Raw genomic sequence first — 72,089 nt, forward strand, 5'->3', positions numbered from 1 at the left:
TTGTTGAGTGCATGTCTTCACTATTTGAAATGAGCATGGTAAGAGAGTTGAATTTCTTCCTTGGGTTACAGGTAAAACAACTGCATTATGGTATATTTCTATGTCAATCCAAGTATGCTAAGAATCTGCTTAAAAAAATTTCAAATGATAATTCGAAGCATATGAAAACTCCCATGGGGTGGGGTCAAGTGAAAAACTGTCTGAAGATGATATTGTCGACGATGTGGACAACTCCATGTACTCAACATCATTGGTAGTCTTTTGTACTTAACTGCTACTCGTCCTGATATCATGTTCAGTGTGTGTCTGTGTGCTAGGTACCAAGAAAATCCAAAAACATCACACCTAAAAGCTGTGAAACGTATACTTAGATGCATTGCAAGTATACTAGAATTAGAGTTGTGGTACACACAAGAGACAAACACAAATTTGGTAGGTTTTTATGATACTGACTCGGCCGAAGACCTAGATGATAGGAATAGTACATCGGGCATGTGTTTTTACCTAGGGAATAATGTTGTGTCCTGGTATAGTAAGAAAAAAAATTGTGTGCCCTATCAACTGCTGAATCTGAATATGTGACAGCTGCTAGTTGCTGCTCACAACTTGTCTGGATGAATCAAATGATTGAGGATTATGGTTTCCATAATGACATCATGATTGTATATTGTGACAACTCCAGTTTTATGAACATTTCCAAGAATTCTGTTCAACACTCTCGAAAAAAACACATAGAAATAAGACATTACTTTATTCGAGAATTGGTTGAAAAATGCATAATTCGACTAGAATTTGTTAGGACTGAAAACCAGATGGCTAATATATTCACGAAACCTTTGGACTTTGAGAAATTTTTCAATCTTCAAAAGTCTTTTAGCATGTGCATACATTAATCATGTATCCGTGTTGTCCTTGGTGTTGCCAACACCAGTGACAACACCTTTCATGAAAGTCCATTTTTAGGATGCTAGGCATATTGCATAATCATAATCATCCTATTTTATTATGTTATGCATACTAATTATGGTAATCTCCTAAGTGCAGACCCTGACTGAGTACAATCCTCCAATCAAGTTGTGTAAGTGCTTTATACTCAATCTCAATCATCAAACAAATAAGGAATTTCAATAACCTCTTGAACATGTCCAATGCGAAAGAGGTGAATTGAGGAACTTGAGGTTTTTGGTGAAAAATAGAAAGATGGAAAAATTAAAATTATAAGATTAGAAGAAAATAGAAAAAGCTACCTAGATGAGTCCTTTGAAGACCATTCTTCTAGTGTGTGAGCTACCACTTCTAAATCAAAATAAAGATGGAAAAAGCTACCTAGAAGAGTTTTTGAAGATCATTATTCTAGTGTGGGAGCTACATGTCTAAGCCAAAACATTTTTATGGAAGGATTGCCTCATAACCACTGGTGTTGACTGTGGTGTTACCAACACCAAGTGTGATAGGATCGATTAACGTATCAAGAGTGTTTAGAAGGGGGGGTTGAATAAACACTCACAATGAAAACTGATCTTTTCGAATTTTGAGTTCAGTTTGGTGACAAACTGATTCTCGGAATCTTGTTGATCAATGACAATCAGTTAAACTAAAGTAGTTGCGGAAAGTAACTGACTGAAAGATAGAATACAAGACTGAAATAAAATACACAAGGATTGTTTCTGGATGTTCGGAGATTTCAATTACTCCTACGTCACCCCTTCTATCTCAAGGATAGGAATTCCACTAAAAGACTTTGAACGAATACAAGATTTGTACTGACCCACTTCAGTTTGGACTTATCACTGCCAAAAGCTGAAACTCTTAGTATTACAAAATGTTCTCAGTGTGTAACTGATCTTAGAACTATCGAATTTAATGATTATTACAAAGTGCTAGTGAGCTCAAATTGTAGCCTTGACTGCTACGAATAAACCAAGTAAGAGTAAGCTGAGATTTTAGCAGAGTAACATCAATCTTTGAATAGAATGATCTCCTTATTCTTCAGTTGTTCTTCTGTCATATTGATAAGCTTCCCTTCTAACTGTAACTTGAGATATATTTGAATCTTTGTATCCATTGATTGCCACTTCGTTATTCCTTGGTAATTGTTTGCTTCATTTATTGTAATGCGGCGTCTTAATTGCTTTAGCCAAAATGCGTTGTTCTAAGCTGTATTGATTGAAGTGCGGCGTTTCATATTCAGTTGTAGTCTTCTATGTCTCTTTGTCGGATGAATGTTCTTTCCCGAGACATGTTTAGTTGAAGGGTCGGCTGAATGTATTATTTGTCGGTTGACGTGTTCCAGATTTGCTGGTGAGGAGAATAACTGAATTGTGTTTCAGTTGCTTAGATTAGTTTACTAGATTCAGTTGTTGAGTTCAGTTTACTCGATCAGTTGCTGAGTTCAATTTACTCGATCAGTTGGTTTGTATTTTCAGTTGGTTCATATTTTGTCAAACGCCGGAATTTAGTTTCCAACAATTTCCCCCTTTATGGTGTTTGACAAAAATAAGTAAATAATAACTGAACATCTGAACTCATTGTAGATAAAATAAGAGATTGATCAACTGAATAATGGAAACTCATTGTAGATAAAATAAGAGATTGATCAACTGAATAATGGACTACACGAATCTGTAGAGATTTTTCTTCAACGAGAAGATTTCTTTTGTTGTTCTAGAATCTCTTTGATATCTTCCCCCTTTTTGACAAACAACTCCATCTGCAATGATAATTTCCGAACATCTGTTGATAGAAAGTTGACAGAGTTGGATATGTTTTCAATAGCAGAGGTTAAAGCAATTTGAAGTACATCTATCTTTCTTGATACGAGTGTCTCCACAACATCAACTCGTTTGCTGATAGAGTCTTGAGTCAATGAGAGACTCTTAACCAAACCTCTGTTCTTCTGAATTTCATCCACTGTTCGAGAGAGGGATGTTAGAGCATCTTGAATTGCCATCAGTTTATGAGAATTGAATGTTTCAGAATGTTCCAGTTTCAGAGAATGCTCTAATTGATTATGCTGAATCTTGTAGACTTGATTGATCATTTTATTCATATTATTCTGAATTTCCTGAATTTCTTCAAGAACTAAATCTAGATTTTGTGTAGATAAATGAACTGATTCATCTATTTGATAGTCCTCTGATATTCGTACTGGTTCATCAGTTGGAAGTTTTTCAGAAGAAATCAACGCCTCCATATTTTTAGCAATCTGTTGATTTGGTGATTGAGTAGGCACCACTGTTTGCTCGTTTAGTTTAGAAACAGCAGGCTGAACTGGTGCTTCTGTTGAGATAGGAACCTCTTGAGTGATTTGATCAGTTGAGTGATCAACTTATTCAGAAATGGATTCACTAATAATAGATTCTGTCACCACTGATTGAATAATTTCATCAATGTTGGAAAAATTCAAGTCGGCTTCAGAGTACAGCTGATGTTCCACAGCAGATGATTGTGGCACATCCTGAACTGTTTCATCAGTTGTATCAATAGTTTGTTCTGAGGGTGGCTCTTTCTACTGAGAGGAGGGTTCTTCTTTTTCTTCTTCAGAGGCTTCCTCAGGAAGAACTAACTCCTGATCCATTTCCCATGCCTTTATCTGAGCTGGCAAGCTAGTAAGATCTGTATCTAGCTGAGTGATCACAGCTCGATCATTATAAGCAGTTGGATTGGTGGGAATGTAGTTTGCCTTCAATTTCTCAAGCAGTTGAGATAGCTTCTTAGCTTGAATTTGGTGTAAAAAATAGGTTTTCCTCTCCAAATCCTGAACAATTGTGGCAGTTTTGACCATCTTGAGGACAATTGCTTCCATTTTGATAAACTTGTTCAGCTTGGATTTCTTTTTCAACTGCTTAGAAAAAATCTGAGTTCTGTAAGCGGTCCAGGCATCATAGGATTGATGTTTTGATGCTGAAAAATTATTAACATGTTCCCAAACAAGGTCAATATGAGTTTGAATGGAATTGGATGGCCTGGGCTCTTCAATCAATTTGCCCTTGCCTTTTTCAGTACTGAGGATGTGTGGAATTTCCAATCCAGTACGAGTAGTATCCACCAGTTCTGTAATCTTTATACCTTTGGGTCTGGCAGATGCTAGAACAGTAGGACGATTGATATGGATTAGAGGAGCTTTGATCCTAACTATTTCCTTTGTTGCATCAGATAAGATTTCTGGTGGGATGATCTTCAGAGGAACTGCTTTGATAGGCTGTTGGGCATTCGAAGATTTCATCCTTTCAGTAGGAATTGATTCTACTGTGGTTGGTAATTTTGTCCTTTGCGTTCTTGGTTTTTTGTCAACTTTGGGAGAGGGCGTCTTCTCGGAATCGGATTCACTGATAATCAGTTTTCTTTTAACTGTCTTCAGTTGTGCCAAAGTCTTGGCCTGTTTAGCTGATTTGGGAGCAGCCTGTTGCGTCCCAATCTCCTTCTTGATCTTCACGAACTGATCAGGAGAGATATCTAATTTAGTCTTGGGTGGTAGAACATTCTTCCCATTGAAAATTTTGAATTTAGATAATCGCTCCGAATCATCAGCCACCAACCCTTTGACTTTCATCAAATAGCTCAGCGGCACTGCAAATCCTTTGGATTGCTTGGTGGAGGAAAACATATTCTTCAAGATACTGAAAATAAGTTGTTTCCAGTTGAATTTTCTTCCAGTCATAATAACCATAATAGCTTGAAACTTTTCCAAAGTCAGGGCAGCATACGATCCTGCCTTAGCCAATAGCCCTTTGGCTACGATATCAGCCAGCAACTGAACCTCATGCTTCAGTTCCTTCTTAAGATCGGAAACTTTGATTTTCCGTCCATCAGCAGAGAGTGCAGTTTTCATTTCTTCAATATCTGATGCTTTAACATCAGCAAGGTGTACCAGTCCATCAGAAGGCAATGAAAATATTTCTCCGAAAGAATCTTCAGAAATGGTCACCAACTGGTCATTTATAGTGGAAATGATGCTTCCATCAGAGTTGATATATCCATTTGAGTAGAGGTCCTAGAGTTCTTTTGGGTAAATCTCCTGCGAGTATTGCCCCAAGAATATCCTCAGCCCAGCTGATTCAAGCTTCAGAAATACATTTTTCACATCGACTTCTTCGACTGATAAAGATTGATTCAAAGTTGATAGCCATAGCGTTCAATATATGAGCAGGGATCTTATTTGCCATTGCCGAGAGTAAGGAATTCTGAAATTTTGCGAAATACAAGCTCTGAGTGTATGAGTTTGCTCTGAGAGATGATGTACGCGTAAGAAAGAAAACTGAATTGAAGGGGTAATTATTTATATGTATGTGACTGTTTAAATTCTGGACACGTGTCAGTCCATGAAAAAAATTGAATAAAAATATATTTGTACGTGTGCTGTAAGCATGTGTATAATTTAAACGGTTCAAATTCTTCCACGTTTTTAAAATAAGATACATCATTAGATAGCAGACAGTCACGTCACTTGATTTGGAATATAATATGGTTAATTAGTTAACTTATATGAGAAGATTAGTGAAATACCCAACTGAACGATCAGTTGTAAGACTGTGTCCTTTTCAGTTGAGAGTTTACTAACATTTGTCTTCTCTGTTAACCTCTTAATACATGCATATGATAATTAAAGTGATGATATAAAATAAATTTAAAGGTCAGAAAGATTATCGTTTGCTGAAACGTTGACGGCCCTTCAGCTTCCTTGATTTCGGCTATAAATAGAAGTATCACAGTCAGTTTCAGTCATATTGGTGAAAATATTCCAGACAAAAAGAATGGCAGATGCGAGTAGCTCGAGTGCTTCGCCGTTTGCTCTGGAGACCAGGAGGCTGTTATAGAAGATGAAGTCTTCTATAAGAGTCTTCACTACTGGGAAAAGTTACAGAGGCTTGAGTTCCTGTATAATACTGGAGAGGCTACCACTCCCGAACTGGTGGCAGAGTTGAAAAAAGTGCGGGAGCACTTGAACATAGCTGTGTTGGTGGACATCTTTAAGGAAGGTCATATATATCAGCTAATGCTTCGAAAGGAACTGAAAATCCTTAAGCGCATAGCTGTTTCTCATAGCTTTGTCAAGACATCTACCGCGCCTTTATCCTCTTGGTTGAAAATGTGGATAATTGTTGTAGAGGAAAAATATGATGAAGTAATCTGTGCAAATGTTTATGGTTGAATGAAGTATTTATATGAGCTTAACTTTGTCTTCTCTTTCCTGCAAATGATAAATTTCATCAGTTGTTATATATGAATTGTGAACTTAAACAGATGAACTGATGAAAGACTAACTTATAGAAGTTGACTATGAACTGAAATCAGTTAAGAATTAAGTAATAAATGACAAACTGATATCAGTTGATAATGAACAACTGATAAATAATAAGCCTGGGTAAATGAGAAAAACGCTTCGGTTGACTTGAGACTCTTTGGTTTCTTCAACATTTAATGTCATCTGTCTATAAAAAAGATGAGAGAGATAAAATGTGAGACAATAACAGTTCAATATGTCAGATTTAAGTAATTCTGATGCATACAGCAGTACGCATATTCAAGTTACTGAACAATTAAGTCCTTATTTAGAAGAGTTGAAGAAAACGATGGAGGAATATGTCTTGACGAAAGTGATGTCAACATGGTTCAAAATTCATGATTTGCAGAGGATAAGTAGTAGTGGTGCTGCTCCTTCTCGTGCTCAAGCAGCAACAACAAGAAAATACATTGATCGTTTTGAAGTCAGGCATGTTACAGACCTGGTTGATGACAATTTTCTGTTACAAGAAATGCTATGGAAGGAATGTCATGTGATTGAGAAGATTTCTACAACTGAATCATTTTTTAGAATCCGAATTTATTAGTTGAATAATTGGATTACAAAATGGCAAGATTCAGTTGGTTCTAAGTTATATTCTGTAAGATGAAATCGATTTTATTCTTAATAAAGTAACATTTCCAATTTGTTGTTGTGTTCTTATTTTCTGCAAATAATTTTATTAGTAAAGCAATATCAATAATAATTTTAAGACAAGTCAATTAAACCAAGAATATTGCGAAAGTAAGAAAACTTAGTCTCGGGTAATGGTTTGGTGAAGATGTCAGCTGCTTGTTGCTCTGTTGAAATATACTCCAGTCTAATGTTTTTCTTCAAAGCATGATCTCTAATGAAGTGCTGCCTGACATCTATATGCTTGGTCCTTGAATGAAGAACTGGATTATAGGTTATGGCAATTGTCCTCGTATTGTCAAAAAATATGGGCGATTCATTTGTAATTACTCCATAATCTCTCAGTTGTTGCTAGATCCAGATCAGTTGTGCACAATAACTGCCAGCAGCAAGGTATTCTGCTTTAGTTGTTGAGGTAGCTATGGATGTCTGCTTTTTGCTGAACCAAGAGATCAGTCTGTCTCCTAGAAACTGACAAGATCCACTTGTACTTTTACGATCAAGCTTACATCCTGCAAAATCTGCATCTGAATATCCAATTAAATTGAAAGTAGAGTCTTTAGAATACCATAACCCAACATTTTGTGTACCCTTAAGATATTTCAAAATTCTTTTAGCAGCTGAGAAATGTGATTGCTTAGGATTTTCTTGAAATCTAGCACACATACTGTAATGCCCAAGAATTATAGAATTGATAAACCAAGATTGTTAATCTTCGTTAATATAAGACTCGAAAGATATGAGAATGCATGACATGCAATGAGGGAAGAAAGATTTGAGAAACCAGGTGTTGCATGATCAGAAAGCTAGAATTTAGAAGTTGGCACGACCGCACCCGCGGTGCTAGCACGACCGCACCCGCGGTGCATGTGCAGAAAATTAAGTACAAATCCCGTAGACACACCGCACCCGCGGTATTAGACGGAGCGCACCCGCGCTGAGGACACCGCACCCGCGGTCTTGCAAGAAGCGCACCCGCGGTCTGAGCTGCCGAGAGAATGGCTAGGATCACCGCTTGAGCGCACCCGCGCTCCTTACACTCACCGCACCCGCGGTCTTACGTGCAACAAGAAAAACTATGCCACGTTTTATTCGGTTGCATGCAGTATATATATGATAGTTACACGTGGTTTATCTCAGAATTTCAGAAAGGGTCGAAGGTTGGAGAGGAAAAATCCTTACGCCTTTTAGATTTATGATTTCGAAGAATCCGTGCATCAGAATTCGAATCCGAACGCAGTATCGAGTTCCTCTCGACTCGAGCTACACAAGGACGTAAGTTTTATTACGTTTTGAGATGTTTTGTAATTATGATGTTGTCAGAATTGAATATGAAGCAGATATGACATTTCTGCTACCGTAAATATTGTATAATCGAAGTCAGATTGAAGAACAGATTGTTTCTGTATTTGTTATGAATTTCAGAGTTGATTTGATTGAGATTTCATGACAGATTTGTATTGTTATTGAGATTATGACTGATATTGTTATTGATTACGAAGTCTGATATTATATCTGTGATGTTTAGACTGACGGGGTTATCGAGACAGTATTGTTATGCCGTCGAAACATCAGTTAAATTAGATTGTTCAGATTCAGATATGAATTCGATTATATTGTGATATCATTGATATGAGTCAGATTGTATAGTGTTCAGATATTGATCAGATTATGTACTGAATTGAGTATTGATCAGAACAGATTGTGAATTGAGTCAGTCATTGATACTATGTATTCGATATTGTCTTTTCAGATTGGATATGGACAGATTTGACTTCGAAATTTCGTCTTCGTCAGACCGGGACGACAAAGGTATAATTCATGTGATATCTGGGAAGATATAACTCAAATCAGATCTCATTTGAGTTTCCCAATAAAATCACATACTTGATTATTGTTTATCTTTTGATATGATTATGATTTGTTTATAGACTTATATTCAAATCTTTTGAAAAGAGCATGCTTTGTTTACAGATTGTTATACATTGCATTTGAGATAGGAAAGTTTGACAGATAGTCAGGCTTCTAGACGTTCGGTGTATCGTTACATAGGAGCAGACACCCTCCTATTGTAGATTATTCGATACAGAGGTGACCGAAGTCTAGGAATAAGACGTACGTCACCTCGATTGGGAGGGTAGGTGACAGACAGTGACGTCTTATTCACCCCGGGATCCCTAGAGATATAGTTGAGTCGAGTCTAGACATGAGTTGACTAGAACTGCATGTGGTTATGAATGTGGTTTCATAGACTATGAAATCCATGTTTATTGCTTTCAGTCATGACAGCTTGTTTATATGACTTGATTTAAATTGCATGTGTATCTGAATTGAGTTGCATGCTTATTTTGATTTGATTTCATAGATTATGAAATCTATTACTTTTGAATATGTTCATGATAGCATGTTTTATGATTTAGATTGTTTCTGTACATGCTTACCATGTTTTATACTGGGATTTGTTCTCACCGGAGTTATCCGGCTGTTGTCGTGTCTGTATGTGTGCATGGCAACAGGTGGGGCAGGATCTGGGTCTCGAGCTAGATGAGAGATTGATGATAGCGTGGAGATCTCGGGCGTTGAAGATTTCTAGTGTTTGCTTATTAGATTTGTACTACTGATATTTGTAGTTGGTATTTAAACACTAGCGTATGATTGTACTAGACAGACTTGTATGTACATTATGTTTTTTAACTAATATAGAGACATGTTATGCTTTAATTATACATTTGAGTTCATGTTAAAAGCAAAAAATTTGACCCACATTTTCGAGCAAAGATCCAATAAATCCCAAAAGAATTGAGTTAGAGCCCGGGTCACCACACATACAAACAACAAATACAATATCAGGATGACTGGAAGTTAAGTACAACAATGAACCTATTAAACCTTGATATAATGTCGCCTCAACTGATATTCCCCCTTAATCAGTGTCCAATTTTACTGATGAGCTCATTGGAGTATTTGCAGCTGAACATGATTCCATACCAAATTTCTTCAGCAACTCCTTTGTATATTTAGTTTGACTGATGAATATACCAGTCTTCAGTTGCTTCACTTGCAGTCCAAGAAAGAATGTCAGTTCACCCATCATGCTCATTTCAAACTTATCATGCATTAGCTTAGCAAACTTTTCGCATAATTTGGGATTAGTTGACCCAAATATGATATCATGATAGGATCGATTAGGGGGGTAATCGTTGAGCTACAATAGCTCGGTTCTTGAAATATTGAACACCGATGAATTAAATCGAGTTTGGTTAAAAATCAAGCAGAAGATACTCGAAATAATCCTTCGTAGAAACCGAATAAATATTTTGTAAACCATTTAAAATGTATGCACGTTGAATGAGTTAAAATATTCAGTTGAAGCATTTTATCAAACACTTGGTATACAATATTTTGGTATTTGAAGAAGACATAAAATGCTTCAACAATGCATCTTTAAAACTAATGGAAATGTTAAGTAAATGCAATAAACAAATAGACACGAATTTGTTTATGGATGTTCGGAGATTTCAAACACTCCTACGTCACCCCTTCTTCCCCTTGGGAAGGATCCACTAGAAGACTTTGATTTATACAACACCTTGTACAAACCCATTCAGCTAGGACTTACTCTACTGCCTAAACTGAACTCCTAGCACTCAAGATTGTAGGCAGCACGTCACAATCAGCATATTGTTTAATGTCTCATATGCAAAGACTACAAACACAATGTTTTACGTCTTTGTGTAAAGACTCACTCAACTAAACTTTTCAGCTCAAACTCTCTGTATATGTGTGAGTGATTGTGTGTGAGGAATTTATCAGTTATAGTGTACATCTCAAATGTTTCCTCACACAAGGGCTTGTGCTCTCAACTAGCTGATATATTCATGCTAAGTGCCCATGCTTTGAATCCACTTCCAAAGCTCTTGTTTGATCTTCAAGATGTTGTATTTATAAGCTCCAACACTGATATATACGTTAGGCACAAGAATATGACCGTTGGGAATGTTTCTGTACTGTTTCAGGAAGTGCAACGGTCAAATTCGTCTTGCTGAAAAATTTCCCGACTGGTCAACTCTGGTCAACTCAACTGGTCAATCAGTTCAACTGGTTCAGTTGGTCTGGTTCAGTTCAACTGGTTCAGTTGGACTGGTTCAACTGGTCTGGTTCAGTTCAACTGGTTCATTTCAGCTGGTCTGGTTCAACTGGTCTGGTTCAGTTCAGCTGGTCTGGTTCAACTGGTCTTCAGCTGGTCTGGTTCAGTTCAACTGGTTCAGTTGGTTGGTCAACTGGTCAACAGCTGGTTCAGTTTCAGCTGGTGTGCTGAAATCAGTCTAGTTGATTTCAGTTTGTGCAGAACCAGCAGCTTCATTGTCATTTATCAGCATCGTAAGCTTCGATTCAGACTTTGACTTATGAGAATGATTTGTAGATCTTTGTCTTATCTTTCCAACGCATACTGAATCGCTTCGTTTCGATAATCGAGCTGAGAGATATGACCAAAATACCGCAGCTGCTCAAACCCAACTGATTGCTGTTTTCGTGCAGTCAGTTCGTTACTTCAGCGATCAGTTAGCCCTTGATAACATTCGATTTTGCCCAACTGACGTGAAATACGACTTGTTCCAAATTGAGTTTTCTGATCAGTACAGTTGGCGGATTGTCGTTTGGATCATCCAGCTGAGAGATATCATCAAATACAGAAGCTTGCCAGAAATTCAGTTTGTGCAGAATTCAGTTTCAGCTTGCTTCTTGTGTTTGCAACTTCACACTTGAGTAAATATGTTAGAAACACAATAACAAGTTTTGTTAACATCAAAATCAAGATTACGAACATGAAATGTTCCAACAATCTCCCCCTTTTTTATGATCACAAAATTTGGATAAACAATCAACTCAACTAACATATTTCTCCCCCTTTTTGTGGGAATCAAAAAGTCATATTCCAAAACATTTTAAACAAAATTTTATCCCCCTCAATATCTAAAAATAATCTACTCATTAAAGCTATAATGAGTTCTCCCCCTATATTTTTGAAATTTTGAAAAATTTAAAAGAAGAGGGGTAACTAACCAATTTTCTCCATGGCTCATTTTCTGCTGCAGCACATATGCTATGTCTTCCACGAATAAACTGTATTTTCTCGTGCATAATTAGGGTGCAAATTTTATACCGCTGTAAACCTCTATGAGTCTAGTTTGCAACGCAAAAAGCGGTTCGTCATTTGGACACTCGAGCAAGGAGATATGCCATTTTTCCCACGGTCGCTGCAAGCTGCGCGAAAATTCAGTTTTGCATATATATGTGTAAAAAATCTGAAATTTTGAATTTTAAACATCAAAATCAGTTTCAATGTTCTTTCAAGAACAACCCGCTCTGATACCAATTGATAGGATCGATTAGGGGGGGTAATCGTTGAGCTACAATAGCTCGGTTCTTGAAATATTGAACACCGATGAATTAAATCGAGTTTGGTTAAAAACCAAGCGGAAGATACTCGAAATAATCCTTCGTAGAAACCGAATAAATATTTTGTAAACCATTTAAAATGTATGCACGTTGAATGAGTTAAAATATTCAGTTGAAGCATTTTATCAAACACTTGGTATACAATATTTTGGTATTTGAAGAAGACATAAAATGCTTCAACAATGCATCTTTAAAACTAATGGAAATGTTAAGTAAATGCAATAAACAAATAGACACGAATTTGTTTATGGATGTTCGGAGATTTCAAACACTCCTACGTCACCCCTTCTTCCCCTTGGGAAGGATCCACTAGAAGACTTTGATTTATACAACACCTTGTACAAACCCATTCAGCTAGGACTTACTCTACTGCCTAAACTGAACTCCTAGCACTCAAGATTGTAGGCAGCACCTCACAATCAGCATATTGTTTAATGTCTCATATGCAAAGACTACAAACACAATGTTTTACGTCTTTGTGTAAAGACTCACTCAACTAAACTTTTCAGCTCAAACTCTTTGTATATGTGTGAGTGATTGTGTGTGAGGAATTTATCAGTTACAGTGTACATCTCAAATGTTTCCTCACACAAGGGCTTGTGCTCTCAACTAACTGATATATTCATGCTAAGTGCCCATGCTTTGAATCCACTTCCAAAGCTCTTGTTTGATCTTCAAGATGTTGTATTTATAAGCTCCAACACTGATATATACGTTAGATACAAGAATATGACCATTGGGAATGTTTCTGTACTGTTTCAGGAAGTGCAACGGTCAAATTCGTCTTGCTGGAAAATTTCCCGACTGGTCAACTCTGGTCAACTCAACTGGTCAATCAGTTCAACTGGTTCAGTTGGTTTGGTTCAGTTCAACTGGTTCAGTTGGACTGGTTCAACTGGTCTGGTTCAGAACTGGTTCATTTCAGCTGGTCTGGTTCAACTGGTCTGGTTCAGTTCAGCTGGTCTGGTTCAACTGGTCTTCAGCTGGTCCGGTTCAGTTCAACTGGTTCAGTTGGTTGCTCAACTGGTCAGCAGCTGGTTCAGTTTCAGCTGGTGTGCTTAGACTGATTTCAGTTTGTGCAGAACCAGTAGCTTCATTGTCATTTATCAGCATCGTAAGCTTCGATTCATACTTTGACTTATAAGAATGATTTGTAAATCTTTGTCTTATCTTTCCAACGCATACTGAATCGCTTCGTTTCAATAACCGAGCTGAGAGATATGACCAAAATACCGCAGCTGCTCAAACCCAACTGATTGATGTTTTCGTGCAGTCAGTTCGTCACTTCAGCGATCAGTTCGCCCTTGATAACATTCGATTTTGCCCAACTGACGTGAAATACGACTTGTTCCAAATTGAGTTTTCTAATCAATCCAGTTGGCGGATTGTCGTTTGGATCATCCAGCTGAGAGATATCATCAAAATAAAGAAGCTTGCCAGAAATTCAGTTTGTGCAGAATTCAGTTTCAGCTTGCTTCTTGTGTTTGCAACTTCACACTTGAGTAAATATGTTAGAAACACAATAACAAGTTTTGTTAACATCAAAATCAAGATTACGAACATGAAATGTTCCAACATATCATCAACATAAATTTGAACTAATAAAATGTGATCATTCTTAGCAAATTTGAACAAGGTCTTATCAACTGATCCAACAGAAAAATCATGATCAGTTAGAAATTTTGGAAGAGTTTCATACCAAGCTCTGGAAGCTTGTTTAAGACCATATAAGGCTTTGTTCAAATGATATACATGATGAGGAAAATTGTGATTTACAAAACCTGGGGGTTGTTCAACATATACTTCCTCTTGTAGTTGACCGTTTAGGAATGCACTCTTTACATCCATCTGATATACCTTGAAGTTCTTGTGTGATGCATAAGCAAGAAAAATTATGATTGCTTCCAGTCTTGCAACTGGAGCATACGTCTCATCATAGTCAATTCCTTCTTCTTGCCTATATCCTTGTGCCATTAATCTTGCTTTGTTGCGTCCAACTGAACCATCCTCGTTCAGTTTATTTCTGTATACCCATTTTATACCTATAATAGTTTTTGAAATTGGTCTTGGAACTAAGTTCCAGACATTGTTATAAGTGAACTGATTTAGCTCTTCTTGCATTGCATTTACCCAGTTAAGATCAGCAAGAGCTTCATCAATTTTCTTAGGTTCTAGTTGTGAAACAAAAGCTGAATAGATAAATAAATTTAGCATTTGATTACGAGTTCTTACTGGATCAGATGGATTTCCTATTACCAGTTCCGGTGGATGTGATTTTCTCCATCTGTACTCAATATTTGTTGTATCAGCAATTTCTTCAGTTGGTAACTGAACACAGTTTTCAGTCTCAGTTGGTGCTTCGTCAACTGGTATTTGAATGTTATCATTGTGCTCTATCAACTGATCATCAGCAACGACTTCCTGCACATCTGATTGGTCCAGTACTTCTGGTTCAGGTGTTTGAATTATGTTTTGATTTCCATGACTTTCGTTTTTGTCATCATCTTCCAAACTGATATCTGTAAATCGATCAACAAGCTCAACTTGATCAGTTGGCTTATCAATTAGTTCAGTTTCATCGTAATCAACATGAGCAGATTATTCAACATTTAGGGTTTTCTTGTTGAAAACTATATAAGCTATACTAACTGATGAGTATCCAAGAAATATTTCTTCTTCAGATTTAGCATCAAACGCTTTTAAATAATTTTTACCATTATCAAGAATAAAATATCTGCAGCCGAATATTTTGAAATAAGTAATTATACTTTTTCTTCCATGCCAGATCTCATATGGTGTTTTCATATGATTTTTATTAATCATTGATCTGTTCTGAGTGTAACACGCAGTGTTTACTGCCTCTGCCCAAAATCTTTGAGAAATACCAGAATCAGCAAGCAATGTTCTAGCAGCTTCTTTAAGAGTCCGATTTCTTCTCTCAGCTACACCATTTTGCTGAGGAGTTCTGGCTGCTGAGAGCTCATGCTTAATTCCAGCATTTTCTAGGAAATTTGAAATAGTTTGATTGATGAATTCAGTTCCTCGATCAGATCTGATTCGATCAATTCCAACTGATTTTTCATTTAAAAGTCTTTTGAAGAGCTTTATTAGTTGCGAAGCAGTATGGTCTTTAGATTTGAGAAAAATAACCCAAGTAAATCTTGAAAAATCATCTACGACTACCAAGGTGTATTTCATTCCCTCTAAGCTCATGATTGGTATAGGACCAAAGAGATCTATGTGCAGCAGTTCTAAAAATCGGGATGAAGATTTACAGCCCTTGTTTTTAAAAGAGGATCGTATTTGTTTACCATACTGACATGCAGAGCAAAGTTTTTCTTTTGAAAAGTCTATTTTGGGCAAACCAGTTACAAGTTCATGTTTACTCAGATAGGCAATGGATTTGAAGTTTAAATGATTTAGTCTCTTATGCCACAACCAGTTTTTAGATAATTTGGAAGCAATAAAACAAACTGGTGCATAAGTTTGATCATTCCAACTGACTTTATATGTGTTTCCACAACGTTTGCCAGTTAGTATGATTTCATCAGTTGAAGTTTTATCTGAACATGATTTTTTGTCAAATTGTACTAAGAATCCACTGTCGCATAACTGACTGATGCTAATCAAGTTATACTTCAGGTTTTCTACTAATAGAACATCTTTAAAAGTAAAGTTACCATGTATAAGATTACCCTTACCCACAGTTTTACCTTTGGAATTGTCCCCGAAATTGATGTTTGGACCACTGTATTTGATCAGTTGAGATAACACACTTGCATCTCCTATCATATGTCGCGAACATCCACTGTCCAAATACCATATTGAGTTCTTGTTTGTACCTGTTACCTACAATCACACACACAATATAACTTGGTAACCATATCTATTTGGGTCCTGAGCTGATTAGTCCCTTAGGAACCCACACTTGGATTAGTCTAACAGACTTTCTAGTAGTTGTATTCCAAATGGTTTTTCTCAGCTTTTGTGTGCTTGGTGTGTAGTGTACAGATGATACAATATGTGTTTTAGCTTTATTCAACTGATTGTTCAGTCTATATCTCTTCTGAAAAAGCTTGCAGTTATAGTAATTGAAATAGCTATTCAAATAGTTCTTGTGAAACCTCTTTGATGACTGACTTTCTGAATCAGTTGAGAATTTTTTACTATAACCAATCCCATATCTTCTAGCCTTGTTCATATTCTCAGTAGGTTGCTCAATCAGTTTACTGGGCTCAATTTGTTCTTGTACTACTGCCGTTTTGACAAAGTGAATGTATTTCCCTTTGTCTATTTGTAGCTTTGGTTGAGTATCATTTGGATACATTTCCCCTTGAGTGTTGAACCCTAAACCAGTTTTATCAGAAACTGATTTTTGTGAATTATGCATCTCATTCAGTGCAGTAGATGACTTGTTCCAAGACTGAACGAGCTCAGTCTGTTTTGAGTTTTCAAAAATCAACCTCTGGATTAATGAATGATTTTTGTCACTCTCTGCTTTTAACGCAGCAATTTCCCTTTTTAGACTCAACTCATCAACTGATTCATCAGTTTTGGTTTTATTGTCTGTGAGATCAGTTTGCTTTGCTTTTATTTTTTCAAATGATTATGCAAGCTTTTGATACTCATTTACCATGTCATGTAGTGTTAGAATGAGTTCTTCTCGTGTGAAATCAGTTGAGCTGAAATCAAATACCTGTTGGCTAGATGATTCTTCTTCTGCATCATTAGCCATCAAGCACTTGACTTCCTCATCGTCATTAGAGCTGCATGAGCTTTCTGGTTCTGACTCCTCACTGTCAGTTTCTGCCCATTTAGATTTGTTTTCTTGAGCTAAGATTACCTCATGTTTCTTTCTGGAGGACTTCTTATCTTTCTTGGGTCTTCTTTTGTGCTCATATGATTTCTTTCTTCTATCAGTTGAGCCTTGATTGTCCTTCTCGGGTTTAGGACAATCAGCAATAAAGTGACCTGATTTGCCACATTTGTAGCAGGCATTTGATTCATCTTTGGAGTTGTTCCTTTGGTATGGCTTCTGGAAGTTTCCTTGATTCTTTCTCATGAACCTTCCAAATTTTTTGATGAACAATGTCATAGCATCACTGCTCAACTTATCAACAGATTTCTCGACTGAACTGATTGGTTCTGTTCTTACAGCAGCTAGAGCAGTTGTGGCTGCAGGGGTAGATGGTTCTCCTTCTCTGGTCTGCAGCTCAAATTTATAAGCTTTTAAATCAGCAAACAGATCATGAAGTTCAATTTGGTTCAGATCTTTGGACTCCCTCATTGCCATGGTCTTGACATCCCATTCCTTGGGAAGACCTCTCATTACCTTCAGTGCAATCTCTTTGTTGGTATACACTTTTCCAAATGCATTTAACTCATTGATGATACTGCTTACTCTTTCATCATACTCGTGCATTGATTCTCCTGCTTTCATTTTGATGTTATTAAACTTTTGAACAGCAACAGAATGTTTATTTTCTTTGGTTTGATCATTTCCTTCACACAGCTGGATCAACTTTTCCCAAATTCCTTTGGCTGTCTTACACATCTTTATTTTGCTGAAGGTTACTTTGTACAGAATTTTTTTAGCAACATTATCACGATTTGCTTTTATTTATCTTCAGTTGTCCATTCATCTCTGGGCTTTTCTATTCTTTGTGGTGCCCCTTCTGTTATGACAACTGCTGTATTTGTTTTTAGAATCTTCATGGGTCCATCAGTTATGACATACCACATGTCATCATCTTGTGCAGCTAAATGAGCCTGCATTCTTCCAATCATCAAATTCTTCTCTGGAGAACATAGGAATTTTGTTGAATGAAGTCATGCTAGAAAGTTTATAGATCAAAAGTATTTAAGAACAAGATTCAACCGCTCTGATACCACTTGATAGGATCGATTTACTTATCAAGAGTGTTTAGAAGGGGGGTTGAATAAACACTCACAATTAAAACTGATCTTTTCGAATTTTGAGTTCAGTTTGGTGACAAACTGATTCTCGGAATCTTGTTGTTCAATGACAATCAGTTAAACTAAAGTAGTTGCGGAAAGTAACTGACTGAAAGATAGAATAAAAGACTGAAATAAAATACACAAGGATTGTTTCTGGATGTTCGAAGATTTCAATTACTCGTACGTCACCCCTTCTATCTCAAGGATAGAAATTCCACTTAAAGACTTTGATCGAATACAAGATTTGTACTGACCCACTTCAGTTTGGACTTATCACTGCCAAAAGCTGAAACTCTTAGTATTACAAAATGTTCTCATTGTGTTACTGATCTTAGCACTATCGAATTTAACGATTATTACAAAGTGCTAGTGAGCTCAAATTGTAGCCTTGACTGCTACGAATAAACCAAGTAAGAGTGAGCTGAGATTTTAGCAGAGTAACGACAAGCTTTGAATAGAGTGATCTCCTTATTCTTCAGCAGTTTTTCTGTCATATTTATAAGCTTCCCTTCCAACGGTAACTTGAGATATATTTGAATCTTTGTATCCGTTGATTGCCACTTCATTATTCCTTGGTAATTGTTGCTTCATTTATTGTAATGCAGCGTCTTAATTGCTTTAGCCGAAATGCGTTGTTATAAGCTGTATTGATTGAAGTGTGACGTTTCATATTCAGTTGCAGTCTTCTATGTCTCTTTGTCGGTTGAATGTTCTTTCCCGAGACATGTTTATTTGAAGGATCGGATGAATGTATTATTTGTCGGTTAACGTGTTCCAGATTTGCTGGTGAGGAGAATAACTGAATTGCGTTTCAGTTGCGTAGATTAGTTTACTAGATGCAGTTGATGAGTTCAGTTTACTCGATCAGTTGCTGAGTTCAGTTTACTCGATCATTTGGTTCGTATTTTCAGTTGGTTCATATTTTGTCAAACGCCGAAATTTAGTTTCCAACAAAGTGCCAACATAGTACAATCTACACATTGCCTGGCATTTTGATATTTCATCATATCTAAGGCATATTTAGGACATGTATATTGATTTTTTATCTCTTGAATTCATCATAAATAGTGACATATCAGTATCTAAACTATGGCAGTTGATGAAAACTTGATTACCTAAATTTTTGAATGCAAGTGACTATTTGTGTCAATGGGTTATAAATGACATGAGTGTTATTTGGATAATCTTCTAGAAACTCTGTAACACATGATAGAATCAATGTTACCGTTTGACTTAGGGGTAAAATTGTGACTAGTTTTTTAGGTGAATTTCAGAAATATTACCTTCGGAGCTGGGATCGTTTGTTATGGGACTGCGATGATTGTGTTTTTCTACCGTTGCACTATCTATTTATGCTGAAAGCAATTACTCTGAAATTACTTTATCATTCAACATTTTATTCTCAACTCCTTCACGTAATCAAACCCTCCGTGCTATTTCTTCGTGTTAACTTTTTTATTTGACTTCAACATTTTTTCAGCAGATACAAATGATCGAGAATCAATTGATCCCTTGAATATCCAAAGTGAAATGACTGCTAGTCGTGGTGTTCCTTTCTCTGTGACAACACCACCAGCAACATCAACGAAACCCCCTACCGAGAATCCATTACAGATGGTTGTTACTGCTCCAGAGGCTGTCCCACTTGAAATCATTGCTCTCGGAAAACCAGGAAATCCATTTGACATCGACAATCCACCTAACCCAGAGGCTTATTGGAGAGCATTTCCCCCTCAACCTCAACCTATGCGGAGACGCTCCAAAAATCAAGAAGGGTATGACCTGAATTTTCACCTGCAAATAAGCCCCGCTCTGCCTCTTTCACAACGAATGTTCTGGACCCCGATTTCTCTTCCGAGGAGGATTCCAATGATGAAGATTTTGAAATGGTGGCTCGCCCGAAATCAGTTACTGCCACAAAGCCCTCAAGTTCAAACCCCGAAGGTCCAAGCAATATGTCTGCCTCCTGTGATGATGAACAAAAACTGGCTGACATACTTGAAAGCTTAAAGAAGGAACAAATTGGAAAGCAAGTAGAGCATGAGTTTGATGATGAGCTTGACCAGTAATTGGAGCAGGAATTTGAAGAGAATCCTCCAGATTCCGCCTCTGGTTCATCCTCTGCATCTGATTTTGCGAGTAAAGAAATTAGTGACGCAGATCCCTCTGCTGAAGGGTTTGAACCAGACGAAGAAGAATCTGATGCTGTTTTGGATGTTGCCGTTGGTGTTGGCAACACCATGAACGGCACCATCATTGAAGATTATGATCTAATTGTTGCCTTCTCCAATGCCTTCTACTCCGAGGATGGCGTACCTAGATGGCATTAGTATGCTCACCGAGAATTTATTGAGGAAAGGAACGTGGACATCGAGACCTATGAGAGGCACAATTTGATATCATTCCTCACATCTCGAAGATTGCTCGCAATAGTGACCTGTGTCATGCCCTATCAAAAAAGGCCCATGCGAGAGTTCAACTGCAATCTAACATCTGCTATCAGAGATGTTAATTCTATGAGGTATGTATGGGTATTTGTGCGAGATGAGATCTACCAGTTCTCCCCGGAGATCATCAACGAGTACTATCAGACTCCGTCTGGGGCAGAGGATCTTTCACCTACTAATATTGATGATATCACTGTCACACTGACCGGTGGTATCATCACCAAGTTTCTGGTTCGACCCCAACGACCGGCGGCTGCAAATCTGACATCCTTCTATTCTGTCCTCCACAAGACAACTATTAGGAATTGAACTCCTTCTTCAAACACAACTGTGGTTACCCGACCACAAGCCATCATCTTGTTCACCATTGGTACCGGTCGGCCCTTCAATTTTGTACAGCTGGTGTTCAACAACGTACTCCAATTTGCTGAAGGAGGACTGAAGTCAACTCGGCTACCATTTCCTTCTCTCATTTATGGCATCCTCGAGTCACAAGGCTTTATCAAAGAAGAGGATGAACAAATACAGAATTTCGGGGAGGCTATGAAAATTTCCCCAACATATTTCAAGGGAAATCAAAAGTTAGACCTTCTTTGGTCTGAAACTGGTGTTGCCACTGATGTTGGCAACATCGCCTCCTCCTCCACTACCACATCGCAAGATTACCTTCTTGTGTCTCCTTCTGTTTTACAGGCACAAATCGACTTTGGACTGAAGCAAATTCAAAATGCTAAGGAGCTGATCGCATACTATGAAGATCAGATAGCTGAATACATATTGCTCCTGGAAGTTGCAGTCTATTTTGAACCCAATGGGGGAGTACCCAAAACAACAACTGCTGAGGCTAATGAAGATGCAGAAGCTGCGGAAGACCCTGAGGAGACTCATGAACAAGCCTGATTCTAATTTGTTTCCTTTTTGTTTAGTTGTTAGGTCTTGTAGCTTTAATTTGGTCTGAGGCGGTATAAAAATCTCTGTTGATTCTATGTTTTTGCATTGTGTTTTTGCACTTGTGTTGACAACACTACAAACAACACATATCTCATAAACTGTGCTAACTTGTTTAATTTAGGGGGAGATAGTCTTTTATTCATGGGGAGATATTATTTTGCTCACGGAGAGCTACATTGAATGTGAAGATGATCATTTGTGTCATTTTTGGAATGTTGTGTCTAGAAATGCAAAAATGAGGAGATTGAAAAGAATATTTTATTACAAACTCGTCTAGAAATTTAAATATATGTGTTTTGCATTCCTAAACTTGTTTGACATAATATAATCTTGACATTTATTCTATATGATTTGTTTTTGGTATTTATCTCTAATATATAATATCTTAGATTTGACTAGAGTTTTATTTCTAATAAACTTTTGTTTCCATGCTTGTAGGATCTTGTTCTCATGGAAAGATAATTAGGTCAAGATATGAAGATTTATATATATGGAGTTTTGAGAGAAGAACTAGACGGCTTTGAGAGTGGAGCTGCTGGAGTTTTTCTCTGAACACACTCATATTTCAGAGTTGAAGATTTTCATGTGAAGACTTTGAGTGATTGATTCATGTTTGTGTCTTGTTGCTGATTGGTGTTGACGACATTCGAAGAATATGCTGCGTGAAGTGTTAGTTGAAGAGTAGTTTCGTTCGGTTTTAAGTAACACGATTTTTTGTTTATGCATCTAATATTTGGTTTGAGTTTTTGACGCATCTTAATTCCTTGGAGTGTCAAGTAATTTAGTTTTGTTATACTCACTAATATTGTTTTGGTGTAAACGATGTACATAATTTTCTAGTGAATTTTTGCTCTGAGGCATTACACAAGTATTCGTCGAATACTTGTGCATAATTTAAATCTGGTGTTTATTTATTGAAAGTTTACGTGTGTGTTAAATAATCAATTTTCGCTGCACGTTGTGTACTGGTGTTGTCAATACCAGAGCACAACACTAACATCTGATACACACACTATAATTTATTTCTTGTCCGTTTACGATCAACAGCCCCTTACAATTACATCTAAAACTCGACTCATTTAAGGAGTAGGAAAAGGAGAAACGGAAATAGGAAGCAAAACCTCATCACAAAACTAGATATAGATACAGAAGTGGGCTTCCTGCCACGAACAACGACTCCATGCAATCTTCCAGGAAGATCAAATGAGGAGAAATATTACGGGAAAATCCATGGAAGGTAAATGGATGAAATCATCCATGATTAAAGGCTGAAAAATTATTCATTTATTGATACATTATTTTGTTAAGTTAGAGAAACATTTGATCCTTGTGTGATCATGAACCACCATCAGTCCATTGCAATATCAAGATCTGTCATGGATAAGCCTCTATGACAGATGCAACAGCTCGAATGTGTTTCACTGTAAACTTTGTAAACCCAGCCTCATTCACCAAGTATTCCCATTCTTTAGAAGTCCTCTCTCTGCCTTTTTCCGTGCGAATCATCATCATCATGTCTAGTGCAAGATGAATCTCGGTATACTTGTTGTCCCCTTCGCCTTCTGATCTAACCACCGCCTCCACTATGATCAGCTTCCCCTTATCCTTAGGAATCGCGGCCATACAGTTTCTCAGTATTCCGATGCAGTCTTCATCACTCCAACCGTGTAACACTCGCTATATTATGAAGAATACAAGAGTTATATATAGACTTGTAGTGCTTAAAATGCGCTATCCATACGTACTTGGTCATGATGAATAATTATGATGTTTCTAAAACTATAAATAGATGTAAAAAAAGGTCTTACCATAAGAAAAATGGCGTCACCCTTTGGAACCATTTCAAACATGTCGCCACCAACATGCTCAACACCTTCACCATGATTAGGCGCAACGGACACGACATGAGGGAGATCATAGTTAACCCCTCGAATCCATGGACAAGCCTTCACCAAGGTGTTAAGAGCCGACCCGTCACCACCACCAACATCCACTAGGGAACGGATCCCCTCGAACACCTCAGCATACTGGTCAATGATGGATGAGACGAGCAACCCCGCATGGCATGCCATTGCATCATTGAACAACTTACTATCTGCCGGATTCGCTGTCGTATATTCCCAAAAATTTACCCCACCAAACGCAGTCTCAAATGCAGAATCTCCATCAACCGAAGCACGTTTGCTTAGGTTATGCCATGGCGCGAGCATCACGGGGCTACTCTCCAGCAGAATGATAGAAGACATGCCATCTCTCAACAGTGATCGAGAACGTGGCGTTTGGGTGTAGCTGACTGATGATTCTTGGTCTCCAATTATCCGAGCTTGCTTGAAGTAACCGAGGTGAGTCAAGTATCTCATGATACGGTGGAGGACAGAGGGGGAACAGTGTAAAGCGACGGATAGCTCAGGGAGCGTGATGGATCCGCCGTGCCGTTCCACGGTCTCAGGTATTTGGAGTTGTATGGCACATTTTAGTACCGCCAGTGGAGCGAAACCAAACACATACTTCCATATATCCACTAGGGCAGCCTGTGCTTCTTTTTCTTCTTTCTCCAATGCTTGCGTTTTCAGTTTTGCTTCCATCGTTTTTGTCTTAATTGTTGCCAAGTGCTAGAAAGAATATGCAACAAGGCTCCAATAAATAGATGGGAAGTCTATAATTAAAAAATATATATAAATGACTAAAGCAGCTTAAATTTTTTAATTCTTATAAAAAATATCAAATAATTTATTTTTAAATTACCTGTTTCCCTTTCATTTAAATTTCATATATCCACTGCTTACTTAAATGACCTAATTCACTTACTTGGTCCACTTTTATATTCTAATGATTTAAATTTGTACTGTAAAAGTTTTTATATCCTAAAACTTTTCCTTATGACATGATATTTAGAGTAAACATATACATAATATAAGGTACAGTTATTTACAGTCCAACTTTAAGAAATTAAATCTTTAAACCCCATTAATTTTTATGTATTTTATAAATAATTTGACTGACATTTTGTGTTCCCTATAAATATTTGAGATACAAAAAAAAGGAAAAAAAAATTAAAATATAAGATTAACAAAAGAGTTTTTATTTTAATTTATTTGCATATGAAGAATTACCACGAATTTTTTTAAGATATTAAGATTTGTGTTGTTCACAGACAAAAGAATTGTATTTGGGCTTTTTTTTTCATAAGGTAAATAGAGATTTTATAGTATAATGAAAGTAATTGTTATGGGTAATCTCTTTATATATATATATATATATACATAAAAAGTAATATTTTTTCATGTATGACCCAAAGAAGAGACCCGTCTCACAAAATACGACCCGTGAGACCGTCTCACACAAGTTTTTGCCTCTAAAAAAATATTGATTTGCAAAACATATTTTTGAAACATAACAAACTAAACTTTAATTTTAGTGTGGAAAATAAAAAATTTGGTGCAGATTTGTAAAATAAAAAATTTTCACCGTTCAAGCTCAATGTAAATAAAATAAAATTAGGTAGAAAACCTTCAAAGAATATAATAATTGGGCAGGTGGTTTACCCAATTTTAATAGGGTAGGCGCGAGCTATACAGAGCAAGGCTAATCCTAATTTACTAGGGTATGCGGCGCATTAATAGGAAAGTTTTTCGTGTGTAATAATTAAAGTAGTTATTTATTTGTTTATTTATCTAGAAATAGTAAAAATATATAATTATATTTTGAAATATCTATTGTATATGTGGTGGGTTGTTGGTTATTTTTATACTTGACTAAATAAATTAAGAATATGTGAAGTGTCATGCCCCGTGATGTTTAAGATTTGAATCAAAATAAAAAAAATAGTGTTGGGATCGGATTAAAATTCAGAGGAGATAAATAAATATTTTAAAAAACTTTGATAAATATTATGTCTTAAAAAGCTTTTAGACGATTAAGATTAATTCTTGATCTGTTAAATTTGTTAGACCACTAAAAATAGATAAATACGAAAATTGTTCGACTTGACTAGTGATAAAATATATATGAGGTAACAATGTATACCAAGAAATGACTAGATATACAAACACGTAGTGTAAAGTGCGTAATGTAAAAGAAACTTATTACTGCCTAAGTTGAACTTTTTACTTTACACTCAACAAATTCTAGATGTTTAAGAACTTTCAGTTTACCAGAAAAATCAATATAATCCAACAGTCAGCTTGAACGACTTGAGGTGGTAGGATATGATAATTGAAAATATGATAGATTCTTATATGTGTGTGCTTTGTTGAGCAACTTAAAGTATGATTGCTAAGTGTGCTCAAAGATCTTGAAATATTGTAGACTTGAAAGATGTAAGCTTGTAAAGTTAAGATTAGATAGTTGTTCGTTTTTTTCCTTCAGTCTTGAGTTTGCAAATTAATAGTTGAAAAACTCCAACAGTCGGATTTTATTTTTTTCATTGATCATCTGTATTATCTCGTCACAGAATGGTCTTTTCACTTTCAACATCGTACATTTCGTTAAATGTCCCTTAGCTTTTTTTGGTTTTAGACAATGTAGATTCTAAAATTTGATTTACATAAGACACTTTATGAAACAATCTATCAATCAGGAGTTAGTATGATACTGTGCAATAATTCTTAAACTGAAACATTTGAGTTCAATGTATCCACCTCAATTTTCTTATATATGTCTGGTCATAGTGGGGTTGAAGTTTAACGGTTAGACCATGTCCATGAACCGTCACTCATAAAATAATTCACTCTTGGAAAGTGGTTTCTTTTGCCTCCCTCAACACTTGAACGCATGACCTCCAGACTTAAATACCTAGATTCTTAAAGTGTTGGTACCAGTTGAGCCACTCCTAATGACCATGACCAGTAGTGGTGCATGGATATGAGTTAAGGCTCATGTTGGTTCAACCTATGGCGCATGATCATTACACTTATATTATCACATAAGAACATAGATTCAGCGGCTTGAACCAAGAGATCAGTAGTCTTCTAAGAACTGACACAAACCACATGTTCTCTTCCTATCGATCTTGAAACATTCATAATCTACATATGAATATTCAATAAGGTTAAACCTTGAGTCTTGAGATACCAAATACACACACATGGACTATCCTTGAGATATTTAAGAATATGTTTAGCTGCAATATAATGAGATTTTTTAGGATTTTCTTGATTGTGAGCACATAAAAAAACCGCAAACATGATATTTGTCCGAATAGCAGTCATATATAAAATGATCCAATTAACTCTTTGTTCATTGTTATGTCTACTGAGATTCTCCCTGCATCCTTGTCTAGTTTGATTGATGAGCTCATTGAAGTGGTAGCCACCACACAATTATACATATCAAAATTCTTGAGCAAGTTTTTGGTGTACTTAGTCTAACTGATGAAGATGTCATTTTCTAACTTCTTAACTTGCAATCCGAGGAGTAGTGAGTTATCTCATCATGCCCATTTCAAACTTCTTATGCATTATCTTAGAGAATCTCTCACGGATTTTAGGGTCAGTTGAACCAAAAATGATGTCATCAACATAAATTTGTACTAATAAAGCATGATCACCACTAACCAATTAGATAAGGTTTTATCAGCCGTTCCAATAATAAAGTCACATTCAAGAAAGAATTTAGAAAATATGTCAAACAATGCATTAGTAGCTTGTTTCAACCCAAAAAATGTCTTATCAAGTTTATACACATAACAAAGATAAATATGACTAACAAAACTAAGAGGTTGTTCAACATACACTTCTTCATCAAGCAGATCATTAAGAAATGCTAACTTGACATCTATCGATTAAACTTTTAAGTCCTTAAAAATATCAAATGCAAGAAATAATGATTATATGGTCATCTATATTCCATTTTGTTTCTAAAAATGTATCTCGTTCAAATAATATATTTATTAGATATTCGGGGAACTAGATGTCAAATCTTGATTCTCTCAAATTAATTAAGTTCTTTATGCATTTCATCTATCTAGTTTGAGTCTTCTAAGGTCTCATAAATCTTCTTTGGTTGAAGTTGAGAAAAAAATGTAGCATGGAAGAATTCATCTATTATTTTTTTTTCTAGTTTTAAGAAGAGCAGTCGGGTTACCATTGACCAGCTCGAGTGGATAATTTTTGTTCCACCAAAGACTTTGTCCAAATGGATTTGGATTCTGCTATTAGATTGTTGAATCATCGTTTATATTTGAAGCAACCTCTTCTTGAGTTATGTCTGGCAAGTGATTAATCACCGACTCAACTTCTTCAACGGCTTGATTTTGTACAGTTTCTTCATTGGCAGCTGGACTTGCTTCAGGAATGCTTCCAGCCATTCTTCTTAAATCTATCTCATTATCACAACTAGAGTCAAAGTTAGTAGCTTCCAGTCTATTCCTTAAATAATGTACATTATTAGTGTCATGAAAAATCGAAAACTCATCAAATACAAGATGAACAGATTTTTCAACGATTAGAGTTTCATGATAGTAAACCTTACACTACATAATAACAAAAGAATAGTTTAGAAACCACTACAAGAATTTTCAGAATCAACAATACACATACGACAACGGTTTTAGCTAAAAATGTTGTTAAAAAACTTTTTAACAACAGTTTTAGCTAAAACCGTTGTCGTAGATAATTATTTAAGCAAACGACAACGGTTTTTATACAACCGTTGTCTTTTTGGAATCAAAGACAATAGTTTTTAGGTTCAATGACAACGGTTCTGTAAAACCGTTGTCTTTGAATGTTTATGACAACGGTTTCATAAACCGTTGTCTATTAGCGTGTTTTTTTGGACAATCGACAACGGTTTTAGAAACACCGTTGTCTTTTGGGGGTCAAAGACAACGGTTTTTAGGGTCAATGACAACGGTTACAGAACCGTTGTCTTTGAACGTTTATGACAACAGTTTCATAAACCTTTGTCTATTAGCGTGTTTTTTGGACAATCGACAACGGTTTTAGAAAAACCGTTGTCTTTTGGGGATCAAAGACAACGATTTTTAGGGTCAATGACAACGGTTACAGAACCGTTGTCTTTGAACGTTTATGACAACGGTTTCATAAACCGTTGTCTATTAGCGTGATTTTTGGACAATCGACAACGGTTTTATAAAAACCGTTGTCGATTGGCGTGGGTAAAAAATAGAACACAACGGTATTTAGCGACGGTTTACTTCAAACCGTCGCTAATATTAGCGACGGTAATAGATAAACGTCGCTACATTCAACTTTGCGACGGTTGACTTCAAATCGTCGCTAAAGTAAGCAACAGAATCAAGTGCACTCGTCGCTAATTTGAAATTAGCGACGAATTATCTATAACTGTCGCAAATATTACCGAAGGTTTGGCAAATACCGTCGCTAAAATTAGCGACCGTTTTAGAAAAACCGTCGCCAATTTCAAAAATTCAATCCCGCCTATTTTCCCCTCCATTTTCTTCCACCACTCTCTATAAATACATGCAAATTCGCTCCATTTTCATCACTTACACGATTTTACAATCACAAGACTTAAAATTTTTATCTCTTACACTATTTTACCACTTCACAACACTTAAAATTTTTATCTCTTACACGATTTTACCACTTCAAAACAATTAAAATTTTTATCTCTTACATGATTTTATCACTTCACGACACTTATATTTTTTTTATCTCTTACACGATTGTACCAATTAACAAAACAGATTTATTAAATTATTAATTTTTTTATTTTACCGAAAATATTAGCGACGGAATTCATGTATTAACTGTCGCTAAGTAGCGACAGAATTTTACCTGAATACCGTCGCTATATTTAGCGACAGTTAATGATAAACAGTCGCTGCATTTAGCGACGGTTATTAGTAATCGTCGCTACATTTAGCAACGGTTACAAAACCGTCGCTAATTGCAACAGGTTTTTGTATGGAGTCCGTCGCAAATATCATTTTACAACGGTTTTTCACCGTTGTCGTTGACGTCTACTACAACGGTTTTCCACCAATGTCTTTGAGCGCACCTTTTAACCACATGGTCTTTAACAACGGTTTTTTAAGACATACGACAACGGTTTTTCACCGTTGTATTTGACGTCTACGACAACGGTTTTCCACCGTTGTCTTTGAGCGTATCCTTTAACAACAGGGGCTTTAACAATGATTTTTCAAGACATACCACAACGGTTTTCCACCGTTGTATTTGATGTCTACGACAACGGTTTTTCACCGTTGTCTTTGAGCGTACCCTTTAACCACATGGGCTTTAGCAACGGTTTTTCAAGACATACAACAACGGTTTTTCACCGTTGTCTTTAGTCTTTTTTTTTTGTAGTGAACACACCAACATTATATTAGCATCAAAAGAGGTTTAGATGTGTTTTACAATTATTTTAATTGAAACATTTGCAACCAAATACACGGAAAAATGAGATTTCTGGTAGTTTACCATTCCTGATCTCGTAGGGGTTCTTCCCTTTATTCTTGTTAACCATTGATATGCTCTGAGTATAGCATGCGGTGTTCACATATTCTACACAAAATCTTTGAGAGATACCAAATTCAGCTAGCATGCTTCTGGTCGTTTCTTTGAGTATTCTATTTATTCTCTCAGCAACACCATTTTGTTGAGTTGATCTTACTGCTGAAAACTTATGTTTGATTGTGAAATCGGATACTCTCACTCTTTATCTTAATCATCAATGAGGTTTTCTCATTTTGAAGTGTCTCCATAATCTTTATAAGTAGGGCGACGGTTTGATCTTTGGAACTCAGGAATATGATTACAATTATTAAACCAAATAGTTTCATGTGAAGAAGTCCTAACATGGAGACATCGAGTTGCTTCCTTTGTTCTTGAATATTGATACGACATGTTTACATAACTGACATGCAGAACAAACCTTATCATTGGTAAAATCAATGTTAATTAGGCAATCCTGAGACCAATTTTTTCTTACTCACGTTAGCAATAGATTTTATGTTTAAGTGATTGAGTCGTTTATGACATAACCGGTTTTTATTATCATGTAATACAACAAAACATTTGGGAGAATAAAGATTTTCATCGTTCCAGCTAACTTTCTAGGTGTTTTGTTCTCTTAGTTTTGTTAGCATAATATCACGATTTGCATTTTAACTGTGCAAGTTTGTTTGTGAAACTCAACAGATTAATCATTGCCATGTAATTGTCTAATGTTAATCAGACTATAGCAGATTTTTTCAACTAATAACACGTCTGTAATAATTACCTTGCCATGAAAAATTTACCCTTACCCACAACTTTACATTTAGAGTTATCACCAAATGTTATTTTTAGTGTTTTGTGATTAATGAATTTGAACAACAACTTGATATCTCCTGTCATGTGTCTAGAGCACCCATTATCCAGAAATCAGATTGATTCTTTGATGATTTTTTTTTTAAGCCTACGATCAATCAAATAAATTTTTGTTATCCAAATACAGTTGGGTCCTAAACTATAACGTACCGTACTTTTACTACTTAAACTTTGCGGAAAAATTAAAAATTTTAATCAAATAAAACATCCGTACGGTCGTCACCCAATATACATAAAATATCTTTAAAATAATCCATCACCAAATAAAATTTTGCTAAAAGAACGCTGTCTCGAACGTCTCACACTCAAATCAAAACATCAGAGTATTTTAAAAGTTTGCATAAACATAAACTTGCGGTCCTCGGGTTTGGCCTGCCGCTCAGCCCAAGCCTGCCCCTTGGTCGCCACCTCCTGTCTCCTGCTCATCGTACTCACCTGCATCGATCAAGTCTAGTGAGTCTAAAGACTCAACACGTATAAACTGGGATAACTAGTACTAAGTAATAAAAATCGCATGCAACTTTAAAATAAGGCATACATAACTTGAAACTTGAACATACGTACATGCGTAACTAGACGTGCCATCAACATAAACTTTCATAACATACTGCATACGTAAACATTCATAAAATGATCATTTTTCGTAGAGGCATGTTTCAAAGCAAGTGACACATACATAATAAACGCCTGATCAGACACACCACAGTACTGGGCTGACAGGGACGTATCCACTGCCGCATACATAAGATCCCTGTTCATAATTTAACAGGCCAGTTGATCCACGTTCATAATTTAACGCTTCACAACCACGATCTAACCCGTTCATAATTTAACGGGCGGATTGGTCCCCGTTCATAATTTAACGCTTTCCAATCCTAACATAATATGGTCACAAGACATTTAGCATACCTCAAAAACTTAAACATATTTTTTTTGCACGTCAACATACTTACTTGGCGTTGAGGGATTCGTTGGACTTCGACCGGGGTAGTTGCTGCAACGTACTAACATGAATTCAAAGGCTTAACATGCATAACTTAGGCGTAGAAATCATACTTACTCTCTAGCTCGATCATACCTTAGGACTTTCTATAATTATCCATGACATGACCTTAATAATCCTTGCACTAAGCCATAACTTCAAACTTAAAAGTATCAAAAATTATTTTTCCCAAAAAGCGTGTACACGGACCCCTAGCCCGGGTCCGTGTACGGGTCCGTCTACCTACTGTAAGGTACGTGTCGTGAAAATGAAGGGGCACGGACCCCGTGCTTGGATCCGGATGGGGGTCCGTGTAGGCTCTGGAAGAAGACATCGACTGAAACACGAAGACACGGACCCCGTGTGAGGGTCCGGGTGGGGGTCCGTGTACGTACTGCCTAGACGCACTAAGTGGAAGCAAAGCCACGGACCCCGTGCTCGGGTCCGTGTCCGGGTCCGTGTGGCCACTGTACGTCGAAACCTGCGAGAAATCTTATACACTGCCTACACACCCAATATTGACACTTGAATATAATGGTTCAACCCCTTAAGGCCCTTCCTAGGACACCATAACATTGCATCAAAACTTATACCAACACCTCAAAATACGACGTCCACTATACAACACAATGCAACACCAATTACGCAATTGACATCAATCGATTTCCTACGACTTTAAACTAATTCAAACGCCTAACGACATACCTCAAAACCTTAAAAATACCACAAACCTCGATACTAACATACTCGTACGCAGCAAAAATCGCCCGTCGGTTTCCCACGAAGCCTGCAACATAAAACTTCAAGAAACGTATCAATAACATAATTTTTCTGAAAACGCAGTTTGAGCAGTCCCACGAAAAACGCCATAACTCGCTCAATATTTGTCCAAAAATTTCGAATCATATATCAAATCGAAGGTATCGAAAAGTTCTACGTTTTTTCCGTTGAAAGTTTTCCCAAAATATGAACAGAAAAATCGCAGTTTTGACATGAACAGTAAAAACGAGTTTTAGATCTAAAAATTTTTCCTTCGAAATTGATCCGATTCATGATCCGCTCAAACTACTATCATCATACATAACTTTTACGCATAAAAACAATGCAATACAATACATGACTTGATCGACACAGCAAGAACAGATTATACGTGCCTTTTTAACGATAAACGTTACCGAACGACGACACCGAAGCGGAGATAGGAGCGAGGTTGATCCGGGACGAACGTGGCACCGTTTTTCTCGAAATGAAGTCACGAAAATCTTGCTGGAAAATGAAGGGAAGGGGGCGGCTGATATAGACTTTAGAACCCTAGGTTTTGCTCTTTGAAAATAATAAAAATCTAGAATGAACTTGTGTGTGTGTTTGTGCGTGTCTAGGTGTGTGTAAAAGTGTGTTTGTGTGTGTGCGTGTGTTTTAAATATTTAGGAGACTAAATTTTGGTTTACTAAAATAATTGTCTACTAATTAAAACACTAACTCACACTCAACTTTTAAATAAAACTCTTCAATTAAAATATAACACACCATACTAGACTTTAAAAGTTCTAAAATCATAAACTCACAAAATAGTTATTTTAGGATTCAAAAATGCTAACATCTCACTAAATTATTTAAAATGCCCCCAAACTCAACTTTAAAATAAAATACCATCTCTAAAATTACCAAAAATCGTCACCGGGTCTCTTCCTCACCCCGCCTCGAATGATCGCCTGAAACATTAAGCTCGAGAAACTATTATAACGTGCATCCCATAAACATAATTAATTTTTGAGAAATGCATTTAATTAAATCAGGCACTGCTAAACTCAGATTAAAATAATTTAAATGCTAAAATAAATAAATGAATGCATGGGTTATACGTGTATTAATTTTGGGCACTACAGTTCCTCCCTCACTTATAAAAATTTCGTCCTCGAAATTAAGTCTTACCGAACAACTCCGGGTAGCGAAGTCTCATATCTGCCTCTGACTCCCAAGTGGCCTCTTCCACTGATTGATTCAGCCACTGAACTTTGACTAGCTTAGTCACTTTGTTCCGGAGTCTGCGCTCCTGTCTGTCGAGGATTTGAGTCGGTCTTTCCTCATAAGATAAATCTAGAGCAAGCTGCAAGGGTTCATAACTCAGAATGTGCGAAGGATTAGCCAAATATTTCCTCAGCATCGAGACATGGAACACATTGTGCACCCAGGTCAGATTCGGCGGAAGGGCTACACGATAAGCTAGTGTCCCAACTCTGTCCAAAATCTCAAACGGTCCAATAAACTTTGGACTCAACTTGCCTCTCTTTCCAAATCTCATAACACCCTTCATAGGTGCTATCTTGATAAAAACGTGATCTCCTACGGCAAACTCGAGATCTCTTCTTCTTTTATCGGCATAGCTCTTCTGACGGCTTTGGGCAGTCTTCATTCTCTCACGAATCTTGACCACCACGTCTGCAGTCTGTTGAACTATCTCGGGACCAAGTTATGTCCTCTCACCAACTTCATCCCAATGAACTGGTGATCTGCACTTCCTTCCGTACAACGCCTCATAGGGAGCCATACCAATAGATGCTTGGAAGCTGTTGTTGTATGTGAACTCCACTAGAGGTAGTCTAGACTCCCAAGTTCCCTGAAAATCAATCATGCACGCTCTCAGCAAATCCTCTAAAACCTGAATCACTCGCTCAGACTGGCCATCTGTCTGCGGGTGAAAAGTTGTACTGAAAAGCAACTTCGTCCCCATGGCTGCATGTAAGCTCTTCCAAAACGACGACGTAAACTTTGGGTCCCTGTCGGACACAATCGATACTGGAAATCCATGTAAACGAACTATCTCCCTGAGATAAAGCTCTGCATACTGCGTCATGGAGAAAGTCGTCTTCACTGGCAGAAAATGCGCTGACTTAGTGAGTCGGTCCACTATAACCCAATAGAATTCGATCCTCTGACTGATCTCGGCAACCCAACCACAAAATCCATAGTAATGTTCTCCCACTTCCACTCGGGGATGGGGAGTGACTCTACCAACCCTGCTGGTCTCTGATGTTCAGTTTTCACTTGCTGACAAGTGAGACATTCTGATACGAACCTACGGATGTCTCGCTTCATCCCTGGCCACCAATACAATAACTGAAGGTCTTTGTACATCTTGGTGCCTCCTGGGTGGATAGAATACGGAGATGCGTGCGCCTCTGTCAAAATATCTTGTCTGATCGAACCAACACTAGGCACCCACATCCTACCTCTGTATCTCACAATGCCGTCTGAAACTGTGTACAGCACACTGCCCTTGGCCTCATCTTTCAGTCTCCATTTCTGTAGCTGCTCATCAGAAGACTAACCTGCTCGGATACGGTCTAGCAAATCAGACTTGACTGTCAGATTAGACAGCCTAGGAGCCTTGCCATCACGATAAATCTCTAGACCAAACTTCTGAATCTCCGACTGTAGTGGTCTCTGAGCGGTCAACTGAGCGACAACTGTCACTTTTCTGCTCAAAGCGTCTGCGACAACATTAGCCTTTCCCGGATGGTAGCTAATTTCGCAGTCGTAATCTTTCACAAGTTCTAACCATCGTCTTTGTCTCATATTCAGCTCTTTCTGCGTGAAGAAGTATTTGAGACTTTTGTGATCGGTGAAAATCTGACACTTCTCGCCGTATAAGTAATGTCTCCAAATCTTCAATGCAAAGACCACGGCGGCTAACTCAAGGTCGTGCGTCGGGTAGTTCTTCTCGTGCACCTTTAACTGTCTGGAAGCATAAGCTATCACCCGACCTTGCTGCATCAACACTGCGCCTAATCCAAGCTTAGATGCATCGGTATAAAGCACAAACTCACCTTCTCCTGTCGGCATGGCTAGCACTGGCGCTGAAATAAGAGCTTGCTTCAGAGTATCAAAGCTCTTCTGACACTCATCACTCCACACGAATTTAACATTTTTCTTGGTTAGTGAAGTGAGTGGCACTGCTATGGACGAAAATCCCTTAATGAACTTACGATAATAGCCCGCTAAACCCAAAAAGCTGCGGATTTCTGATGCGTTCTTTGGCTCAACCCAATCCTTAACGGCTGCTACCTTCGATGGGTCCACCTCAATACCACTGCTGGATACTATATGCCCCAAAAATGCAACTTTCTGCAGCCAAAATTCACACTTACTGAACTTCGCAAATAACTTGCGACTCTGCAAGGTCTGCAAAACTGTCCTCAAATGCTGGTTGTGCTCCTCATGGCTCTTCGAGTAAATAAGAATGTCGTCAATGAATACTATGACGAATTGATCGAGGAACGGCTGAAATACTCGGTTCATGAGGTCCATGAAAATTGCTGTAGCATTCGTCAAACCGAATGGCATTACTAAGAACTCGAAATGCCCATACCTGGTCCTGAAGGCCGTCTTGTGAACATCTGCATCCTTAACCTTCAGCTGATGATACTGATCGAAGATCTATCTTAGAGAACACGGTAGCCCCCTGCAACTGATCGAACAAGTCTTCGATTCTAGGCAACGGGTATTTGTTCTTGATCGTTACCTTGTTCAGCTCACGGTAATCGATGCACAGCCTCATGCTCCCATCCTTCTTCTTTACAAAAAGCACTGGTGCGCCCCACGACGAGAAACTAGGGCGAATAAATCCTTTGTCGAGGAGCTCCTGAATCTGCTGCTTGAGCTCTAACATCTCCGCTGGAGCTAATCGGTACGGTGCTTTAGAGATTGGCGTTGTGCCTGGCACGAGATCGATTGCAAACTCCACCTCTCTCTCTGGTGGAAGGCCGGCGACGTCATCAGGAAAGACGTCTGGAAATTCTTTGACTACAGGTACCTCTGGCAAAGTTGGAGTGGGCATGTCAGGCGCTGAAATAATACTAGCCAAGAAGGCCTGACATCCCTTGGAGATCAAACTCCTCGCCTGCAAGCACGAAATCATGCGAGGAAAACTTCTCCATCTGGCTGGCTCAAAAAGAAATTGCTCCATGCCCGGCGGTCTAACTAAAACTGACCTCTTCTGAAAATCTATCAGAACTCTATTCGTAGTCAGCCAGTCCATGCCCAAGATAATGTCGAATTCTGGCATCGGCAATAGAATTAAATCTGCATATACTAGGTGGCCATGTAGTTCTAGATCAATGTCTCTGATCACACTGGTGGCCAACAGCTCTTCCCCTGACGGGACTGTCACCGAAAAGTTCACGTCTAGGCCAATGGACTTGATGTCCAGGTGATTAGCAAAGGTCTCTGATATAAAGGAGTGGGTGGCTCCTGAATCTATCAGTGCAGTTGTAGCTAATCTCTTTATGAAAATATTCCCTGAGAGGCGTTAGCACAACACAACTTATATCCCAAGACACTAACAAGATAGTAATCCAAATATACTCAAACAATACTAGCATCCTACTTATCCCAAGTAAAATTCCACATGCAAATCAAATAGTACTGAACTTAGGTAGAAAAGTTTACCGGTAAGTAAAGTAGTGTCTGGGTCCGCCTCCTGTGCATGCATGGCGAATACCCTGCCCTGGGTTGGCTGCTTCCACTGCGGGCACTCTTTCAGCATGTGGTCCGTAGCTCCACATTTAAAACACTTGCCTGACCCATATAGGCACTGTCCCGGATGCTGGCGGTTGCATTTTGGACACACGGGAAAAACAACTGGTCTTTGTGGCGCCCTTTGCGGCTGAATGGGACCCTTGCCCTTAGGTGGTCCCTGATACGGTTTCTTCCTAGGTGGCCCCTGATACTGCTTCTTAAACTGGGGTCGTTGATTCTGCTGCTGCTGGTGCTGCGGTGGTGCTTGATAGGGCCTCTTGCCCTGCCTGTCAGCCTCAATATCTCGTTGGTCCTGCTCTGCCGCCAAGGCCCTAGATACGGCGACTGCATAAGAAGTGGGACCAGCTACTCTCACATCGCGGCGCAGGATCGGCCGCAGCCCATTCAGAAAATGCCTCAACTTTGCTTGGGCATCGTTCGCAATGAGGGGCACGAAGTGACACCCCCTCTCAAACTTTCTCACAAACTCTGCCACGCTACTATCTCCTTGCCGCAGCGTCATGAACTCGTTGGTGAGTCGGGTTCGTACTTCCTCAGTGAAGTACTTGGAGTAGAAGACTTCCTTGAAACCATTCCATGGCAGTACTTGCAGATTAACCGCCACGGACGCGCTCTCCCACCATAACCTGGCATCTCCAGTCAATAAGAAGATGGCACAACGAACCCTATCAGCGTCTGCCAGCTCCATAAAGTCGAAAATTACTTCGATGGACTTGATCTATCCCTCAGCTATCATCGGGTCAGTGGTACCCGAAAACTCCTTCGGACTCATCCTCCGGAACCTCTCATATACCGCCTCAGGTCTAGGCCTCTCCTCGGGGCCTACAGCAGTCTGGTTCCTCGCAAACTGCGCGAAGAACTGAGTCATGCCAGCAAGCATCTGAGCCTGCATATCTGGTGGTGGAGGTGGTGGAGGATTGGCCCTCTCCTCCTCTCGATGCTCTGTGTTCTCATCCCTTGTTTCCCGGTCGATCACACGTCTAGGGGGCATACTGTTCCAATAAATTACCCAACACGTAAACCCAACAAGTATGAATATAATACTAATATTTTAAGATGGACGTAATTTGAACTTTAAAACATAAACGTGCTGAAATCATGATCTAATGCATAATACATAGCATAATTCAAAACTTTAAAACTTACAGACTTGAGGTGTGACTTCGAGAGCTTCTTGCGACTGGCAGTAGGCGTAACCCTTTACAAGAACACCGCTCTGATACCAACTGTAACGTACCGTACTTTTACTACTTAAACTTTGCGGAAAAATTAAAAATTTTAATCAAATAAAACATCCGTACGGTCGTCACCCAATATACATAAAATATCTTTAAAATAATCCATCACCAAATAAAAGTTTGCTAAAAGAACGCTGTCTCGAACGTCTCACACTCAAATCAAAACATCAGAGTATTTTAAAAGTTTGCATAAACATAAACTTGCGGTCCTCGGGTTTGGCCTGCCGCTCAGCCCAAGCCTGCCCCTTGGTCGCCACCTCCTGTCTCCTGCTCATCGTACTCACCTGCATCGATCAAGTCTAGTGAGTCTAAAGACTCAACACGTATAAACTGGGATAACTATTACTAAGTAATAAAAATCGCATGCAACTGTAAAATAAGGCATACATAACTTGAAACTTGAACATACGTACATGCGTAACTAGACGTGCCATCAACATAAACTTTCATAACATACTGCATACGTAAACATTCATAACATGATCATTTTTCGTAGAGGCATGTTTCAAAGCAAGTGACCCATACATAATAAACGCCTGATCAGACACACCACAGTACTGGGCTGACAGGGACGTATCCACTGCCGCATACATAAGATCCCTGTTCGTAATTTAACAGGCCAGTTGATCCACGTTCATAATTTAACGCTTCACAACCACGATCTAACCCGTTCATAATTTAACGGGCGGATTGGTCCCCGTTCATAATTTAACGCTTTCCAATCCTAACATAATATGGTCACAAGACATTTAGCATACCTCAAAAACTTAAACATATTTTCTTTGCACGTCAACATACTTACTTGGCGTTGAGGGATTCGTTGGACTTCGACCGGGGTAGTTGCTGCAACGTACTAACATGAATTCAAAGGCTTAACATGCATAACTTAGACGTAGAAATCATACTTACTCTCTAGCTCGATCATACCTTAGGACCTTCTATAATTATCCATGACATGACCTTAATAATCCTTGCACTAAGCCATAACTTCAAACTTAAAAGTATCAAAAATTATTTTTCCCAAACAGCGTGTACACGGACCCCTAGCCCGGGTCCGTGTACGGGTCCGTCTACCTACTGTAAGGTACGTGTCGTGAAAATGAAGGGGCACGGACCCCGTGCTTGGATCCGGATGGGGGTCCGTGTAGGCTCTGGAAGAAGACATCGACTGAAACACGAAGACACGGACCCCGTGTGAGGGTCCGGGTGGGGGTCCGTGTACGTACTGCCTAGACGCACTAAGTGGAAGCAAAGCCACGGACCCCGTGCTCGGGTCCGTGTCCGGGTCCGTGTGGCCACTGTACGTCGAAACCTGCGAGAAATCTTATACACTGCCTACACACCCAATATTGACACTTGAATATAATGGTTCAACCCCTTAAGGCCCTTCCTAGGACACCATAACATTGCATCAAAACTTATACCAACACCTCAAAATACGACGTCCACTATACAACACAATGCAACACCAATTACGCAATTGACATCAATCGATTTCCTACGACTTTAAACTAATTCAAACGCCTAACGACATACCTCAAAACCTTAAAAATACCACAAACCTCGATACTAACATACTCGTACGCAGCAACAATCGCCCGTCGGTTTCCCACGAAGCCTGCAACATAAAACTTCAAGAAACGTATCAATAACATAATTTTTCTGAAAACGCAGTTTGAGCAGTCCCACGAAAAACGCCATAACTCGCTCAATATTTGTCCAAAAATTTCGAATCATATATCAAATCGAAGGTATCGAAAAGTTCTACGTTTTTTCCGTTGAAAGTTTTCCCAAAATATGAACAGAAAAATCGCAGTTTTGACATGAACAGTAAAAACGAGTTTTAGATCTAAAAATTTTTCCTTCGAAATTGATCCGATTCATGATCCGCTCAAACTACTATCATCATACATAACTTTTACGCATAAAAACAATGCAATACAATACATGACTTGATCGACACAGCAAGAACAGATTATACGTGCCTTTTTAACGATAAACGTTACCGAACGACGACACCGAAGCGGAGATAGGAGCGAGGTTGATCCGGGACGAACGTGGCACCGTTTTTCTCGAAATGAAGTCACGAAAATCTTGCTGGAAAATGAAGGGAAGGGGGCGGCTGATATAGACTTTAGAACCCTAGGTTTTGCTCTTTGAAAATAATAAAAATCTAGAATGAACTTGTGTGTGTGTTTGTGCGTGTCTAGGTGTGTGTAAAAGTGTGTTTGTGTGTGTGCGTGTGTTTTAAATATTTAGGAGACTAACTTTTGGTTTACTAAAATAATTGTCTACTAATTAAAACACTAACTCACACTCAACTTTTAAATAAAACTCTTCAATTAAAATATAACACACCATACTAGACTTTAAAAGTTCTAAAATCATAAACTCACAAAATAGTTATTTTAGGATTCAAAAATGCTAACATCTCACTAAATTATTTAAAATGCCCCCAAACTCAACTTTAAAATAAAATACCATCTCTAAAATTACCAAAAATCGTCACCGGGTCTCTTCCTCACCCCGCCTCGAATGATCGCCTGAAACATTAAGCTCGAAAAACTATTATAACGTGCATCCCATAAAGATAATTAATTTTAGAGAAATGCATTTAATTAAATCAGGCACTGCTAAACTCAGATTAAAATAATTTAAATGCTAAAATAAATAAATGAATGCATGGGTTATACGTGTATTAATTTTGGGCACTACATAAACAGATCAACTTTTTCGAGACCCACATTTGATGAACCTAATGGGACTACTCGTGTGTGCATCCAAAAAAGTACGAGTTTGCGCGATAACATGTGATGTTTTGTGTTGTGTTTTATTTTTTGCATATTGTTTTCTAGGTCGTTCATCATTCTCATTTAGTTTATATCTCTTTTGAGTAGGCCTGTAGTTATGGTAATGGTTAGGTTTTCCTTTCTTGAGTAATATCTGGTTGGACTTGGTTTTTTGTAAGACCAACTTGAGTCGTATGACCAGCTTGATATTATCTCCATTTTAGAAATGTCCGGTTTGACTTATAACTCTATTGTTCAACATAGCCTAAACCTATATTCTTGGCTTATTATCAAAATTTACATTCTGCTTAGGTTGGATTTCTGGTTGATTAGTTCATATATCGTGTTTGATCTAACAAAATTTATCATTTTAGATTTGTCATTATCCAGACATGATTGATTAGCTGCTTTAGAAGAACAACATTTATTGTTGCTAAACCCTAAGCCAGTTCTGTCTCCGGCTGGTTTTTGAAAAACTTTCATCTTCTCAACTGAATTAGATGGCTTGTTCCAATTAGACTTGTCAAATTAGGTCAGGCCAGTTGGGCCGGCCCGTCCCACTATAAAAACTGAACGGGTTGAGTTGATAAAAATTGTGAACCCAAGAGCGGTTTCGTTTGAAGTCCGACGAGTTGTAGTGAAATTTTGTGGACCCGACAGAGGTTTGATAATTATGTGTAGTGTTGAACACATAATATTTTCTAAAATTTACAACCGTCCTTTTCCTCGACTTTCTGTTCTCTTCTATGTCTCAATCTTCATGTTTGGTTTAAGCACTTTATTTTTTATGGATTATGTTGATATTTTCTTAATTTCTTATTTCAATGTTTTTAAGTATTTTATAAAACTATTTGACAAATATATTTTTCTTTTATGTTTACTGCGATATTGTTTAGTATTTTTTCTTAAAAAAATAAGCGTGTTAAAAATAAGCGGGTCGGCCCGCCTAGCCCGCGGCCCAAGGTGGTTGGGCTAGGTTGGCCATTTAGAGGCCCGTCCCGCCAGCCGTTTTGACATGTCTAGTTCCAATAATAATAACTTATTAAAATTTTCAACCTTTTATTCTCATTAATTTTTTTAAAAACACTCTTTGCAAATCATCATTCTCAGTCGCTAACAGACTGAATTTCATCCTCAGACCTTCAAGTTCCTTTCGCTGTGAGCAACTAGAGTTTCTTGAGCTGCTACTTTTTTTCTTTGAATTCCTCTAATGATTGCAAAAGTCATTTGCACTCATATACCATGTTATACAATGTCGTGACAAGATATGTTCGAGTAAATGCATCATAATCAAAATCAAATACCAGATCATCATCGACAATCTCAAGCTCAACATTTTTTGTCTCTATCTCAACATCTACCATGAGACACTCGATCTTCTCATCATCACTTTCTCTTGTTGAGGTCTCTGAGCTCGATTGATGTGAATCTGAATCATCTCATTTACTTTTGTTTTTTCTCAACAACTAGCACCTTCCGATCTTTCTTTTTCTTGTAGGTTCTTTCTCCTCTTTGAATCATCATTTTTAAAAGGGCTTTTTATCCTTTTTTTAGGCATGTTACAGTCTATAATAAAATGATATTTCTTTCCACAGTTAAAAAAAGTTTGATTATCATTAGCTTGATCTTTTTGCGATAAAAATCGAATTTAGATTGGTTATTTCTCATAAATTATCTAATTTTTATAACAAATAAAGACATTTTTCATTACTTATCTGGTTAGCAGATTTTTTGCTTGAAGCTTATTCGTTTGCAGTTTGAGTTGAAGTTGTGGCGGCTAGAGTTTTGGTAGGTTGATGAGTGGATGACTCTTCTTCTATCCAGGTTCCTAACTCGAACTTATAAGATTTGAGATCTTCAAATAGGTCATGCATCTCGAGTTTATTGAGATATTTGGACTCTCACGTTGCTATGGTCTTTGCATCTCACTCTCTTTGAAGAACTCACATTGATTTAAGTGCAGCATCTCTGTTGTTTTACTCATTCCTAAGAGTGTATCTCGATCAAGATGCTGTTAAATCTCTCATTGAATTCACTCATCATCTTTGCAGCCTTCATTTTTATGCTTCTGGATGGCTTCAGTTAACTTGCTCTCTTTACTCTGATCATTACTTTCATAAAGTTGGGTTAGTTTTTTTTTCTAAATTTCTTTGGTAGTCGAAAAGTTTTAATATTACTAAACATTTTTTTATCAAGCGACTTATAAAGGATATCTTTGGCTATATTATCGAGATTATCATACTTTTTGTCTTATGCAGTCTACTCCGACCGATGTTTTTCCACCATCTGTGGAGCAAACTTAGACACTGGTATGACTTTTTGCTTTTAGAATTTTCATTGGAACGTCAGTGATGACATACCATATGTCATCATTTAGTGTACCCAAATGTGCCTGCATTCGAATATTCCAATCATCATATTCTTCTTTTGAAAGCATCGGAATCTTGTTCAAAGATATTATTATAAATATATAGTTATCAAAATTCAAGAAAAACCCGCTTTTATACTGCTTGTTGGGATCGGATTAGAGTTTAGAAGAGGAGATAAATAAACTCTTTTAAAACTTTGAACTTGAGTTGTCCTTAAAAAAATTTAGGTTGTTAAGACTAATTCTTGAATTGCTAGCTTTGCTAGTCCAATGAAAATAAATTACTGCGAAAATGTCTGCCCTTACTAGTTGATCGAGCTTTTCTTGCACTATGAATCTTCAGAAAAAATTGTGGAAAAATTCAAGCTCAAAATGATTGTATGTACGTGATACAAGCAATAGATAACGTATAAAAATACGGATATCGTTCCACCGCGACTGTATTACACGAATATTATTGTCAGTTGTCTATTCTTTAGCTAACGATATTTTGAATTGATTTGTTAACTACTAGAGTGGTCCCGAAGTTAAATACGCGAAACAAATGAATACTTAAAATAAAATATGAAGTAAATTTATTGGAAATTTCGGCTCACGTACCCCGATACCATTTGTTGGGATATCAGAAAAATAAAGGAGGTAACATCATAGTGGAACATCGTAAGTAACATCAACAATAAATTAGATGGAGATCAATATTTATAGTGGTTCACCCAAAGATTGGCATACATTCACTTTAAATCTCTTAAAGAAATCACTTCTTTATTAATAACAAAAAAGACAAGAGAATTGAGAATCCAAAGTATAAATGCTCTTTAAAAAATCTCACACTAAATCATTTATCTCACTTACGATTATAGATGATAGAATTTTGTATTTTTGGTGTGATTTTGAAATGAAGAATAGATGAGTATTTATATGCGAAATTTAGGGAAGAAAACAGAAAAATAAACATCATTCCTTACATAATTAAACCAACCATTTTCTACTAACACAAAACATGTGTTAATTGTTTGTCAAAAAAATTGTGCCTTGAATGCAAATTTGTTGGCTTGAATATTAGCACAACTTTGGTTCTTGATTTGAAGTATTGAGATGCCACTTTTACCGCATGCTCCATTTATGCATACAAAGATGGACATTTATCTAAGGTTCCATAAAACATGTATGAACCTCATATGTGATAATAAATATCCATCCTAATGTTCATAGTCTACGACAAGGAAAGTAAACTGAACTTTGGAATTTTTATTTGCTCTTGGTTCCTAAACCAAACCTCCACCTATCACAGGTCATGTATTTGTCACCCCTAAACTAATTCTATTAAGGTTATGTAAAAAACTGTTACACTCTTCCATCGTTTTGTTCCTGCATTGATTAAACTATTTTTTCATTCATCTTTTCAATCATAAGAAGCTGTGTGTATATATAGAAGCAATTTATGCCAACTACTTTGCAAGGAAAAAAAAAAGTTTCTGTAAGCATTTTGAAGTTATCTGCCATTGATCGAAAGAGTAATGGGAAGTGAAGAGATGAAACCATGCCTGAAGAATGCCAGTCCCGAAAAAGCGGTGATTCTAGCCATTGGCAAAGCCTTTCCTCACCAGCTTGTGATGCAAGAGTTTCTGGTTGATGGCTATTTCAAAAACACCAACTGCGACGACGCCGACTTAAAGCAGAAGCTCACTCGGCTCTGTAAGCAGCTTTCTTTCTTTCCATATTTTGTAGCTTTTCTTTTTCATCTTCCCTTCTTGTTGGCTTGAAAAAATCAGGGACTAGTTTAGGTCTTATAAGATTATGATTTTGTTCGTCTTACGCCATCAATCCCAGTTGAATCTGGGCCCGTTAAAAGTAGTGATCCTCGGTGAATCCCGAGTACTTTTTATCAGTCAGAACAATAAGATGATTTCTTTATCGGTTACACCAGATTGATAATGGTTTGTTGTAAAGTGTAATATTTTTCTAGTTGAATTAAATTAAATATTTACTATGTGGTGATTACTTCTTTACACTGTCATTGACTCGACAGGCAAGACAACCACTGTTAAGACCAGATATGTAGTAATGTCAGAAGAAATCCTTAAAAAGTATCCTGAACTAGCCATTGAAGGGGTTCCAACAGTCAAGCAAAGGCTGGACATTTGCAACTCAGCTGTCACGAAAATGGCTATCGAGGCCTCACAATCTTGCATCAAGAAATGGGGCAGGCCAGTTTCAGACATTACCCACTTAGTATACGTTTCCTCCAGCGAAGCCCGAATGCCTGGTGGCGATATCTACCTTGCAAAAGGGCTGGGCCTCAGGCCAAAAACTCGCAGGGTCATGCTCTACTTCTCAGGATGCTCGGGTGGAGTGGCTGGTCTTCGAGTAGCCAAAGACATTGCTGAGAACAATCCTGGAAGTCGCGTCTTGCTTGCGACCTCAGAAACTACCATTATTGGATACAAGCCGCCAAGTGCTGAAAGGCCATATGATTTGGTTGGAGTTGCTTTGTTTGGTGATGGGGCCGGAGCCATGATCATTGGCTTGAACCCGACTCTAAATCTCGAAAAGCCACTTTTTGAACTTCACACATCGTTGCAACATTTCTTACCAGATACAGAAAAGGTTATTGAAGGGAGACTCACCGAAGAAGGCATAAGTTTCAAGCTGGAAAGGGAGCTCCCACAGATAATTGAAGATAATATCCAAGATTTCTGTATCGAACTGATGGGATTTGCTGGATTTTCTGAAAAAGACTATAACAAATTGTTTTGGGCTGTTCATCCAGGAGGACCGGCAATTTTAAACCAGTTGGAGAAGAAGTTGGAGCTTTTTCCAGACAAACTGAATGCCAGTAGAAGGGCTCTGGCAGATTATGGAAATGCAAGTAGTAATACAATTGTATATGTGCTGGAGTATATGTTAGAAGAGGTCAAAAATGTCAAGAAAGAAGAAGAAAAGGTGGATAACAAATGGGGATTGATCTTGGCTTTTGGCCCTGGAATCACATTTGAGGGGATTCTTACAAAAAATCTCACTGTGTGAGTCTGTTTAAAAGATTAAAATTTGCTGTCAGGAAAGCAAGAAATGGGGTGATATGTATGTAGTTGACATACTTATTATGTTTCTATTATGAAATGTATTAGCAAGTGTTCTGTTTTAGCTCTTTGTAAACCAGCTACTTTGTATGCTATTTCAAGTTACTTACTTCTCGGTATATTTTTAATTTTAATCAGCTCTTTAATAGGGTAGAATCTTGTCCATCCCAAATAAAAATTTTAAGAGCCAAACACATTTGAAGAGGCCTCCACAAGCGAAGAAGAAAACGAAGTCAGAACAAAGAGAGCTCAGCACAAGAATACTTGTACAAATCTTTAGGACACACTGTTATTCAAGAATCCATCTAAGCCTGATAAATGGACTCTGCTGGGAGAAAGAAAGAAAGAAATAAACAGATTCCTATTATAATTTATGGGCATTTGCGTTTGTTGTTCCGAGTAGTGAGACTAGCGTAGCAAGGGCAGGATGCAGAGTTTCCATAAGTCCCCGGTGGCACGCAGTTGCACCGGAAACAGCACGTCCCACAGATTCTTTGACACAGATTTGGCCTTTTCGATAGTCGGCACCGAGCTGCACAAGCTCCACCACAATCTACACGCATAACATAGTTAAATATATGAATATAACAAAGCAGATTAATGTTCTGATCAGGCCAAGAAACCGTATCCCAAATTTAGCGGAAAGTAAACCGAGTCGATCATTAATTGGGCTCGACTATAAAACTTTGAACCTTAAAATTTCAGAAAATTAATGGAAAATTGTCTACATAAGTCCAAAACCTCGAAACTGAATGAACCAACTTAATGAAGGGCGATATGTATATTACTTATTCTTGGGATGTTGGAACTTGCTCCACCTCCATTGCTAGTCTGCAAGAAGATTACAACAATATTATTACCTACAAGTGAAAGACTTCAACTTTTCAAGAAACTGGTTCGTATAAAAAAACACATCACGAATTACCAAATGTGATTCAACTTGACGGACAAGAAGAAGGCATAAAACGATTGAGGCAAAAAGGGCTTTGGAAATGGCCATTGAAACCAGAAAGTGGAGTACTCAACTATTGAGTTTTAGTTCTTGAAATTTGATTGTTGAATAAGATACAAGGAAAAACCCTATTTATAGAAGATACGTATGAGGATGAAATAATAAATTGTAATGTGATTTATTAATTCAAATTCTCTGAAAATATGTATTTTTATGTCGGTAGAAAAAGCAATAAGAGAGAAAGTGCATGCATGCAAGCGAACAAATTCTGTAGGCACCAATGCAGGCTGGCATAGTGGCCTGCTCAACTACAAATACCAATGGCAAAAACTTGTGTGAGACAGTCTCACGGATCGTATTTTGTGAGACTGATCTCTTATTTGGGTCATCCATGAAAAATTATTACTTTTTATACTAAGAGTATTACTTTTTATTGTGAATATTGGTAAAGTTGACCCGTCTCACAGATAAAGATTCTTGAGATCGTACCTACTCAATATCAATAATAGCTTTAAATTGATCGATGAGACATTAGCGTAAAAAGAAGAAGCAAATAGCAAATTTTGCAAACAATATTTGGACGATTACACGATTGTTTTGGGGACCCTTTGACACAATACACTCACCAAAAAAATTACATCATAGTTGTAGATGGACCCCACATACACATATATACTAGCGATTGTTCAATGGCAAAAAATTTGTGTGAGACAGTCTCACGGGTCGTATTTGTGAGACGGATCTCTTATTTGGGTTATCCATGAAAAAATATTATTTTTTATGCTAAGAGTATTATTTTTTATTGTAATATGGGTAGGGTTGACCCGTCTCACAGATTAAGATCCGTGAGACGGTCTCACATGAGACCCACTCCAATTCAATTGACCATTCATACTCCATTTTTTAAGAGAAGCACGTTTCACAAAATGAAAAAATTAATGGTAAAATTAAATAATCTCTTTACAATTATACTTTATATATTATATCTTATAATGTAATTTCAAAAACAACCTTAATTTTGTACTTATGTGTATAGAGTGTCAACTTTAATTTTTTTTTTTATATCATTGTTTTGAATTTATTAGTCTAATCGATCGATATTTTCGTAAACACTGTACATTTCTCATAAAAAAACAAAAACAAACAAAAAAAAATGCAAAAATAAAAGGTTGGTTTGATATGTATAGATAAGTTTTCAAGTCTCTAAAAAAAATCAGTTTCCTTTCAGACAAATATATAATTTTCAAATAAAGAACAAAGTCAATTAAATTAAACATCAGTAAACAAGAATAAGGCGTATCCCTGAAATTTTCAAGGGTCCCGTCTTCAAAATCTTTTTTTTTTCCAGATAAAAAAGATATATAAATATGATAAAATTTAACAAGAGAATAATTTGGTTGGTGGCCTCACAGCTGTATTCTTTCTGGAACTCGAGAGAGACATTACGAGGTACGTGTATGGTTTGCGTTACTCTCATTGCAACTATTGCGCTTTAAAGTTTTGGGGCAAAAATTAGCGACATGAAACGAAAACGGGGTGGGGCGACATTTGATTCACGTCGATCCGCCCACGCCTTTTCCGCATATGTGAGAGGTTTATGTCAACTCATCTAATAACTGAATGAAATTTACATGACAAAAACTTATGTGAGATGCTATGAGTTAATGATACGAATGAGCTACCTTCCTTATGGGTATCGTAATAGGACTATACATGACCTATAGAGTTTTATAATAGAGCTTTAAGATGCTTTAAGGGAATCTTTAATGGTATAGATAAACTTATATGTACCGGGAGCGACACGACAACTGTTGGAGTGGATTCATGGCTGGGGAGTAAATAAGTCCTGAAATATAAAGCGGAAAAATGATCGAATACATTGCCTTGGTTTCCCAGGTACAAGAAAAAGGACAGCTATGGTCGCTTCGTCTGAGTGATAAAGTGAAACTCAGACATGCTATACCTAATCGACGATGGCTCCATATCGGATACAACTACTGATTGGGTCGTATTTTGTGATACGGATATCTTATTTAGGTCATCCATGAAAAATATTACTTTTTATGCTAAAAGTATTAATTTTTATTGTGAATATCGGTAGGGTTGACCCGTCTCACAAGAGACCTATTCCATTTACATATACATTTTTCACTCAACAATATATCGGATTTTTTTTTGTGATTTATCATTTTTTTACTCTCCTTGTGTTTTTATTATTATCTTTGTTATGATTTTATTTTCACAAACTCTATATTATCCAATGACCATATTTGTTTTTAGTATAATTCACATTACAATGTTACTTAACCATATCATCATCAATTCATACGAATATGATTTTTCACCAATTTCTAGTAATCTTTGTTTCATTTGTAATTACGAATCTCTACTTTCTTCCGATGGTGAGTTGGAAACAATTGTAATTGTCTTTTCAATTGAAGCATATTCATCTGAACTACTTGATGCAGCTTTTAACGAGTGTTAAGCCAGAGAATAAATTAACGTATGAGAAATAATATTTAATGTATAGGTTCGTTCCCTAAATTTAGAGAAGTATTCTGCATAAAAACTACATTTAGGGAATGGATATGGTAGTTGATACATATTTTTTTTTCATGCAAAATGTAAAATTTAGAGTAAAATATTTTTTTTAGGGTATCTTATATGGTTAAAATCTTGTACAAAAATAATAGAAATATAGCACTCGATTCATACATTGTTTTAGGGTAAAATATTGTACTCGATTTCAAATATATAATATTAATCTTTCAAAATTCACCAAACTGATAATCATATATAAATCATTAAAAATAATATAAATCTTGAAAAATTAATCAAGATTAAAGAAAAAAACATTGTGGTAGTTTAATGTCACGACTCCAGGAATTTATTGCTCTATAATATTTTAGGTAAAAACGAATGATACATGGCATTCAATATTATTTTTGTTATGGCCTAAGTACAATCAAATTATAGTCTTTTAAATATAATAGTTGGAATCTCTATATAAAAAGTCTTATCAAGATTCAGAAAATGCTCTACACTTTGCAATCAGTTGCATCTATTATAATTTATATGAGATTTTAGAGAAAATTCAAGCTACGCTGATATTTACAAGCAATCACATAAAGTTCTATGTAACCTAATTTGAGGATCATCTGTGTTGAGTTTTTTACTCTCAAGTGTGTCAAATATTTATTATTTCAAGTGTGATTTGTTACTAATCAGAAAGAGTCTTTCTTTTCAGATTCATACAAGTTGTGTAAAAGTTGATATTAATAGTTTCAGTTAGACTGTGGTAAGTTTTATTGAAGTGGCTAGTCGCAATATTTGTTACTATCAAATTATTTTAGTGAAATCCTTCTAGAAACAGAAGAAGAGAAGATCTAGAAAAACTTGTCTTCCGAACTTCCATAAACAAAATCTTGTAACATTTATTTTCAAATGCACTTTCATTTCATAGTTGTTCGCTGAATTCAGTCCATTGATTTTGATACATATTTGTTTCACTAAATTCAGCTCGAATTTTTCCAACTGATTATTCAAATTGTCTGTTGAACCTAGAAGAGCGAGATTTGATCTTGCCTATTAACACCAGTTGAGACTCCTTTAGCTCCAAGAAGAAGTAAATTTTGCGAGGTGTTTATTCATGCTCCCTTCTAAAGGAATAAACACCTCTGTTGTTCCTAACATAGAGGGTTTTTGTTAGGATCAGGAAAGAGTTTAGAGGGGGAGGGAAGTGAATAAACTCTTTAATAAATTGACGTTTTTAAATTTGTTTACAATCGTTTTTAAGCGGTTGAAACTTTTCTCGAATGGTTATAAATATGAACAACTTGAAAAGTGCAAAAAACGGTTCAGAATTCCTAATGATAGCAACAACTTGTTGGCTAGCTTGTTTTCAAAATGTAAGAAATTGCAGAAAGTAATCACACGTGATTTCATGGATCTTCGGAGATAAAACTCCTGCATCACCCCTTCTTCTTTTTCAGGAAGGATTCAACTAAAAAACTTTGGCTTTACAAACAGTTGCAACACCCCACTCCAATCAGGATTTATCACACTGCCTTTATTGGAACTCTTAGTGATCACTTTACACTTCTAGATATTTAAGAACCCTCGATTCACCAGATCAGTCAGTAAATCAAATAATACAACGGTTACTGATGTAAAGAAATAGTATGCTTGAGTAGCACGAGGTTGATCCTTGATTGATCAGATAGATTCCTGATGAGTGCGCACTTGGATGAGCGATAAAGAATGAAACTTTAAGTGCGCTCAATATCTTCTGATATGCAAGCTTGGTGTTGTGGCAATATAGCGGTTGAAAAGCCTTCATTAGGTATAGTGCAAAAGTCAGCGGTTGTCTCCTTACATTCTTAAACTCTTCATTTATATATGTCACCATTCCAACGGTCGGAAAAGGTTATGTAAAATGATGTGTCACTATCAGCTGCGAAAACATTTAAGGTTGTCTTTGCTTGTGCAGCTTTGAATCACGTTCCTCTAAAGAGTTATTGTTAGATATCCTCTTTATAGTAATTGTAATCTCCATCAGAACTTGTAGGATAATTGAATAATCTTTCCATTTTGGAATAGTGACATAAATGAAAATCTTTATCGAGAATGGAGTAAGACATGATTGACTTGTAATGATGCAAAACCATTGAATGTCTTGAGCCAGTCAGAGAATGTTCTTCATTAAAAGTTCAATAAATAGCTCCTTAAATGAAGCTGTTGAAGTCTTTAAGTAGCCGGTTGGAAAACTTTGAATGGTTGAAAACTACCTAAGCTGCTGACATGCTGCAAGCGGTTGAGATCAAGCGGTTGAAGCGTCCTGTTGTTCAAGATAGATTGCGGTTGTTTTCTAAAAACAATTCGATGTTGTTTTGATTTTTTCAACAACCAAAACCTAAGGCAATAAGCAATAGAAGAAATAGGAATTGCTTTGCTGTGGACTTCTTGTGCCACAAGACCGGTCGATGGATCCTCAAGAATAAAAGAGACTATATGCAAGAAAGCAACAGTTTCAATGTCATCCTTAGGTACAGCGGGTGAAGATACTGACGGTTCTTGGAGAATGTCTTGAGCGGGATCAACAGCAAATTCAGACTTTGGAGGAGAAGAGATCTCCATGTGGGTTGTTCCCTTATCAAAGTCAGAAAGAGATTGCACAACTTCTTCGACAGAAATCATAGGTAATTCAAATATATCGATATGCACCGAGAGAGGAGGCACACTGATTCAGACTCTTGAATGGGTGTGTCTTCCACATGATTCTCTTGTCGAGAGGTCGAGTGTATCGGCATATGATGTGGCCCAAGAATGCCACTCTGTCTAGACAAATATCGCACTTACTGAACTTGGCATACAGCCTTCTGTCCTGTAAAGTCTGCAGTACGGTCCTCGGATCCTGACTGTGCTCCTCTCTGCTTTTCGAATAAATAAGTATGTCATCTATGAAAACAATGACGAACTGATCCAAATACGGCTGAAACACGTGATTCTTGAGATCCATGAAGATCGCTTGCGCGTTCGTCATTACAAATGATATCACCATAAACTCGTAGTGCCCATAACGCGTCCTGAAAGCCGTCTTATGCACGTCAGACTCTCTCACCTTCAGCTGGTTCTTGATCGGAGATCTATCTTCAAGAATACTAATGCTCCCTGAAAAAGATCAAATAGATCCTCGATCTTGGCCAGTGGATACTTATTGTTGACTGTGACTCGGTTCAGCTCCATATAATCGATGCAAAGCCGCATGCTGTCGTCTTTCTTCTTAACAAACAATACCGGTGCGCCCCATGGAGAAAAGCTCGGGTGAATGAAACCCTTACCTAGCGAATCTTGTATATAATCCTTCAGCTCTTTCATCTCTGCAGGTGCTAGACGATAGGGTGCATTATAAATCGGCATTGTACCTAGCATCAACTTTATAGAGAAATCAACTTCCCTGTCTGGTGGAACGCCTGGAACATCGTCCGAGAAAAAGCTGGGAAAATCCCTGACCACCTCGACTTCCTCTAGCCTCTGGCTGACTGGCTCGGTCACTGTCACAATACTTGCCAAAAATTCCTGCCAGCCTCTCTTCGTGAGCTTCATCTCACATATGTAAGAAATGATGGGCGGCATCTGCTGGTGTCTGACTGCCTCAAAAATAAATGGCTGACCGCTGAGTGGTCGAATAGATACTGACCTCTAACGAAAATCTTTAGCAAGCATGTTTGAAGAAAGCCAGTCCATACCAAGAATAATATCGAACTCCAGTAACGGTAACACAACCAAATCTGCCTGCACCGTATTTTTCTGCAACCGAAGCTCCATTCTCCTCAATATCTTCGAGGTAAACATCTGATTCCCAGACGGAATCAAAACTTTGAATCCCAAATTCATAGCCTCCAGTATGATTCCTAGTCATTTAACAAATGACTCAGATATAAATGAATGTGTAGCTCTGGAATCTAGCAATGCATACGTGGCTACACATGAAATATATATCATTCATACGACAAAATATACCATCAAATGTGATCGTGTTGAAACTTAAGAGACTTTCTATCAGTAATTAACCCAAAATCCTCAAACAATCACCGACTAATTTTAGTGTCCCATAAAAACTTTACATACTTACCCAGAAATTTTTGAAAATTACAATTTGGCCCTTAAAGTTTCGAAAATTACATCTTAATCCTCATGAAATTTCGAATTTAGTCAATTTAAACCTTAAAAATTCTTGAAAATTACGAATTTGGTCCCAAAATTTTCGAAAAAGCGAAAACATCCCCTAAGTTACGATTCTGGCAATTAGGTTCCTAAGATTTATTGCAATATTGGTACTTAAAGCTCTTAATTACCACAGTTCAATCCTTAGGTCCACCTATTAGAACATACAACCAATTTATTCTAGGTTCTCAATCCCAAAAATAATTTCCACAACAAACACAATAATCTATTCAATTGAGGCGGTAATAAAAATTCTTAAACATAAAGGTTATCGGTGATCAGTTTAGAGTCCGGCTCTGCCTCCGCCTCCTCTGCGTGCATCACATAGGCTCTGCCAGTAATGGAGCCCTTGTTCCTAGGGAAATCAGCTGCATTGTGGCCCTCTTACTGGCATATGAAGCATTTGAAGGTTTTCCACATACAATTGCTGAAGTGGAACCGATTGCACTGCTTGCATGACTGCCTCTCTGCCGGCTGAGGAGCCCTGTTGCCTGAGGTGGCCTCTGCTATCCGGGCCTCTGAAACTGTCCATAGGGCTTTTGCTGCCCCTGATGCCTCGGTGGCTCGATAAACTGCCTCTTCTGCGGCTGTGAACTAGGCTGGGCCTGATGCCTCTTCCGATGTATCTCGACGTCAATATCCCCGAGGGCCTGCTCCACCTAAAAAGCACAAGTGGTGGCCTCATCATAACTTGCTAGTCTCATCAGCATCACATACCAGTGCAAAGTGGGTCTGAGGCCATCCATGAAGTGCCTCAGCTTCTGGCCGGCATCACTCGCAATAAGGGGCATATTGTGACATCCCTTGTCAAATTTCATGACGAATTCTGTCACAGACAAGTCCCCCTGTCGGAGACTCATAAACTCCCCTGACCTATGCTGGAAAGTACTTGCCGTTGAATACATCCTTGAACTGATCCCACGTTAGGGTAGCCAAGTTCACCCCGTGCGCTGCTCCCTCTCATCAGAGGGATGCATCGTCCCTCAGTATATATGTGGTGCATCTGACCCAATCTCTGTCTCTCATGTCTAGATACTGAAAGTGCATCTCTAGAGACCAAATCTAACCCTCTGTTAATAACAGATCAGTAATAACCCCGAACTCCATCGGGTTGAGCCGTCTGAACTGCTCATAGAAGTCTATCTGGGTCTTTGGAGCTTGTTGTGCCTGCTCCATCAGTCTAGCAATACTCTCAAGTACTTGGTAGCTGCATCTTCTGGAAATAGTGGTGGTGAAAGCCCTCTACCGCCTCCAGAAGTATCATTATGACGATCAGTATTGGGAGAGCATCTGAGAGGCATGATATCTGAATATAGTCCTAATTCTAAACGTAACCCATCATACAATTTAATCTACTTTTCAAAACATATCATCCTTAAATTGTGTAAACAGCTAAACATATACTATAAATCGCTAAAAAACATGTATAATGTAAACATGCAGGTGATAACATTAGTACATTTAAAACATTTAAACTTATACACTTGAGGCTTGAAGACTGAGCTGCAGAAGCTGGCGGTGGCACAACCCTATACAGGACCCTTACTCAAATACCAACTGAAACGTCTAATTTTTTTTCCAAAAGCTAAATTTCAAAATAAACATTTTTATACATGCATGCCATAACAACTGAAATTTACACATTTTTAAAATAAAAGTATTCAACTATCAGTAAAAACGATGTAGTAAAAAATACGACAAAACGTCAAACCCTAGACGGTCGGGCATCGTGATTCAAAAGTCAAACATGCAAAACTCCTGACAACCATCAACATATAAAAATGACAAAGTGTGAAAACATCCATGATCTCTCCTAACTCATATACACGATGTGCGGAAAAATAAGGTCATCGGGTTAGCGTGCGCACATCCAGCCCCGCCTACTCAGTCCTCGGCACCTCCAGTCTCCTCATCGATATGCTCACCTGCACCATTCACACTTAGTGAGTCTAAAGACTCAACACATTATAAACGTTATAACAAGTACATATACATAACATATAACAGTGAAAAGTATTGTAATAAACATACATTTCATGATCTTAAAATTGTGAACGTAAACATATCATAACAAAGCATAACGTGTCAAATCATGTCTCAACATATCATCATATACGTGTTTTTATTTGAATTCCGTTCATTAGTTGTGATATTTGTATCAGCTCTATCGTATCAGCTATATCGATGGATCCGTCTGCCAGAATTGCTAACTCGACCCAGGGGTAAAATGGTCATTTTGCCCCTGGAAACCCTAATTGACCATTTTACCCCTGGATCTCATATTTTCGACCCGAAGGTAAACGAACCCATTAAAACACCTCAAAAAATATTTATAACCATTTCTTAGACATAAACTTGAGCTCAAACATTAATATCTATAATTTGTTTTAAAACTTGGACCGGGATCCCGGTTTTAATCTAGATTAACCCGAAACTCGACAAAACTTTTCCAAACTTAAACCATGACTCGAACCTACGTGACCAGCCCTTAAACCACTTATTTCAGACCACCTAAGACCCTCAGAAGACCTCAACCAGTCGCTGAAATTTTCTGCACCCTAGAGAATCGAACCCTAGTTACCAAACCAAGTTAAAAACTCGACTCTACACCTAACCAACTTGGACCAGCCTCAAACCATCCCTTCCTAAACCACCTCTTGACCCTCTTGGACAGACCTAACCGTGGACTCTAACCCCATGCACACGGTAGTACACAATACAACCGAGACTCCCTCGCCGAACCCTAAATCGAGACTAGCTTCATCGATTTCTTCCTAACCTGAGACCAGCCGTGCACGAGCTGCTCCAGGTCGTGACTCAGACCCTCCAGCTTCCACTCCAAATCCATGGCACGTCCCCTGCACCACTGCCCTCCCCATTCACTCGATCTAGTGATCACTCGACCATAGAACCAAGCACACACATGCAGCCCTACCTTCCTTGATCCAAAGCTGATATACCCACTAGAGTCCCTCGAAAAATTGGTGTAACATGATCCTTAAAGATAAAAACCAGAAACCCTTCAATCATAACAAAATCGTGAGATTACATGAAGAAAGGTGAAGGTTTTTCATGAAATTTTCGGACCAGATGCACAAAAACGATGAGGCTGGTGCTATTCACGTAAATACACACAACTAAACATAAAACGATGTGAATGATGAGGAAAAAATGTTTTAGGGCGTGCATTTGCGATTAAACACTCAAAAAATTTGATATTTACGCGTAGGACAAGCACCGGAGAGACGGGGAAGGAACCTTCTTGAAAAAGCTTGAAGAATTCAATGGATGCTGCTGGAAAAATTTTGAATGGGAGGCTGCTAAAGTGAGGGAGGGGGCGGTCTAGTGTTTAGATTAGGTTTAGGGTTTTTAGGGTAGAGTTTAGGTTAAGATATAATACACTAATGGGCCCTTTATAATAATTAAAGGAGTTAAAAAGGGTTTTATGCCCATTAAGAAATAAAATAAACCCTTCAAGCCCAAAAAAACTTCCAAAAAATATTTCATTCTAGTTCATTTTTGAAAATATTGCCCGAATCCTCAAAAAGTCCTTTGACTCACTGAAATTTGCGTACCGGTTAAAATATGACCCGACGAGTAAAAATACCCAACCAAGAGCCATTTTCAAAAATCACACTTAAATACATCATATATTAAATAATTAAAATAATTATTTAATAAAACATTTTCCTGGATATCCCTGGTCTCCGTTCCTGTTCGAGAGCGAAATACAAATAATTATTTAATAAAAACATTTTTCCTGTATACCCCCGGTCTTCATTCCTCGTTCGAGCGTGAATTATAACTTAAAACCCTAATGCATGAAACTTTAAATAAAACATGAACTAACTCACAAATCATGCAATAAACATGCATTAAATATAATCAAATACATATTTTAGAAAAACCATAGATTGCATGCAGTCAGTTTACATAATTCGAATTTCCTGGACCTTATATACTAGTTCTAAATACACGTCACGTTTCCACCAAGGATCCACGATTGCCTCATGGTAAAAACGTGGCTCAATGAGAAAATAATCTCTGCTAAAAAGCTTTGATAAGCTAGAGAAAATTTGGAGTAATTGATATGGTTGCAAGAAAAATTCTTTGTCCATATGGATGGCTTAGTAGATCGAGATGATCTACGCAAGGGCATTGGAGGGTTGTTCATTGATATGGGAGGAAAATCATCAAGATTGGTTAATGGAAAATTTAAAGAAATTGAGATATTAGAGAGCTAGGGATCCTCTAATGGGGAATAATAATAAATTAAAGTGGATTCAGTGAAGATGAGACAGGCCGAGACTTCATGGAAAATGGAAACTAGGATTCACGAAATACAACATCCCGTGAAACAAAAAAAATCTCTTGGTTTCAAGGTCTATGAATATCCAAAAAACACACAAGCCTTAGCTCTAGGTGAGAATTTGTGGTCGACATGTAAAGATGTTGCATAACAAAGGCAACCAAAAACTTTCAGATGAGCATAAGAAGGGATCTTGCCTAAGATGACTTCAAAAAAAGTTTTTTTGGTAATGAGAGGGCTGGGAGTGTGTTTATAAGGTACATCACAATGATAATTCAATCTCCCCAAAAAATGTTGGGGAATAAAGGATTGAAAATGCAAAACTCATGCCAAGTAAAGGATATGCCAATGTTTTCTTTCAATTACCCATACTACCCCATTTTGTTGGGGATTGTATGGACATGAGCTTTGGTGCACAATCCAAAGTGACACAAACAGCGATCCACATTCATGTTTCAAGAAATCAGAAGCATTATCAGTCCTAATGGTTTTGACTTTAAAGAAGAATTGAGCATCAACAATGACAAAAAAATTAACTTAGACTGCATAAGATTTTCCATGTCCCTCGAGAGAAATCATTTGTGATTGTCAAGAAATACTTTTATCCATTATAGGTTAGTGTTCGAAAAAGACCCCAAATGTCCATATGGACCAGTTCAAACAAAGAAGTCTTAGACAATATAACTTTAGGAAAAATCAATCTTGTTTGTTTCGATTTAGGACAATCCCACAATGAGAAAAAAAAATCAATTTCTTTGACATAAATGGCAACAAATGCATTCTAGATAGGGACATATGTCATATTCTTTGATGTCACAAATAGTTAGTAATAGAAGTACAAGAAATGAAAGTATCACAATATGATATACCAGTGGTCGTATAATGTGCAACTTGAATGGGAGAGAGCTGAGATTGTGTTGTAAACATGTGATAAAGTCTATTACGTTCCCTACCAATCCAAATTATCCTCACACTTTTGTGGTATAAAATGTACAACAACGGAGATAAAATGAATTTAGAAATGAAAAGGAGGTTGAATTGAAAGTTGGGAACATATAGTACATCGTGGATGAAAACATTGTCTGAATTAGCCACAGAACCTTTATTACTTAGTGGGAGTTTATTGCCATTTGGCAACCTCACGGAACTAGGGGAAAGGCACAAAGACTTAGCACCATGAAACAATGAATAATTACAAGTCACGTGCTCATTGGCCCTGGTGTCAATGATCCAATCTGTAGAAGTGCACTCAGAGAAACACCCACACATGCTTATACCATTGGTGTTTGATGAATGCAGAGTGGTATCTCTCAGTAGCAACAATATTTCAACATATTGAGCTGGTGTAAAGCTAGAGCCAGCCCTGCACTGGTCATTGATGGAGGTTCATTGTCTCCTCCAGCAACATTATGAAGCATAGTGCCCATCTTGCACTGGTCAAACTCATGACTAGGGCGTTTAAAATTTCCTTTACCCTGTTGTAGTTTGTGCAATTTGTGCCCTGGTGGATAACCTAATAGCTTAAAACAGTTAGCCTTAATATGTCACTTCCATCCACAATGCTCACATGTAAGTATATTCTTCCTTCACTCATCACCCCGTCCTTGTCTTGAGTAGAAGACTGAAGCCGGTTTATCAGCAGAGAACAACAATCGATGAGATTCCTCCTGAGAAAGCAATGAAAATTCCTGACCAGCTCTTGGCAGGTGCATCATCATCAAAATCTAGCTTCGAATATGCATATAACATCATTAAGCTCCATCAGAAACTGCAACAAATGTTTTTGTTGATCATGCTCAATATACTTGTGATGTGGCACATTCACATGACAATAAGGTTACCAAATAACTATGCTCATCTCAAAACTATTTCAACTTACAAAAGTATACCGAAATTGTTGTTTCTTTGATTTAATCTCCCAAGCTCTCGGTGAAGTGAAAATATTATCGAGCTATTTACTTTATTAAACCGATCCATCAAATATGACCAAACCTCGGAAGTATCGCTAGAATTTACAATTCCAACAAAAATGTCTTTCGAAACAGAGTTCGTGATCCAAGACAATACCAAAAAATTACATTTTTCCCAATTATTCAAAATTACATTTCCTACAGCAGGACACTTATATGTTCCAGCAATAAATGATATCTTATTCATAGCAAGAAGGGTAATTAACATGGCACGGCTCCAAACGCCATAATTCTCAACTCCTATCAATTGTTCACTAACAATGGTCATATATACATGGAGTATCCGACGGATGCCGAAATATTGGATCATTGAAGTTATTGTTGTTTGCCATGAATCTATCGAATTGTAGGTGGAAATCAACCAATTATAGAGGAAAAAAAGGAAACATTCAACGAGCTCAACCGATTTAGTGCAAAATCAGTGGTAATAAATCTCGATATATTGAATTGAATTGTTGAATGTTTGTAGAAGCACCATTATATATGAGTCCAAAAATGTTGAAGCAAATATGTGACTCTTCTATACATTAACTAATTACTAACAGTAACAATATTCTCTATTAGAGTTGAGTTTTCTGGTCAATGTGAAAAGATTATTTAATTTTTTTTTTATGATTCAATAAAGTTTCCAATGGGTTAAAAAGAGAGAAGAACTCCCAAACAATCCAAATAACTTTAGATGAATTTTACAATTTCACCTTTTTTTTGTTTGTTTGTGGAGTTAAATGAATCCATTTAGAGTAAAATCAATGTAAAACTACGAGTAAATGGCTCAAATCATGCACATCTTTAAAACTTTAAAAACTAATCATGTAATTTTTATATTTTTTTCATCAGGTCGTATATAAAGTTGGATAATAATTTTTGGTTAAATATATATATTTAATGGTATTATAAAAAAATATATTACTTGAATAATCATATTAAAATATAGTATTTACGATATTTAATTAAGTAGGTTTAGTTTTATAAAGATATAAATAATTGAAAAAACTAATAATATGTCATTGAGTGAATTCACTAATAATAAATAAAGTAACAAATAATATAAGTCATTATAAAGGCAAATTTGCAATCACTACCTTTTTTCATTCTCAACTTTCTCATCACTCTTCATCTCCTTATTTCTTTGTTTAAACTCCCCAATTTTCTAAAATTTTCAAAAACATCCTTAATTCTTTGATTTTGGTACGTGACATTGTTATACATATGTAGTATGTTCTTAAAGTCATATAGCCTCAAGACATACGGCTACGCAAGGTCTCTAGCCTATATAACATACTTAAATGAACGATTTTTTTAATTATTATAGACGGCCCATCATGCTTCCGTATAATGAATTGAACTGTTTACCTCTTTGACCGGAGTATTGTCGGGTTATATCCACCGGCTTTTACAGACTGCTCCTCAGGGTGTTCCTGACACAGATTCCATCATACCTAACCACGCAGTCGCAACAGATAGTTCCTGACACAGATTCTTTCAACAATACTTGGAACAACCATGTTTCGTTTCATACCTCAGGGTGTATACTAAAAAGCTCAATTTGAAACAATACATGAGAGGGGCAAAAACATTGATTCTATTATTCAAACATAACAAATTATTATTACATAGCAACCTTCTATAAAGGAGGAGAAACTTGTTTAGCTACTGATAGTAGCTGAACTTACAAAACACATAAACAAGCAAGAGAAATGTTACAATTTATGTCTTAAAGAAATCGAGGAAATGTTTGATGATGTCAACTTCATTCATCTTGTTTATTTATAGAAGGCTCTCCGGATTTGAAACTCGGAATTCAACTCTTGATGAGCCTTTACAACTTGCATATGGACCACTTTTTTTAGTGGTTGAGTGGTCTCTTTACTTTACCATCGAGGTGGTCCCTTGTTTTGTCTAGAGTATGAATCTAGACAAAGATTTTTCTTCTCGTTTTATCTTCCGGCATATTTGGTCGATATTGATTTGAACTATGTCTGCACAAATTTCATCTTTTAATCTTTTATGATAGGCTCGGAAAAATCTCAGCTCTTCTCTTTTCCTTTTGATGTGTATCTTGACTGCCCTAAGATATTCAAAGAATATTGGCATTTTTCAAGTTTCGTATTGTTTCTTGTGTGTTTATTTTACCCCGTTTTATCTTCTTTTTAGATAATTTTTGGGTTAAAGTTTCTTGTCTGTTTATCGGATTTCTTTTATCTTTAATGATAAGGAATCCAATGTTCTTTTGTCCTTTACCACCGATTATTGGTGGTCCTTGTATTTCACTCACATGGTGGTCCTTTCTTTTGTTAGTGGGATGGTCACATGTCCACTTTAGCTTTGTCGGGGAATATTTGGCTTTTTGTATACCCAAGGAAAACGTGCTTGTGGTCCTTTCCTACTTGTACTGGTATAGGTAAAGTGTTTCCGCTAAGATCTCGGCTTGAATCCTTTACCAAACTCCGGTTCTTTATGGTTCTGACATTTTGGGCAAATGTTCTCCGACCATCTTCCCGCATGTGTCATATTGCAGAATTTTCGGCGAGTTTCTTTGCTTGCCAGTAGCTTGCTGTTCCACAGAAGATTTCTTTTTTTTTCAAATATATCTTCTGCAAAACTTGTTGTTTTCCTTGTCATTGTGTTTAACAGGAAAGATCCATTTACAGAATTTTGATAAAACTTAAATGGATACTTGACTTTGTCCATCTTGTTAGACAGACCCAAAATCCCCTTGCTCTCCTGATAGAGATGTCATCTTCATTAAGTGAAGAAACCAGGGGTGTTTCGTTTGTAGGAGGATCCTGGAAGAATTTATGGGCATTCATATATGGCCTCCTTAGCTCGACCATTTTCCCGCATGTGTCATATTGCAGAATTTTCGGCGAGTTTCTTTGCTTGCCAGTAGCTTGCTGTTCCACAGAAGATTTATTTTTTTTCAAATATATCTTCTGCAAAACTTGTTGTTTTCTTTGTCATTGTGTTTAACAGGAAAGATCTATTTACAGAATTTTGATAAAACTTAAATGGATACTTGACTTTGTCCATCTTTGTTAGACAGACCCAAAATCCCCTTACTCTCCTGGTAGAGATGTCATCTTCATTAAGTGAAGAAATCAGGGGTGTTTCGTTTGTAGGAGGATCCTGGAAGAATTTATGGGCATTCATACATGGCTTCCTTAGCTTGATGAAATGAAAAGCTTCGTGTGAGCCTTTCTCTGCTGGTTCTGGTGTTGCACTGAAAAAATACGACTCCAGAATATCTCCTCTGGACAAATAATCGTTATTCGCCTAAGTTTTATGAACAGCTTCCTGGATCCATTTAGGTAGTCCTGAAATTTTTGAGAAGCTGAGTGTTGTGGTATAAACTGAGGCAAGAGTTCCGAATTCATATCATGTTTTGACCTCCTTTGGATATAAATTTGGTTTCATCCATACCCTAAGATATTTTTCTGAAACATCAACCATGTTGAAAGCGGGGTTGATGCATACTCTTGTTTTTAATTTATCCCAATTTTGTTGGTACAATTGTAATGGATAAATTGTAGCTTCATTAGTATCAACCTTAGATTTACCCTTGTCAGTATTAGGTCTGAGGTTGATCATTCCCTCTTCGATCCCCGAGGTGAAGGGTTGACTTGAGGACTCGAGATAAGGATCTAGAGTCTCAATTTTTGTTTCAGCCGACTCGTCTGTAAATGATCCCGACTTAACACTTGTGCTAGGGGTATTTGAATCCCTTGCTCCAGGTATAGAGTCTTGTACTCAAAAACTCTCCATTTGGAAAACCAATGGCTTCTCAATACCTTGGAGGATAGGCCTTTGCATTACAGACCATAACTGAGTATATGCCTATAAACATCATGTGATTCGATCAGAGACAGTTCTCTTATCGGCTTGATGTAGTCTTCCCGCAACTTCTGCGTTTAATACCAGCTTGTTAAACTTGTTTTGAAGCATATCTAGGTGTTCCGGCAAATGCCTCTGCATATTGATGATGGCATTGATATCACCGCTGTCCATCTCTTGTTAAAAAATCTGCAAGAATATTTTCATGAGATTCAATTATCACAATATCAAAAATATAATTCTGACATAGTGTTTGTCATCTTAATAATCTGGCATTCTCAGGTTTAGACTCAATTCTATTCCTTAAGAAAGTTTTTACCTGTGTATTATCAACTTTTAAAGTGAATTTCTTTTCCGAGTAAAAATAATGGTCATTTTTCAAAAACTTTTTTTACTACATAGAATTCCTTTTAGTTGATATGTCATCTTATGACTTCTGCATCTGAGAAAAGTCCACTACAATATATGCATGACTGTTCTCTTTATGGAGTGAGCTTTGTTAATACTGCAGCCCACCAATGATCACTGGCATCCATATATAATATTGGTTCATCTTCATCTTGAGGAATAGCCATTTTCGGAATATTTTTACAAATATGTTTTAAATAGACAAGTCCTTCTGTGTGTTTTTTTGTCCATATAAATCTTGCATGTTTCTTTAATAATGGACTGAACACTTTCATGTGTTTTGCTAGGTTTTTTAAAAACATCCCAGCAAAATTAGCAACTCCCATAAAACTTTTAAGTTGCTTCTTTTATTTTAACTCATTTGGAAAATTTTGCACATTTTCTACTATATGATCCTGCAAAATTAGTTCAAACTCATCGATTTCTATTCCTAAAAATTCAATTTTTCTTGTGGCAATGACTGCTTTCTTTTCTAATAAAATCAGTCCTTCTTTTTTACAAATATCAGAGAAATATCTAAATGTGTAATATGTTCTTCCATATTTTTAGATGACATTAACACATTGTCAATATATACAAACATAAATTTAAAATAATCTTTAAATAGAGTATCCATTTTTCTTTGAAATATCTAAGGTGAATTAACCAATCTCATTGGTATTACCTCCCAGATATAGTGTCCTTGTGGTGTGGAGAAAGCTGTGAATTTCTTGTTTTCTTCCTCCATCCGAATCTGATTAAATCTAGACTTACAATCAAATTTATAGAATATCTTTGCATTGCGTACGCAACTGATTAGATGTTCTTTATTAGGTATAAAATACCCATCAAACTCCAGAATCCTATTAATCTCTTGATAATTAATAACTAATTTGGATTTGTTCCTTTTTATTTCACCATGATTTCTTACCATAAATCCCGAGCTATTGTATGGTGAAATATCTTCTTTGATTAAATCAAGTTTCAAATGTTCCTTGATTATAATCTGCATATCCCTTTGACCAATTATGTTCATTGGGATAGGCTTGCAACAGACAAATTCATAATCTTTGTCTTCCTTAATTTTAAGGCAAACTTTGAGTTGATTCTTGTCCCACTATGCCAAGAGATCTTCATTGTAATTTTATTTGATCATTTTCTTGAAATATTCCAATAATACCTTAGATTCAAACTCTACATCATTCTTATGTAGAGCTATCTTAAGGCATTCTATTTCTTCTGGTTGGAGCTTTTTATCTGCTCTTAACTGGAGCATTGTTTCTCCCAACCGTCTAGAATCCTTCATTTTTGGGTTCAGAAATTTTCCTTAATCATCACGCTTGCTGCGAAATTGAATGGGAAATTTTCTGTAAAATTCCTCTTAATCGTTGGACTATGATTTTATGACCATATGGTGTTGTGAACACTAATCATCTAATCTCAATTTCTTGAGTATAGGACTTGAACATTTGTAGGAAATTATTTCCTAGCAAAATGTCAGCTCATGTATCATGAAAATAAATCTGTGGTGTTTTTACCTTATACCAATGCGTTTTTCCAGCCCCTCCAATTACGATTTCAGTCATGCATAAGATTAAGATTCTAGAGAAATCTCTTCCATCAATATTTGGTAGTTCTTCTTCCATTTGGAAAAACTCATCTTTTTGCGGTACAGATTCCAGCACCTGAATCAACATAAGTAGCAAAATATTCCACCTTATATTGTTCATATAACATTTGTTGGAAACTAAATTTCAGTGATTTGACAAACTAATCTTCGAAACGTATTTGAATAACTGATCAAAGGCAACGAGCTTAACTGACTCAAATAATTACAGCTTATAGTTGTCTCTAGCTGAAGATTAATGCGTACCAGCTAAAAATTATACACGTCATCAGTTGAAGTAGAAATCTAACTGACTGATCAGTTGAAACAAATCAGTTATGAGTTTTCCAGCAAAGTATCTTTCAGCTGATCCCTCAGATGTACACGTCATCAGTTGAGAACGACAATTGACAAATAGTACAACAGACTGCAACTAGTAGTGGAACGCCGCATTTCAGAGATTGCAGTGTACGAATGTCTGAGAATATCGACATGGCAATCAACGGATATAAAGTTTCAAATGATAATTAATATCACCGTTGAGAGGGAAGCCTATAAATAGGTGAGAGAGAAGCTGAGAATAAAAACACGCGAACTACTATTCTACTAAGCTTGCTGTTACTCTACTAAAATCACAACTCGCATTCAGATATCAAAACTCACTCTTATCAGATTTATCAGTAGCAATCAAGGCTACATTTACGAGCTTGCTAGCACCTTGAAATCTTTGTTATATTTATTCAGTTGTGTTATATTCAGTCACACACTGTAAAAGCTTTTGCGAACTAAGAGTTTCAGTTTGGCAGTTTTAAGTCCAAACTGAAGTGGGTCAGTACAGCGTGTGTATTTGATCAAAGTCTTTTAGTGATAATCCTATCTTCGTAATAGAAAGGGTGACGTAGGAGTTATTCTATTCTCCGAACATCCAGAAACATATCGTGTGCTTTTCATTTCAGTTACTTTCAGTTATTCTATCTTTCAGTTAGTTTACTTCCGCAACTGTTTTCCAGTTAAACTGATTGTTATCGAGTGAAGAGATACAGAGTGTCAGTTTGTAACTAAACTGAACCCTTTATTCGAAAAGAATACATAATCAGTGAGTGTTTATTCTGAAAGCGGACCGGTTACGGAGGCCGGAAACGCAACGGAAGCGAAAAATATAAATTTTAAGAGCAAAATTTCGGCCCCCTCAACTATTTTGTGTAACATTTACAAAAAACTAAAACCATGCATAGGATGATTAAAAGGATTTACCTATCAACTCCTTAGAGTTGATGAAATGGCTCCAACTAAAGTATGAATACTTTAGCTCTTCTTGGTAGACAAATCTACAAGCTCACCTTCTTTTCTCCAAGAATTAGGCCCACCACTAGCAAGGTAAATCCCCTCAAAAATTGCACTAGAAAAGTTTGATGATTTATCAAAGAGAAGGGATTTATTCTCCAAGAAAAATGAAGAACAAAACAAGAAAATTTTTGAGAGAATTCTCCAACAATTTTCGGCCAAGGAGAGATGGTATGAAGTGTGGGAGACTAGCCTAGGTTGTTGTGTAAAGTTGTCTCTCAAAAGTTGCATGCTTTTGGAATTTTTTAATAAAAAGTAATCAACAACCTTTCACCTCCCAAGCATGCAAACCCTAGCATGTCTCACATATATTATATGGTTTTTAACACATTAAAAACCATAGACTAAATTTTATTATCTCAAACACATTTGAGATTAATTAAATATTACTTGATTTTACTCAAGTCCCACTAGTTAAATAATTATTTAAATTGAGCTCTACAAGACTCAATATTATTTAATTAATTCAACACTTGAATTAATTTAATTATTTAGACTCTACTAGGTCCACTAGTGTTTAATTAATTCAACACTTGAATTAATTTAATTTAGTCCACAATAATGTTTATGAAAATCACAATTTTCAACTACATTATTCACTTGGCCAAATTTTAATCTTAGGAACACTTCCATAAATTAAAATTTATATTTCTCTCATAGAAGTCATACTTCTAATTTTCTTTACGCTTATAAACACATTTATAAGCCGTTCAACACATTGAACTATTTTACTTCTCTTCGGGATTTACTAAGCAAGTACTTGTGTGGCCCTCAATGGTTCATTGATACAACTAGCCGTGGGTTCACATCTCTATGTGATTCGGACTAAACATGTCCTTATTCGAGCATACCCTAATTGCTCCATTCTTACTTATCAACTCCTTGATAGTAAGAACGTCAGAACTCAAGTCTGATAGTACCCAACCAATCACGTTAAACGCCTAGCAGCATCGCTAACGTGATTCCCTAGGTATCACATGATAGTGCCTGCAAGAACCATTCAATTATGGTTAGCGTACAGTACGGTCCCTTCAACTCATATATCCCGACCGATTCGACAACTATTGGTTTATCGAGAGTTGTCAATGAATCGATACTATGTGTCATGTCGTGGTTGCATCGATGGTGTAATCTATGAAACCCCTTTCATAATTACCACCATACTCTGATCAGAGATTTCAACCCACACATACATGAGAAACACATAGGATATCCATACCCGTAGGTAAGCGGTGAATCCCCGACTACAATGCATCGACTCCTATATGTTTCGCCGTAACACCCAACCTTGCCACCTGATGACCCCATAAGAGTCGGTAAACAAGTCAAAGTGAAACGCTAGCACATAGAGTCTCAATGTTGTCCCGGGTCATAAGGACTAATGGTGTACAACCATAAACTAGGACTTTTCCACTCGATAAGTGAGAACCACTTGGAAAGTCCTTTATAGAGGGTTGTTCAGTGCACTCTACCAGGAGCACCTATCTGCATGCTCGGACATCACAATGTCCCCTACCAATGAAACATGGTACTCACATCGCAGATACTAGTCTCTAACTCGAGCGGCCTTTATCCTTCTTAGTGGCGGCTGAATCGACTAGGAACGGTTTAGAATATACAGTATTCCAAATATGAGTTTCATGATACTCATCATATGAGCATCTCATATTCTTTCTACTATTTGTATATTCAAGGACTTTATCTATGCAACTAGCATGGGTATAAAGATAAAGATGCGCCAAATTAATAAATTCAAATATTATTAAAATAAAGATCGTTTATACATAGAGTTTCATCGTGAACACTCGGCCAACACTTAGCTCGACGTGCACCTACTCTAAAAATCTCCCACTTGCACTAGAGCCAACTACCCATATGCTTCAGACCCATTGATTCGCGATGCTTCTCGAATGATGGTCCTGGTAAAGGCTTAGTTAGTGGATCAGCAACATTATCTGCGGAGCCGACTTTGTCAATCGTGACGTCTCCTCTTTCCACGATCTCTCTGAGGATGTGGTACTTTCTCAATACGTGTTTGGACTTCTGATGAGACCTTGGCTCCTTCGCCTGAGCTATGGCTCCCGTGTTGTCACACATCACCGGGATAGGAGCAACTCCATTTGGAATGACGCCCAACTCTTGGACGAAATTCCTAATCCAAACAGCCTCCTTAGCTGCAACCGATGCAGCAATGTATTCTGCCTCAGTGGTGGAATCCGCAGTACTGTCTTGCTTGGAACTCTTCCAAGAGACAGCACCACCATTGAGCATGAATATGAATCCGGAGGTTGACTTCGAGTCATCAACATCGCTTTGGAAGCTAGAGTCGGTATAGCCTTCCAATTTTAGTTCTCCACCCCCATAGACCAAGAACAACTTATTGGTCCTTCTCAAATACTTGAGGATGTCTTTCACAGCTTTCCAGTGTGGAAGACCAGGGTTGGATTGATATCTACTCACTACACTTAGTGCGAAAGCCACGTCAGGACGTGTAGATATCATCCCATACATGATACTACCAATAGCCGAAGCATACGGAATTCGTGTCATCGCCGCTATCTCTGCATCAGTCTTGGGAGACATAGACTTGGATAGGGACACGCCATGACACATTGGTAGATGTCCTCTCTTGGACTCATCCATCGAGAACCGCTTCACGATGGTATCAATGTATGTGGACTGGGTGAGACCAAGCAATCTTTTTGATCTATCTCTATAGATCTGTATTCCCAATACAAAAGATGCTTCACCCAAGTCCTGCATTGAGAACTTACTTGCTAACCATATCTTTGTTGATTGCAACATTCCTACATCATTCCCAATGAGTAGAATGTCATCAACATAAAGAACAAGGAATGTCACAGCACTCCCACTGACCTTCTTATATACACAGGGTTCCTCAGGATTCTTAGTAAAACCAAACTCTTTGATTGTACTATCGAATCTGAGGTTCCAACTCCTCGATGCCTGCTTAAGACCATAAATAGATCTTTGAAGTTTGCATACCATATGCTCACTTCCGATGGATGTAAACCCCTCAGGTTGAGACATGTAAATCTCTTCCTTAATATCCCCATTAAGGAAGGCTGTCTTCACATCCATCTGCCATATCTCATAGTCATACCATGCAGCTATGGCTAGCAATATCCTAATGGACTTGAACAATGCAACTGGAGAAAAGGTTTCCTCATAGTCAACACCTTGCCTTTGAGTATATCCTTTTGCTACCAGTCGCACCTTGAAGGTCAATACCTTCCCATCCGCCCCAAGTTTCCTCTTGTAAATCCATTTACACCCTACGGGAACAATTCCCTCAGGTGGATCTACGAGATTCCACACTTGGTTCGAATGCATGGAATTCATCTCAGATTCCATTGCTTCAAGCCATTTGGATGAATCGGCATCAGATAACGCTTCCTTGAAGGTCCTTGGATCACATCCAAGGTTAGGCTCATCATGGCCCTCTTCAAGAAGCAGACCATACCTTACAGGTGGTCTCGAGACTCTCTCGGTTCTTCTAGGAGCTTGTATCTCCTCACTTGGCTTCTCGGGTGTGGGTTCTACAACTGTGGGTGTCTCTCGAACCTCTTCGAGTTCTATCATCTCGCCTTTTCTATCCAATAGAAATTCCCTTTTCAAAAAGGTTGCGTTCCTAGAAACAAACACCTTTGTTTCTTGAGGATGATAGAAATAATATCCAGCTGAATTCCTTGGATATCCCACAAAGTAACATAAAATGGATCGACAGTCCAATTTATCTCCCACTACCTGCTTCACATAAGCAGGGCACCCCCATATTCTAAAATAAGAATATTTGGGTGGCTTACCCATCCATATCTCATATGGTGTCTTATCAACTGCTTTTGTATGGACATGGTTCAACAACAGTGCCGCTGTTTCAAGCGCATATCCCCAAAAGGATGGCGGCAACTCCGTGA

The 72,089-nt window shown here is 37.3% G+C and overlaps 2 protein-coding genes across 2 annotated transcripts; one reads left to right on the forward strand and one right to left on the reverse strand.

Annotated features, from left to right (window-relative positions):
* Positions 1 to 22,963: 22,963 nt before the first annotated feature.
* LOC140822521 (flavonoid 7-O-methyltransferase 1A-like) lies at positions 22,964 to 24,339 on the reverse strand. Its single transcript, XM_073183293.1, has 2 exons — positions 23,541 to 24,339; positions 22,964 to 23,409 (listed from the first exon to the last, which is right to left on the reverse strand). The coding sequence occupies exons 1-2, from the start codon at positions 24,315 to 24,317 to the stop codon at positions 23,107 to 23,109; spliced, it is 1,080 nt and encodes a 359-aa protein (XP_073039394.1). The 5' UTR covers positions 24,318 to 24,339; the 3' UTR covers positions 22,964 to 23,106.
* Positions 24,340 to 44,906: 20,567 nt separating this feature from the next.
* LOC140822531 (type III polyketide synthase B-like) lies at positions 44,907 to 47,090 on the forward strand. Its single transcript, XM_073183302.1, has 2 exons — positions 44,907 to 45,641; positions 45,976 to 47,090. Exons 1-2 carry the CDS (start codon positions 45,464 to 45,466, stop codon positions 46,971 to 46,973), a joined length of 1,176 nt encoding a protein of 391 aa, XP_073039403.1. The 5' UTR covers positions 44,907 to 45,463; the 3' UTR covers positions 46,974 to 47,090.
* The last annotated feature ends 24,999 nt before the right edge of the window (positions 47,091 to 72,089 follow it).

The sequence above is a fragment of the Primulina eburnea genome, unplaced genomic scaffold (assembly GCF_022965805.1).
Source record: "Primulina eburnea isolate SZY01 unplaced genomic scaffold, ASM2296580v1 ctg884_ERROPOS889272+, whole genome shotgun sequence".
Classification (NCBI taxonomy): domain Eukaryota; kingdom Viridiplantae; phylum Streptophyta; class Magnoliopsida; order Lamiales; family Gesneriaceae; genus Primulina; species Primulina eburnea.

Excerpts from the sequence above, each read along its gene's own strand:
- LOC140822531 (XM_073183302.1), top strand. The coding sequence starts at position 45,464 with ATGGGAAGTGAAGAGATGAAACCATGCCTGAAGAATGCCAGTCCCGAA. Across the intron at positions 45,642-45,975 it reads GCAGAAGCTCACTCGGCTCT|GCAAGACAACCACTGTTAAG; the intron begins GTAAGCAGCTTT and ends TTGACTCGACAG.
- LOC140822521 (XM_073183293.1), bottom strand. The coding sequence starts at position 24,317 with ATGGAAGCAAAACTGAAAACGCAAGCATTGGAGAAAGAAGAAAAAGAA. Across the intron at positions 23,410-23,540 it reads GTGACGCCATTTTTCTTATG|CGAGTGTTACACGGTTGGAG; the intron begins GTAAGACCTTTT and ends TTCATAATATAG.